The following is a 72086-nucleotide window of genomic DNA, read 5'->3' as shown; positions in this document are numbered from 1 at the left end:
CTGTACTACTTAAATATATATACACCTATCCCCATCCTCAGAGCGGGTTTGGGACCAGAAATCGGCCCTGGCATTTTGAGCACACAGGCCCACCTGCGGCAGGCGGGACCCTTGCGTGGCGAAAAGGGGGCATGGCATCACAAAATCTTGAAAGCCCCCCCCCCCCCCCCATAAAAAAACACATCGGCCTCCACAGTACAAGTTTTCATCTGCTTGAGGGGAGAGAAAAATGCAGGGCAATTGGGAGGAGATAGATTTGATGATAAGTTGCAGAGAGGGGGTAGATGACAGTGAGACGCTGGGCTCTAGGAAGGGAATAGAGAGATGTAGGGCATTAGGGAGGGGATAGAGAGATGCAGGGCGGTAGGGAGGGGATAGAGATGCTGGGTGGTAGGGAGAGGATAGTGAGATGTAGGGCAGTAGGGAGGGGATAGAGAGATTCAGGGCAGTAGGGAGGGGATAGAGAGACGTAGGGCAGTAGAGAGGGGATAGAGAGATGTAGGGCATTAGGGAGGGGATAGAGAGATGCAGGGCGGTAGGGAGGGGATAGAGATGCTGGGTGGTAGGGAGAGGATAGTGAGATGTAGGGCGGTAGGGAGGGGATAGAGAGATGCAGGGCGGTAGGGAGGGGATAGAGAGACGTAGGGCAGTAGAGAGGGGATAGAGAGATGTAGGGCATTAGGGAGGGAATAGAGAGATGCAGGGCGGTAGGGAGGGGATAGAGATGCTGGGTGGTAGGGAGAGGATAGTGAGATGTAGGGCGGTAGGGAGGGGATAGAGAGACGTAGGGCGCTAGGAAGGGAATAGAGAGATGTAGGGCATTAGGGAGGGGATAGAGAGATGCAGGGCGGTAGGGAGGGGATAGAGATGCAGGGTGGGTGGTAGGGAGGGGATAGAGAGATGATGGGTGGTAGGGAGGGGATAGTGAGATGTAGGGCAGTAGGGAGGGGATAGAGAGATGCAGGGCGGTAGGGAGGGGATAGAGAGATGTAGGGCAGTAGGGAGGGGATAGTGAGATGTAGGGCAGTAGGGAGGGGATAATGAGATGCAGGGCGGTAGGGAAGGGATAGAGATGCAGGGCGGTAGGTAGGGGATAGAGAGATGCTGGGTGGTAGGGAGGGGATAGTGAGATGTAGGGCAGTAGGGAGGGGATAGAGAGATGCAGGGCAGTAGGGAGGGGATAGAGAGATGCAGGGCAGTAGGGAGGGGATAGAGATGCTGGGTGGTAGGGAGAGGATAGTGAGATGTAGGGCAGTAGGGAGGGGATAGAGAGATGCAGGGCGGTAGGGAGGGGATAGAGAGATGTAGGGCAGTAGGGAGGGGATAGTGAGATGTAGGGCAGTAGGGAGGGGATAGTGAGATGCAGAGCGGTAGGGAGGGGATAAAGATGCAGGGCGGTAGGGAGGGGATAGAGAGATGCAGGGCGGTAGGGACAGGTTAGTGAGACGCTGGGTGGTAGGGAGGAGATAGTGAGATGCAGGGCGGTAGGGATGGGATAGACAGATGTAGGGCATTAGGGAGGAGATAGTGAGATGCAGGGCGGTAGGGAGGGGATAGAGAGATGTAGGGCAGTAGGGAGGGGATAGAGAGATGTAGGGCAGTAGGGAGGGGATAGAGAGATGCAGGGCGGTAGGGAGGGGATAGAGAGATGTAGGGCAGTAGGGAGGGGATAGTGAGATGTAGGGCAGTAGGGAGGGGATAGTGAGATGCAGAGCGGTAGGGAGGGGATAAAGATGCAGGGCGGTAGGGAGGGGATAGAGAGATGCAGGGCGGTAGGGACAGGTTAGTGAGACGCTGGGTGGTAGGGAGGAGATAGTGAGATGCAGGGCGGTAGGGATGGGATAGACAGATGTAGGGCATTAGGGAGGAGATAGTGAGATGCAGGGCGGTAGGGAGGGGATAGAGAGAAGCAGGGCGGTAGGGAGGGGATAGTGAGATGCAGGGCGGTAGGGAGGGGATAGTGAGATGCAGGGCGGTAGGGAGGGGATAGAGAGACATAGTGCAGTAGGGAGGGGATAGACAGATGCAGGGCGGTAGGGAGGGGATAGTGAGACATAGGGCAGTAGGGAGGGGATAAAAAGACGCAGCGTGGTAGGGACGGCAGAGACGCAGGGTGATAGTGTAGGGAGGTGACAGTGAGATTCCCGGGCGGTAGGGAAGGGAGAGAGAGAGATGTAGGGTGGGAAGGAGGGGAAAGAGAGACGCTAGGTGGTGTGGAGGGTATAGAGAGATGCTAGAAGGTTGGGAGAAAGACGCCAACACCAATAATCACCAAATACATAAATAATAATAAATTATTTAAAATGATACAAGCAGGGTAAATAGCCATAAACAAAAAAACCTTCCTCACCTCAGAGTGCCTGCAGCTGCTGCTCTGAAACCTTCTGGGCCTGGCTGTCAGGCCGCCACTATACAACGGGACTCTCTCTCGTCGTGCTGGCTGACCAGGTTGGAGTTGGGCGGGAGCCTGGAAACCCCCCCCCTGCATCAGTTGTCACACACGGATCCCCCGCCGGCAGCTGCACGACATCCGATCTGCGCTGCGGTCACCCGGAAACCCTCCCCCACAGGCTGCTGTCGTTCATGAGCATAATGCCGCACCGCCCGTCTAATAACCGGTAACCTGGACCCCCGCCGGCCATTTCCCCGTCCTCTCTGCTACATATTACCAGTGGGCTGGCAATGCTCTCCCACTCGAATGGTGCAGGGGGTAGCTTGCTGGGCCCGTGGGTCCCCCCAGCCACTGCGGCGTCATGATGTCATATGCAAATGACGCGACACGCAGCGGCACTGAGCACAGGAGGCAGTGGGCTCACCTCAGCTCAGTGCTGCACTGCTGCTGCTGAAACTTATTTCAAACTGCCTGCACAAAATCGGCCCACAAGGCATTTGCCAGAAGTGCCAGATGGTCAGTCCGGCCCTGCCCATCCCCCATGTTTAGAGGCCCCATAGAAAAATTACCTTCTACTCTCCCCATCCGAAATACTCCCCCCCCCTCCATAGCATAAGATCCCCAGCGTTATCTACCCTAGATCCCAGTAGCATAGCCCTCACCCTCAGTGTCAATGGGACCACTGGCTGCTTTGTGACCCCCCCCCCCCCCTCCTATGTGTCACTATATTTTAATAGGGCAGTCCCTACCTTAATAGTGTAAAAAAGGAGACCCCACTATATAAGACCCCTTCCACCCACCAAAATAGCCCCACCCTCTCACCTATAGCAGAGCGCAGCAGAGTATGGGGAGGGGATAATGATCCCCCGGCCCCTCCCCTCCTCTGCTGCAGCTGATCTCTGCCCATGTAGAGATCAGCCATTTTGTGCTGGGAAAGGAACTAAGGTGACCCTGATGGATTATTTAGGGAGTTGATAATTGACGTATCTACGATGCATGTTTGAACCCAGTTGCTTGGATTTGTAAGGTTTTGGGTCGTAGCGGCTATGTGTGATGTCATGCAGCCGCTGTGCCCCGCAAGTTGTCCGGACATGTCTGCGTTGTCTGGACCACGCTCTGCAATGCCGTGCCACTACCCCCGCCAGCCGTCACACAGCTGACGCATTTTCTTGGCTGTGACAGTTTAAGGGGTCACGCATGTGAACAGCATCGTGCACGCATGCGCAGAATATTGGAAATGACCGAATATCATTTTTAGCTGTTCTGCGATGGCTGCTGTTTGGCCCTGGAATGCGTTTTTCTTCCAAAGTGAACTATGGAGGTCCAACAATATTAAAGGAGTAGAATCGTCCCAAACTCGGCCAGCACTAAAACTAGTGCAAGACTCATGTGGCTGTGTGACCACATGCAGAGAAAGTCCCTAACTAAGTCGCTCTACCCAGCAGAGGCACTGTAATAGACACAACCTCACCAAAGACCACAGCGCCCAAGACTATTGCAGCCTTTACTGCTGTACCTGTCTAATCCCACATTAACCTACAGCTGTATGCCAGTCTCACGCATCCGCTGGAAAATGTGCTATTTAATTGTCTGCTTCCCCATCTCTCTGACACTCACCTTATATCCGCTGAACGCAGGATAAAGATTTTCATTTTATTCCACATATTCATATTAGAATAAAGGTAGACGGCGGCACTCACCGGGCTTATGGAACAATCAGGAGTGCCGATTCCAATTGGTCTATATATGTGTATTATATTTTTTATATCTTATGTTGCTGCCTGTAACCCATTTCTCATTTATTTTGTCCTCCAACTGTAATTATATATCTGAATTTGTATTGTATTTGAATAAATGGCAGAAAGTATTATAAAGTCTGTCATGGACCCACCGGTCGCTCCTCCAGATACGTCAATCTGAGCAGCTACAGCCATGACTGGGTTTCACTTTGGACACATGGGTCCCCTATATGAGATATGCCGCCACCAATGCAAGTTTCGAAGGATGCTTGCATATGTCCAGATATCAATACAATATATAAAAAGGTTGTAGCATAAACCGCTCTCTAGCGTAAATCCTAAGAACACAAAAGTCAGAACTAGAATTATGAATTATTTATTCCAATACTTCAGAGCTTAGAAATAAAAACTGGTTACAAATATGATTGCGAAGATTTTAAAAGTACACACAGAAGAATACAACTCAAACAAAATAAAAAGGGATGAAAATCACAGAACTGTATCTTACACACGCAAGTACTGAGTCTGCAGTGGGGGATTTCACATGCCTACTTGCTGATCCCCAAGAAGTAGCACACGCTCTAGGGACAAGAGTGCAATTCTACCTGCAGATTCCCTCATCCCTCCCACCTTTGGGATTTTGACCATTTCCCTGCTGGACACTAATGAATGTCCCTAAATAATTGATCTTTGTACATGAAAGGATTAGTCCACTGCTTCTAAGTGATTTGTACAAATTCCTTACCCAGTGGAATGCAACAGACAGGAGGCCAAGTCTGATAAGAGATCTGTACTGGAGAATGTACTGGACAATGTTGAGGTAACCCCCAATCTGGTTTATGAGGGGTCTCTGATCCTAACTTCAGAGAACTCTACAGATTGTTACTCTAAGGGAATGTCTACAGTGCTTACACTTTGCAGGGGGAAATGACAGGCAGCCCCCCTTAGCCCTCTGGGTCACATTAAGTTCACAAACAGAATACAAGAAATACATTGATCTCGCACACAATAACAGGAGACATGATTTATTTGATCCATCAGGTGATCGGAACGTGACAAAGTCTATGGCTATGCCTTAACTGGGTTATATCATTAAGTAACAATGTTGGATAAAGCAGTGAATAAAAAAGGAAGTTTTCTCCCCGGATCCGGCGGTGACATATTCCTAGTGGCAGCTATTTCCCAGCTGTACCGGCAGATGCAGGTGCACTACATGTCCAAGTGTCATTCCTCTTTAGCATTGATGAGCCCGTACAGTAAAGCGCTGGCCGTGGCTCTCTGGCGCTGGCCATGGCCCTCTGGCGCTGGCCTTGGCTCTATGGTGCTGGCCATGGCTCTCTGGCACAGCCATGGCAATGGGATATGGTCATTAGGTGGACCCAATTTAGGTTGACATGCATTGTGTCAACCACTGAATCTCGACAGGCCTTAGGTCACACCTGAAATAGGTCGAAGTGGCTAAGGTCAACAGTGTTGGAAGGGCGACACAAGCATTAGGTCAACAATGGGTAGAGCGACAGTCAAAAGGCCGACATAAGTTTTTCACATTTTTTTTGAGCCAACATGTACGACAGGTGGTATTTAATGGCAAGTGAAATAGTGCGTCCGAAGCATGCAAGGGGACGCGGGACTCGTAGACGGTGTCCATGTCAATGGTGTCGACATTCGGGATAAAAAATTTGAAAAACTCCTGTCGACCTTTTCACTATCAACCTTCCCATTGTCAACCTAATGCTTGTGTCAAACTTCTGACCCCGTCAACCTTAGCCAAGTTGACCTATTTCAGATGTCGACCTTTAGTGGTAGACTCAATGCAAGTCGACCTAAAGTGGGTTGACCCAATGACCCGTACAAATGCCAACTTTAGTCATTCACCAAGTCCCTGACTATGTGGTGGATCTGTGCAATATCACCAGAGACCGGGGAATGTCCTCCAATTATCACCCAGCGTGCACCGTGGTATGTATTATTATTATTACTATGTTTCATGTGTATCGCAGCATATTCCATTGCACTTTGCAATTGGAAGCAACAATGATAGAATCAGGTAATAACAGAATACATCCAATATCTATAGGGAGATAGGTACGTGATACCCAATGATTGGTGTGTGATATAGGTACGTGATACCCAATGATTGGTGTGTGATATAGGTACGTGATACCCAATGATCGGTGTGTGATATAGGTACGTGATACCCAATGGTTGGTGTGTGATATAGGTACGTGATACCCAATGATTGGTGTGTGATATAGGTACGTGATACCCAATGATCGGTGTGTGATATAGGTACGTGATACCCAATGATCGGTGTGTGATATAGGTACGTGATACACAATGATCGGTGTGTGATATAGGTATGCGATACCCAGTGATTGGTGTGTGATATAGGTACGTGATACACAATGATCGGTGTGTGATATAGGTATGTGATATACAATGATCGGTGCGTGATATAGGTACGTGATACCCAATGATCGGTGTGTGATATAGGTACGTGATACACAATGATCGGTGTGTGATATAGGTATGTGATACCCAATGATCGGTGTGTGATATAGGTACGTGATACCCAATGATCGGTGTGTGATATAGGTACGTCATACACAATGATCGGTGTGTGATATAGGTACGTGATACACAATGATCGGTGTGTGATATAGGTACGTGATACACAATGATCGGTGTGTGATATAGGTACGCGATACCCAGTGATGTGTGTGTGATATAGGTATGTGATATACAATGATCGGTGTGTGAAATAGGTACGTGATACCCAATGATCGGTGTGTGATATAGGTATGTGATACACAATGATCGGTGTGTGATATAGGTGCGTGATACCCAATGATCGGTGTGTGATATAGGTGCGTGATACCCAATGATCGGTGTGTGATATAGGTGGGTGATAACCAATGATCGGTGTGTGATATAGGTGCGTGATACCCAATGATCGGTGTGTGATATAGGTGCGTGATACCCAATGATCGGTGTGTGATATAGGTACGTGATACCCAATGATCGGTGTGTGATAAAGGTACGTGATACCCAATGATCGGTGTGTGATATAGGTACGTGATACCCAATGATCGGTGTGTGATATAGGTACGTGATACCCAATGATCGGTGTGTGATATAGGTACGTGATACCCAATGATCGGTGTGTGATATAGGTACGTGATACACAATGATCGGTGTGATATAGGTACGTGATACCCAATGATCGGTGTGTGATATAGGTGCGTGATACCCAATGATCGGTGTGTGATATAGGTGCGTGATACCCAATGATCGGTGTGTGATATAGGTGCGTGATACCCAATGATCGGTGTGTGATATAGGGGCGTGATAACCAATGATCGGTGTGTGATATAGGTGCGTGATACCCAATGATCGGTGTGTGATATAGGTGCGTGATACCCAATGATCGGTGTGTGATATAGGTACGTGATACCCAATGATCGGTGTGTGATATAGGTACGTGATACCCAATGATCGGTGTGTGATATAGGTACGTGATACCCAATGATCGGTGTGTGATATAGGTACGTGATACCCAATGAGTACCCAATGATCGGTGTGTGATATAGGTACGTGATACCCAATGATCGGTGTGTGATATAGGTACGTGATACCCAATGATCGGTGTGTGATATAGGTACGTGATACACAATGATCGGTGTGTGATATAGGTACGTGATACACAATGATCGGTGTGTGATATAGGTACGTGATACCCAATGATCGGTGTGTGATATAGGTACGTGATACACAATGATCGGTGTGTGATATAGGTACGTGATACCCAATGATCGGTGTGTGATATAGGTACGTGATACCCAATGATCGGTGTGTGATATAGGTACGTGATACACAATGATCGGTGTGTGATATAGGTACGTGATACCCAATGATCGGTGTGTGATATAGGTACGTGATACCCAATGATCGGTGTGTGATATAGGTACGTGATACCCAATGATCGGTGTGTGATATAGGTACGTGATACCCAATGATCGGTGTGTGATATAGGTACGTGATACACAATGATCGGTGTGTGATATAGGTACGCGATACCCAATGATCGGTGTGTGATATAGGTACGCGATACCCAATGATCGGTGTGTGATATAGGTACGCGATATCCAATGATCGGTGTGTGATATAGGTACGTGATACCCAATGATCGGCGTGTGATATAGGTACGTGATACCCAATGATCGGCGTGTGATATAGGTACGTGATACCCAATGATCGGCGTGTGATATAGGTACGTGATACCCAATGATCGGCGTGTGATATAGGTACGTGATACCCAATGATCGGCGTGTGATATAGGTACGTGATACCCAATGATCGGCGTGTGATATAGGTACGTGATACCCAATGAACGGCGTGTGATATAGGTACGTGATACACAATGATCGGCGTGTGATATAGGTACGTGATACCCAATGATCGGCGTGTGATATAGGTACGTGATACCCAATGATCGGCGTGTGATATAGGTACGTGATACCCAATGATCGGCGTGTGATATAGGTACGTGATACCCAATGATCGGCGTGTGATATAGGTACGTGATACCCAATGATCGGTGTGTGATATAGGTACGTGATACCCAATGATCGGTGTGTGATATAGGTACGTGATACCCAATGATCGGTGTGTGATATAGGTACGTGATACCCAATGATCGGTGTGTGATATAGGTACGTGATACCCAATGATCGGTGTGTGATATAGGTACGTGATACCCAATGATCGGTGTGTGATATAGGTGCGATACACAATGATCGGTGTGTGATATAGGTACGTGATACCCAATGATCGGTGTGTGATATAGGTACGTGATACCCAATGATCGGTGTGTGATATAGGTACGTGATTCCCAATGATCGGTGTGTGATATAGGTACGTGATACACAAGGACAGGTGGTATCTATTACATAATGGTCACCATCTTACAGAGGCTCTTGGTGGCTGTATGTACGCTGACCCAGCATTGCTGGCCGGGGGTCAGGAGGATAGGACAGTGAGGATATGTGTGGCCGGTGCAGTTGGGATGTGATTGGATAGGACATATTATGAAGGTTATATGGGCGGGTCTGGAATCTGATAGGCTGCCTGAAGAGGTGAGTCCTCAGGGAACACTGGGAGGATTGGTGACTGGAGGAGAGTCTTATTGTGCGTGGGAGGAGATTCCACAGAGTGGGTGCAGCCAGAAGTAAGTCCTATAACCTGACCGGGAGCAAGCACTGCGTATGGATGAGAGGGGGAGGGGTTATACGGTCTACCCAATTAAGGACGGCAGCCAATAAGTCATCCACTATTGGTCGACAGGCCATAGGTTGACACATGAAAAACGATCCACATACCTTAGGTCATGGGTCTTCAAACTGCGGCCCTCCAGATGTTGTGGAACTACATGTCCCAGCATGCCCTGACAGTTTTGGCATGCTTTTATAGGAAAAAATGTGGCAATGCATGTTGGAACATGTAGTTTCACAACATCTGGAGGGCCGCAGTTTGAAGACCCATGCCTTAGGTGGACAGGGTCAAACGGTTGACACAACCAATAGGTCAAAATGGGAAAGGTCAACATGAAACAGGTTTTTCATGTTTTCTTGGTGTCTATGACGACATAAGTGACCACATCCCCTAGCACGGCTCACTTCACTCGCTTAGCCAGGTGCCGGGGGTCTGCGCATGTACAGTACCTGCTGACCCCTGGCTGACCCCACTGCCCCACCCGCATTGCGGTGTGTAACCTCTAGCTACAGTCATGTGCTACCGCCATCTCAGAACCCAATGCGATGCTGCCCAATACTGATACATCGGGCAGCATCGCACCCTCCATAGTAACCTCTGGGGATGCAGCCGGCGGCAGCACAGGAGGGATCGCAGTAGGGATCTTATGTCTTAGATTCAGGAGATCCTTAATATTCGTGGGTAACTGAATTCGCTGCAACTATTAAATAATACATGGGCCCCTCTCTTATGATCTAATGTGATGCACACACGGTGGGGTGATTTAGGTTGGTTTGCAAGGCATGCACTGCAGTGGGGCTGATGTAACATGTGCAGAGAGAGTTACATTTGAAGGAGTTATGCTGTTTCTGTGCAGGGTAAATACTGGCTCCTTTATTCTTCACTGCAATTGAGATATCAGTTTAAACACACCCCACCCAAATCTGACTCTCTCTGCACAGGTTACATCTGCCCCACCTGCAGTGCACATGGTTTTGTCCATTAAAGATTGAGTTTGCTTATGCAAACCAACCTGAATCACCCCCATGATCTGAAGATCTGCTAATGACCAGTATGTTGGGAGTTGCCGATCTTACAATAGATCTTATGTGAAATTACCCACATAAGATCTATCGTGTGTCTGGGAAGCTGCCGGGGAGTTAACGGGAAATAGCGACACGATCTGGATAAAGAAGCTGGTCCTCCTGATGCATGACCAGCTTCACTTACCCCACCATGTATGTTGGGTGCTCACTTATAGGTGCCCACACGCGGTACGTTTTGTACTACATGTGTTTTGTACTAGAACACATCGCATGGGATACGCTAAAACAGCGAGCAATTTGAACTAGATGCTATATCCAGTACAAAACGTACAGGCTGCGGATACTGTTTGTACTTTGTGATACGCACTGCAAGCCGTCAAAACCAAGGTGCGATGTGAACTGCATGCGATGTGCTTTGATCTAATAAGTTCAAAACGCATCCGACCATCGCGCAGTGTGTGGGCACCTTTACAGTGCAGCAGCCGGACTCAGTGGCATGGTAATACCGTCGGTTGGTCGACCTAAAGATGGTCGACAGTCATTAGGGCGACATACTGCAAGGTTGACATAGATCTAGGTCGACAAGGGACAATGTCGACAGGTGATAAGGTCGACACAAACAGTAGGTCGACAGTCAAAAGGTCGACATGGGGTTTTTCACTGTTTTTTGAGCCGACATGTGCCGACAGGCGGTATTTCATGCCCTACCATCCACTAGGGTGTGGTGGGAGAATAAAATAGTGTGCCGAGCGCAGCGAGCCATGCAAGGGGACGCGGTGCACTTAATCCTGTGTCCATATCGACTGTGTCAACATTCGGGTAAAAAAAAAAACATGTCGACCTTTTGACTGTCGACCTAGACCATGTCGACATAATGCTTGTGTCGACCTTATCACCTGTCGACCTAGACCCATGTCGACCTTGCAGTATGTTGACCTAGTGGTGTCGACCTAATGACTGTCGACCATCTTTAGGCCGACCACATGACCCCATTCCATGGCATAAATCCAAAAGTGTGATGTGCGGTTTTGCGTTCCACCACGTTCCAGTGCGGTTTTGGTCGCACAAGCCAGCTCCTGTATACCAGGGCCCCAGGGGTCAGCAGGTATAGCTGGTGGACTTGTGTACATTCACCGCTATGTCCTGGAGGGTCCATGCACGGCCGGTATTCCCGGATTCAGCGGTCGCGGTCACTGCTGCCGGAAGTCCTGATTCTGCCTGAAGTCGGGTCTGTATCGCAGGCAGCAATTACTCCTGAGCAACAGCAGTCAGTGGGCGGGCCGGCCGTGGGTGCTCATCATTTTCCATAGGTGCCCGGGCATGGAGTGTACAGGTGGAGTTGTGATGATCTCCTACTTTACCGGGTAAGATTCAATTATTCTGCTCTGCTTCAGTTCTAATCCACCGGAGAGGCAGTAATGAGAACTAGTCCCGGCACTGGGGCGTAAAGTGGTCATGGAGAGGCGGAGGAACTCATTTCCCCTGCCAGCTACCACCCGACTACTTCCGCCTACCATTACAGGTGGTGGAACGCCAATCCCCCCCCATACACACACACACTTTAACCCCGGACAGGCGGGGATAATTATACAGTTTATGTAGACATCATTTATTCAGGGAAACTTTTTTCTCTGATTCAACAGTCTCAGCAATAAACATTCACAATGGCATTGACACATATACAGTAGTTTTCTATTGTCCCTTAACACAAACATATGTATCAAGTGAATACAATCACACGCCTTACACAGATAGCAATCCCTAGAATCTCCATTTATGCCATAACCATAATGCAGAAGTGTTCAATAAACATTGACATGAAGAAGATACATTTATATAAAAACATATAATCAATGATTGGCAGAAGGTTTTTAACAAGAACTTTGTATTTTACCATCCAACCCAGAAAGCCCTGAATTAGGAGATGGGGAGAGAGAGAGGAGGAGGGAGAGATTACAGCCTCGCTTTCCGGAAATGTAGCAAAAAACTGGAACGGTCCGGACCATACGTGGCGGCTGTAACCTCCATTCCTTGTCCCAGGTGACATCCATCACAGTTTCTACTTTCCTCATTACTACCTTGTCAGTCATAGATAGAAAGTGACAGAACATTCCCTGCCCATGGACATGGCAGGAGCTCTGTAATTCAGGTCCAGATTGCAAAAACCAGGGCAAATCTTATGTAATAGTCCCATATACAGTAATGTGCGGGGAAGGAGACAGTGGGCAGCTCAGCCATCAGTCGAGTATTGGTTGCTGTTATTGTCACTCGCTGCCCAACAGCCTCTCTCTCTCTGTACCCTCATTATTAGATACTTGGTTGTCTTCATTCTTCTTAAGTCCAAAGAGACGGCCTCTGCGGTGTCCAATCCAGGCTCCAATGGGCCCCAGTATACCCCCACCTACAGGTACACCAATCCCAACTGCAACTTCAACAGCTACCAGCTCTGCAACAATAAGTGCTCCAGCAACAGCACCTCCCACTGCGCCTCCAATCACAACCAGGGCTACACCCCCCACTGCTAAACCCACTCGTGTTGAATACTTAATATTGCGACTTTTGTGCTGGGCACATAATCCCTCCACTTCTTGCATTATATCCATCCTCAGCTTATTCTCAAGTTCCTGCTTCTGTCTTTCATCACCTTTCAGGCGGCTCGTGTACTCGCTGAGACGGGCTTCAACCTCAGCTGTAAATTTATTCTTTAATTCAGGTGCTGAAATCTTCAGGATGCCAAATCCAGAGGGGGTCTAATGAAGATCAAGAAGCAGGTTCAGCACAATAATAAACAGACAGGATCAGGAAATGTTACAGGACAAAACAAGAAAAGATAAAGACATAAGAAGCTGGACGCCATTCCATATGGGAGACAATCAGCAAATAATCTTGGTTCTTCAGCTGTTATTGAACTACACATCCCAGCATGCCCTGCCACGGTTTTAGCATTTTCAAATCTCAAAATTGTAGCAGAGCATGCTGGGATGTGTAGTTCAACAACAGCTAGGAAGCCAATGGTTCCCCATTCCTGGTTTAAGGGGATTCCAGGGTAAGAAAGAGACTGATCCTTGAAGCATTAGGAGAATTATAAGAGGGACCAAATGTGGTGAGAAAATGTTTGGGCAGAGTTGGAGAGGTCCCCTACACATGGGACATTGGGAGCCGAGGAAAGGACAACATTATGAGAGGAGGGGTGAGCATCTCGGAAGTCAGGATAGGAGGAGAGAGGTCAGAGACAGGTAAATGTGGACTAGAATACTGGTCATGTTGGTGGCTGGAGGAGCAACAGATGCACAGAGAAAGACCATGGAGGCAGAGATGAAGTAGAAACGGGGGCCAAGAACAAAGTCATGGGGGACATGGGCGCTGGTAAGCTGGTAGACCTGAATAAGGTCCAATGTGTATAAGGGGTATATGCTGTGGTACACTACATGTAGACATGCCAATTTTGAGCGGCCATGCCCACTTTGCAGTGCGTAAGTGCACATAACTGCAGCTTTCACCTTTGTATACCCCCACTTCAAAATGTCCGCCTCGACCACTGGAGAAGATGAAGAAGGTGTTGGGTCGCTGAAGGGGATTCCAGCCACCATTTTGTCCGCCAAGGCTGCTTAGAGAGGGAGAGGTCATTGTTATGAATGTGAAGTCAGCGAGTTAAACTTTCTCCAGAAGTATTTAGAGAAGTGGTGGCCTTTCTGGAGAAAGCAGATTAAAGTGTATAGCCAAAGACAGAGGAGGGGACCAGCATAGGCAGCCTTATAGTGGCAGCTCAGGCAATAGAGTACAGGGCAGATGTAAGAGCATGGTTGTATATGGAGAAAGCCTGGATAGGACAGACAAGGACAGAGATAGGTAGAAAAGAGAGGCCAAGCAGTGGGAGAAACCGGAGAGTTCCAGCGGGTCAAGGTTCCATCTAGTAAGAGAAGAACCAACCAAATCAGCAATGGATATCTATACCAGGTTGAACTAGATGGACGCAAGTCTTTTTTCAGCCTTACCTACTATGTAACTATGTAACTAAGAAGACTTGGCAGGTGATGTAGGGATGGCATTTGCTAAATCAGTGGAGGTGGTCAGAGACTGAGTTAGGAGGTGTTCATGTCTGAGACAGCACAGAGCTGAGTGAAGACCAGGCCCAGGTAAAAACCAAAGTGAGGACAATGGTTTGGGATGGGGTAGTTGATTTTGAGATACTAAACAAGGCAGATGGGGTGAGAAGTTTAGAGGCAGCTCGGCTAGTATTGTCATTATTAGTAACGTGAGGGTTGAGAGGAGAATATATATATGTATGTATGCGTATATATAATAAAGCTAATCTGGTTTTTAATCTATCCACCAAAGAATTGACCCCCATGGAGACACAGGTACTTTCACATGGCCTGTCCTTTGTGCCCACGTCACCGGCAGATCCATTTCAACATAAAGTGGAGACATACAAACTTCACAGGACCTTGAAACTCAAGGAACACTTTGGGAAAGCAGCACCACCACCACCAAAGCAAGCGTGCGACGAGATACCATCACAGTTGAAAAAACTGCTACCAAGATCTAAGTTTGATCCTCTAAGTAACAACCACACCATTAAGTCTTTCATTAGAATCATGGGGGAACCTGCAGCGACATCAGCCTCACCCAGGTTGGTAAACAGATATCATAATTTGAACAAGGAAGAACAAGGGGCCCTTAAGACATTGTCTGAAAGGACTGACATAATTATTAGGGGAGCGGACAAAGGGGGAGCAGTAGTGGTACAGGACGTCACTGACTATCATCAAGAATGTCTTCGACAACTATCAGTGTCAACCACATACCGCCCCCTAACATCCGACCCTACTAACATCTATAAGAGAGAGCTAGATGCAGTCCTGAATGTGGCAGTTCAACAGGGACAAATTACTAGTGAATTATGTTCAGCACTTAAAGTTGAACATCCACGCACCCCGCTATTTTATACGGTCCCCAAGGTCCATAAGACTCTGAACAAACCCCCCGGACGACCGATAGTGTCGGCGGTCGAATTTTTATACCAACCCATCGCAGTGTATCTGGACTCAATATTAAATCATTGTATTCAACAGATACCGTCGTATATCAAGGACACTACTGCGATATGACAATCATTGGGAGACATAGGACCTTTACCACCTCAATTCCACATGTATAGTGCAGATGTGACTAGCCTCTACACCTGTATACCGCATGGGGCAGGTGTGGAGTCAGTCCGTCGACTTATCACCAACAATGTCCATTATATGGGCCCCCCAATATCTTTGTTTTTGGAGCTACTTATGATGGTCTTAACCCATAACTACTTTTTGTATAATGGCAAATACTATTTACAGGTAGTAGGGTGTGCGATGGGGTCCTCAGTGGCCCCATCGTACGCGAATGCATTTATGTTTTCAGTGGAACAGGATTTATTTTACAGAAATGGCACTCTGATATCGGAAATACGATTGTATCGAAGATTTATCGATGACTTAATCATTTTTTGGATGGGTACAAAAGAGTCTTTAAGCAACCTTCTGGATGCTCATAATCTCACTGATAGTGTGATTAAACTCACTTTTGATATCAGTGAGAGTAATATACATTTTTTAGATATTAACATCCAGGTCTCCAACAATCAGATTGCCACTTCGATTTATGTCAAACCTACGGACAGGAACACTGTTCTTAAAGCTAATAGTTTTCACCCAGTATCCCTCAAAAAGGGACTCCCCTATTCCCAGCTTCTCAGAGTCCGTAGAATCACGTCAGATCCGGACCAGACGGTGGAAGCATTAAACCAAATGATAGAAAAATTTGTTGAAAGGGGATATGATCGCATTGAATTGGGTAAAATTAAGGAGAAAGTATTGTCCATACCCAGGCCACAAACTATGATCGCTAAACCCAAGAAAAATATGGGTGAAGTGATACCCTTGGTTAATAAATACACAATTGACACAGATCCTGTCATCAAAAAGGCCAAACGATGGTGGCCTATGATCAATTCAGATCCTGATTTACCCACCCTGAAAACTAGTAGATTGTTGCCCAGTTACACTAGGGGTAACAACATCCGAGATAAAGTAGTCAAATTGGATGTAACCCCTCTCCTTAAAAAACAACATACGCATTTTTTGACCCAAAAAACTGGAAGCTTTAGATGCTTGGGTTGCACTACGTGCAATACCCTAACACCAAGCAAAACATTTAACCATCCACATACAGGTAGACGTATAAACATCAGGCAAGCTGTCACCTGTACTACTACGTATGTTATATACATGTTAGCTTGTCCATGTGGGCTGTCATACGTGGGCAAGACCCAACGACAGTTTAGGGAGCATATGGCGCAGCATCGAAGCGCCATAAAACAAGCACTCAGTAGTGGCTCGAGTGAACAGCCTGTGGCCAGGCATTTTGCCCAATACAAGCATACCATTCCCAGCCTAAGGGCTATTATTATAGACCATGTCCCTACCACTTTAAGGGGAGGGAACAGGGCAAAAATTCTCTTGCAAAGAGAAAGCAAATGGATATATTCCTTAGACACCATCGCACCTAGGGGTCTGAATGAGGCCCTGGGACTGCAGTGCTTTCTTTGAAAAGATTTGCCTCAGTGTTTTTTCATGTTTTTTGCTTCATTATTACTGTAGGTCACTTATACCCTTAGGTAGTGGAAATTCCCACCTTAAAGGATGCATAACATTATGTAAATTCCGTATCAGTTTGATTATAATATTGCATCTTTTGATGTTATTATTTACTGCTGTCCATAAATCTCAAATGTTCTTATGTTGTTTTTAACCATGATATTTTAATCAGTAACTTTTAAATGTTTCTTTGCGTGCAGGAATCGCAAATGCTGTAAAAGATGGCCGCCGTTTGTTTACATCTCCAGGCGTAGCCTAGCAACCTTGATTCCCTGCCGGAGTGATGTCACTGTGCGGCGCCGCCGTCCCACGTGCATTGGACGCGACGGGGAAACAGCGTGGAGCACCCGGAGCGGGCGGCGACGCCGGACAGGTGAGAGCACTCTTGTTTTAATTATTTGAGTGTCACATATGCTATATATATGCTTGTTTTGCACATACTGTTTGTTCCTTATGTCCCTGAAGACGGGGGGATATACCCCGAAACGCCGTTGGGCGCCGTGATATCACACACCGATCATTGGGTATCACGTACCTATATCACACCGATCATTGTATATCACATACCTATATCACACACCGATCATTGTGTATCGCGTACCTACAGTATATAACACACCGATCATTGTGTATCACATACCTATATCACACACCGATCATTGTGTATCACATACCTATATCACACACCGATCATTGGGTATCACGTACCTATATCACACACCGATCATTGTGTATCACACACCGATCCTTGTGTATCACATACCTATATCACACACCGATCATTGTGTATCACGTACCTACAGTATATCACACACCGATCATTGTGTATCAGGTACCTATATCACACACCGATCATTGTGTATCAGGTACCTATATCACACACCGATCATTGTGTATCACACACCGATCCTTGTGTATCACATACCTATATCACACACCGATCATTGTGTATCACATACCTATATCACACACCGATCATTGGGTATCACGTACCTATATCACACACCGATCATTGGGTATCACACACCGATCCTTGTGTATCACATACCTATATCACACACCGATCATTGTGTATCACGTACCTACAGTATATCACAAACCGATCATTGTGTATCAGGTACCTATATCACACACCGATCATTGTGTATCAGGTACCTATATCACTCACCGATCATTGTGTATCACACACCGATCCTTGTGTATCACATACCTATATCACACACCGATCATTGTGTATCACGTACCTACAGTATATCACACACCGATCATTGTGTATCAGGTACCTATATCACACACCGATCATTGTGTATCAGGTACCTATATCACACACCGATCATTGTGTATCACACACCGATCCTTGTGTATCACATACCTATATCACACACCGATCATTGTGTATCACGTACCTACAGTATATCACACACCGATCATTGTGTATCACGTACCTATGTCACACACCGATCATTGTGTATCAGGTACCTATATCACACACCGATCATTGGGTATCACATACCTATATCACACACCGATCATTGGGTATCACGTACCTATATAACACACCGATCATTGTGTATAACGTACCTATGTCACACACCGATCATTGTGTATCACGTACCTATATCACACACTGATCATTGGGTATCACATACCTATATCACACACCGATCATTGGGTATCACGTACCTATATCACACACCGATCATTGGGTATCGCGTACCTATATCACACACCGATCATTGTGTATCACATAGCTATATAACACACCGATCATTGTGTATCACATTACTACAGTATATCACACACCGATCATTGTGTATCACGTACCTATATCACACACCGATCATTGGGTATCACATTACTACAGTATATCACACACCGATCATTGTGTATCACGTACCTATATCACACACCGATCACTGTGTATCACATAGCTATATCACACACCGATCATTGGGTATCACGTACCTATATCACACACCAATCATTGTGTATCACATAGCTATATCACACACTGATCATTGTGTATCACGTACCTATATCACACACCGATCATTGGGTATCACGTACCTATATCACACACCGATCATTGGGTATCACGTACCTATATCACACACCGATCATTGTGTATCACATACCTATATCACACACCGATCATTGTGTATCACATACCTATATCACACACCGATCATTGTGTATCACATACCTATATCACACACCGATCATTGGGTATCACATACCTATATCACACACCGATCATTGGGTATCACGTACCTATTACACACCGATCATTGGGTATCACGTACCTATATCACACACCGATCATTGTGTTTCACGTACCTACAGTATATAACACACCGATCTTTGGGTATCACATACCTATATCACACACCGATCATTGTGTATCACATACCTATATCACACAACGATCATTGTGTATCACATACCTACAGTGTATCACACACCGATCATTGTGTATCAGGTACCTATATCACACACCGACCATTGTGTATCAGGTACCTATATCACACACCGATCATTGGGTATCACACACCGATCCTTGTGTATCACATACCTATATCACACACCAATCATTAGGTATCACGTACCTATATCACACACCGATCATTGGGTATCATGTACCTATATCACACACCAATCATTGGGTATCACATAGCTATATCACACACCGATCATTGGGTATCACGTACCTATATCACACACCGATCATTGTGTATCACATAGCTATATCACACACCGATCATTGTGTATCACGTACCTATATCACACACCGATCATTGGGTATCACGTACCTATATCACACACCGATCATTGGGTATCACGTACCTATATCACACACCGATCATTGTGTATCGCACACCTATATCACACACCGATCATTGTGTATCACATAGCTATATCACACACCGATCATTGTGTATCACATACCTATATCACACACCAATCATTGGGTATCACGTACCTATATCACACACCGATCATTGTGTATCACATACCTATATCACACACCAATCATTGGGTATCACGTACCTATATCACACACCGATCATTGGGTATCACATAGCTATATCACACACCGATCATTGTGTATCACGTACCTATATCACACACCGATCATTGGGTATCACGTACCTATATCACACACCGATCATTGGGTATCACGTACCTATATCACACACCGATCATTGTGTATCACATAGCTATATCACACACCGATCATTGTGTATCACATACCTATATCACACACCAATCATTGTGTATCACTTACCTACAGTATATCACACACCGATCATTGTGTATTACGTACCTATGTCACACACCGATCATTGTGTATCAGATACCTATATCACACACCGATCATTGGGTATCACACACCGATCCTTGTGTATCACATACCTATATCACACACAGATCATTGGGTATCACATACCTATATCACACACCGATCATTGGGTATCACGTACCTATATCACACACCAAGCATTGGGTATCACATAGCTATATCACACACCGATCATTGGGTATCACGTACCTATATCACACACCGATCATTGGGTATCACGTACCTATATCACACACCGATCATTGGGTATCACATACCTATATCACACACCGATCATTGGGTATCACGTACCTATATCACACACCGATCATTGTGTATCACATAGCTATATCACACACCGATCATTGTGTATCACATACCAACCTATATCACACACCAATCATTGGGTATCACGTACCTATATCACACACCGATCATTGTGTATCACATACCTATATCACACACCAATCATTGGGTATCACGTACCTATATCACACACCGATCATTGGGTATCACGTACCTATATCACACACAAATCATTGGGTATCACGTACCTATATCACACACCGATCATTGGGTATCACATACCTATATCACACACCGATCATTGTGTATCACATAGCTATATCACACACCGATCATTGTGTATCACGTACCTATATCACACACCGATCATTGGGTATCACGTACCTATATCACACACCGATCATTGGGTATCACATACCTACAGTATATCAAACACTGATCATTGGGTATCACGTACCTATATCACACACCGATCATTGTGTATCACATACCTATATCACACACCGATCATTGTGTATCACATACCTATATCACACACCGATCATTGGGTATCGCGTACCTAGATCACACACCGATCATTGGGTATCACATACCTACAATATATCAAACACTGATCATTGGGTATCACGTACCTATATCACACACCGATCATTGTGTATCACATACCTATATCACACACCGATCATTGTGTATCACGTACCTATATCACACACCGATCATTGGGTATCACATACCTATATCACACACCGATCATTGGGTATCACGTACCTATATCACACACCGATCATTGGGTATCGCGTACCTATATCACACACCGATCATTGGGTATCACGTACCTATATCACACACCGATCATTGGGTATCACGTACCTATATCACACACCGATCATTGGGTATCTTGTACCTATATCACACACCGATCATTGGGTATCACATACCTATATCAAACACTGATCATTGGGTATCACGTACCTATATCACACACCGATCATTGTGTATCACATACCTATATCACACACCGATCATTGTGTATCACGTACCTATATCACACACCGATCATTGGGTATCACATACCTATATCACACACCGATCATTGGGTATCACGTACCTATATCACACACCGATCATTGGGTATCGCGTACCTATATCACACACCGATCATTGGGTATCACGTACCTATATCACACACCGATCATTGGGTATCACGTACCTATATCACACACCGATCATTGGGTATCACGTACCTATATCACACACCGATCATTGGGTATCACGTACCTATATCACACACCGATCATTGTGTATCGCACCTATATCACACACCGATCATTGGGTATCGCGTACCTATATCACACACCGATCATTGGGTATCACGTACCTATATCACACACCGATCATTGGGTATCACGTACCTATATCACACACCGATCATTGGGTATCACATACCTATATCACACACCGATCATTGGGTATCACGTACCTATATCACACCGATCATTGTATATCACATACCTATATCACACACTGATCATACAGTGTATGATATATGTATATATATACACGCGCGTCTCAGTGTATTTGCTGGCGCGGCTGCTGGCGGGTCGCCAGCGAGGACGTTCTGGCGACCCGCCAGCCAGGATGGGACCTGACCCATCTGTATTTCAAAATAAGAGGAGGGGGTACTTATCAATGAAAAGCCTAATCAAGGGGTACGGGAGAGAAAAAAGGTTGGGAACCACTGTACTACAGGATAAAAACACGGACTGGTGGGATAAATTAAACACACAGGTGTCTGTGTATAAGCAGGAATTAGTTGCCTTTAAAAGAAGGAAATTAGAGACGGTAACCCGTGACTATACTGAACATCAGGTCTATAAATGGTTGTCTGGAAATGCTGACACAGGTTACCGCAATCGCTTTCAGAGAGCAAGGAAAGCACGTTACAACAATGGCGACAATTCCAGTGATGTACCTTCATCTGGTGATGATTCCTACAGACCGAAAGCTGGTGTTAGACCCTCTTTAGGGGTAACGACCAGACGTGGGAGAGGCCGAGCCACATCTTCAAAAAAATCCGGAGAGGAGGCCAGCGGCACCGCAGAGCCAAAGAAAGGCAGAGGACAGAAAACCAAATAAATCAAGTATTCAATCTATCAAGCCGGGCCCTCACTGACACCGAAATTAGGGTTTTAAACAAAGGCCTCAGTTTTGTCCCGACTAATCCTTTTAACAGCTTGAATTGGAAAATCGACCTGCAATACCTAGGTCGGCAACTCAGGCTAAGGGAATTTTTTGGAACAAAAAATGTTCCTGTTGTTCCTAGAACTCCAACAGAATCTACTTTGCCTAAACCCAAAATATTTCGGAACAAGTCAACATTTGACCCTGTATCACATAACACAGCCCTAGCTGGCTACATGAAAGCACTGGACGCACAGGTGATGGACTCACAACTGAACGCTTAAAAAAAAACGCAATAATTTGACGAAGGCCGAGTGGCAAGCCCTCAAGGATCTGACTGGCTATAGAGATATAGTTATCAGATCAGCGGACAAGGGAGGAGGGGTGGTCCTACAGGACATTAAGCAATATTGTGATGAAATTCAGGCACAATTATCTGATGGTAATGTATATTTGAAGCATAATGAGGATCCAACTGATACTTATAAACATGAGGTATTTGCAATTATTGATCAGGCTATTGTTGATAATGTTATTTCACGAGAGACAGGTGATTTTCTTAAAATACAACAACCTAGGATGCCCATCCTGTACACGCTGCCCAGGATACATAAAAGGTTGGACAATCCCCCAGGGCGGCCGATAATATCGGCCAGGGGGTCATTGTTCAGTAACATTGCTGAATACCTTGATGCCTTTTTGCAGCCCTGTGTACAGGATGGGCATACCTACCTGCGTGACACCACTGATCTGTTGCTACAGTTGGATGGGCTTGGTGATGTCCCTGGTGGCACGTGGTTGTGCACCATGGACATCACCAGTCTCTATACCAACATTCCTCATGTTGATGGATTAACAGCTGTTAAAAAATTGTTGTCGGGCAATCCACTCTATTGTGGTCCAAATTTAGATTTTTTTTCTTACCTTGCTCCGGTTAGTGTTGACCCGCAATTATTTCTATTTTTGCAATGGGTATTACCTACAAGTAAGCGGGTGTGCCATGGGATCTCCTGTGGCCCCCGCTTAAGCGAATACATTTATGGTAGATATTGAAAATGACTTCTTTTTTTAACTGTGAAGTAAGAGAAACATTTTTTTTTTTCTATAAGAGATATATAGATGACGTCATCCTCTTTTGGAGAAGACGCCTGGATGAATTTGAGACTTTGATGATGAAGATTAATAGATTTGATCGCCCGATAAAATTTACTTACCAATCTAGCCTTGAAGAGATCAACTACCTAGACGTTAATATCTGCATTGTTGACTCAAAAATTGTGACCAAATTATTCACCAAAAGCACAGATAGAAACATGTTGCTTAGGGCTGATAGTTACCATCCCCCAGCCACGATACGTGGATTACCCTATTCACAATACCTGCGGGCTAAGCGCATAACCAGTGACTCAGAGATGCTAGGGGACACGCTTGTTGGTATGACTAAAAAATTCAAAGAAAGGAGCTATTCAGACAACATCTTGAATACCGCCCTTTCGAAGGTTGAGACAGTTAGGAGAGAGGCTGCATTAATACCTTCCAACAAGTCTGCCCCTGATAAAACCATTGAACGCATACATTGGGTGCAGAGTTATTCTACAGCCCAAAAAGATCAGTGATTGGAGTAAAAAGCTGTGGCCGATAGTACGTGACGATGAGGATTTGAAGTGTTTTAAACATTCTAGACTAAAGCCATGCTACAAAAAAGGTAAAAGTATTAGAGACTGGCTGCTCCACACAGATGTTAGCGAATTTGTAAACATCGATAGTAGGGTACGCAAACGAGATCCAGGTTGTCACAAATGCACTGGATGTACTACGTGTCAACATATGGTACCCTCCAAATATTTCTATCACCCCCATTCAGGGAAGAGATATTCTATTCGCTATGCACTAACCTGTTCAAGTACCTATGTATTATATATGGTTAAATGCCCGTGTGGGCTGTGCTGCATCGGTAAGACCATTTGAACCTTGAAAGAGCGAATGGCAATGCATAGGACTAGCATCAGGGCAGCATTAGCAGGCAAGCCCTCTGACCAGCCCCTGGCGAGGCATTTTGCTGAACAGAAACACAACATGTCTAATTTTAAACACATAATTATTGACCACATTCCAGAAAATAAAAGAAGGGGTCATAGGCATAAAGCCCTTTTGCAATGTGAATCAAAGTGGATTTTTGTTTTAGATACTGTTAAGCCTAAAGGGCTTAACGATCATTTGAACCTGAATGTGTTTATTAATTAAATGTATCCTTTTGCGTCTTAGTATGGCCACAAAATGCTTACCATGCATAACATCATGTATTTTAACACTGTGATGCACTTTTTATGTATTCCAAGTTGTTCTTGAGCCAGACGCTGCTGTTTTAATGTATTCTTCTTGTTTGTTTACAGGTGGTGCCGCGTCGCCCGGGTAACGGAGGCGTGACGCTCTCGTGGGGATGCCTGGGATAGCCGGACCCGGAAGTAACTGCGTGGAACACACGCCGGGACCCGTGGCGAGGCGGAACTACCTTCACCTCTTCTTTCTGTATATAAAGGTAAGCTCATATGTGTATATTTTATGCTGCTGCCTGACGAAGGGCTCATTAAAGCCCGAAAGCTTGCACCATCTCAATACCTTGAGTGTGATTATTTTCTGATGGTGTAATCCGCATGTGCTGGTCCATGACACCCATAGAGGGAGAATAAAATAGTGTACCGAACGTAGGGAGGCACCGGGCACGCTGCGTGCCCACTGCGTGCCCACTGCGTCACTGTCCGCTGTGTGCCACCCTTGTGGGCAACGAGTCCGCAAGGGGGGGCGATCCACGTCCCCCCCTTGTCGGCATTGCGGTGGTCGGGATTTCGACCATCGGGATTCTGACCGCCGGGATTTCATATTGATCCCTATATATATATCTCTTATATATTTGGCTACATCTGTCACTCAAAGTGTGTCTGAAGCTGTAACGCTGGGTGGAGCCTCTGACTCACATGACTGACTCACACGACAGAGAACCAGCCCAGTGAGCCCACAGACAGTGCCAGACACCCTCTGCCATGTTACACAGCAAAGACACAGCTACTCACCAGACACTCCAGGTGAGCGCCCCACACCTCCATACCTCCCAACATGACCCTCTCCAGGAGGGACAGAATGCTCTGTTTGTGGACTTCCATCTTAATTTATGATTGTCATCACCTGTTTTAAACAGGGTAATTGATAAGAAAGGTGTTTAAGCACAGGTGATGGTAATCCATAAATTAAGAAGAAAGTCCAGAAACAGAGCAATGTGTCCCTCCCCCCCATTCACAGCAACCCCACGATTAAATGGCACATGCAAAACACTGACATGGCTATGGTCGACAATGAAAAAGGTTGACATGAGTTTTTGAAGATTTATTTTTCACTTTTTCAATGTTTTCATATTCATTCTCATGTGTCGACATGGACACCAATGAAATGCCACACTTATGTCAACATTTACATGTGTTGACCTTTCTGTGTTGATTTTTTCTTGTGGCGATTCGCGGCACCTCCCGGCGACCCCCCTCCCGCGATTCACAGCACCCCCTCCCCAATTCGCGGCGACTCCCACGATTTGCGGCCCCACCCCGTGACACACCCCCTCCTGCGTTTCGTGGCACCCCGCGACCCCCCCCTCCCACGATTTGTGCCAGGCCCCCCCTTCCTCGCGGTACCCCCCCACCCCCCGCGACCCCCCCTACCGCGATTCCCCCCGTCATTGCGGCAACCCCCCGCCCCTGCGACCCACCCTCCCACGATTCACTGCAACCCCCCGCGTTCCCCCCTCCCACGATTCACGGCACCCACACCCCCCTCCCGCAATTCACGGCATCCACCCACGACCCCTTCTCCCGTGATTCGCGGACACACCTCACCTCCTCCCTCCCCCCTCACCCCCGCTCGCGATTCACGGCAACCCCAGAATTAAATGGCACATGCAAAACACTGACACGGCTATGGTCGACAATGAAAAAGGTTGACATGAGTTTTTGAAGATTTATTTTTCTTTTTTGAATGTTTTCATATTCATTCTCATGTGTCGACATGGACACCAATGAAGTGCCACACTTATGTCAACATTTACATGTGTTGACCTTTCTGTGTTGATTTTTTTTGTAGCAATTTTTTTACAGTGACAACTATGTGCACGTCAACCTACACATCATCAACCAATTCTTTGTATAATATATAACACCTGTTCTGTTTTACTGTAGGTGTTTTAAGTCAGATCTTTTACTGCTACTATTAGTGTTTATGTAAATGCATTCTGAATGACAGCAACATCCTACCATCCTTCTACAAGAATATATAACCAACTAGGTGATTTATCGCGCCCCGTGCCCCCCCTCCCGCAATTCACGGACCCCCCGCGCACCCCCCCCCACGATTCACGCCCCCTCCCACGATTCACGTCACCCCCGCACACCCCCCTCCCGCAATTCGCAACCCCCCCTCCCGCAATTCACGCCCCCTCCCACGCTTTGCTGACCCCCGCCCACTCCCGCGATTCGCGGACACCTGCGCCCCCTCCCTCCCTTGATTCACGGCACCCCCCACGCCCCTCCCACAATTCACGGCACCCCTAAGCCCCTCTTTAGTCCCCCGTATACTCACACACCCCTATCACTACCCAGCTTCCTGCTCTCCTGAACCGTAACTTCCACCACTGGGGAGTCGCTGACGCTGTGTTGCCCACATGCCTCTATCATGCCTCATAGCCCAGCCTCCTGCTCTCATGCACCCGAACTCCCACCCAGTAGGAGGAGACACTGACTGAGGGCCACCATCCTGTACTCCTGTACTGCCACATTGGACCCTCACCCACTGGCAGAAGCTGCACAGTATCTCCCACCCTCCTCTTTAGTCCCCCTTATTCCCACACACCCCTATCACTACCCAGCCTCCTGTTTTCCTGTGTCGTGACCTCCGCCAGTGGGGAGCCGCTGACTCAGAAACACCCTACTATACTATTGCACACACACACCTCAACAACATGCACACACAGCCCCCCCCCCACACACCCACAAATGTCACAGTACCATCCACACTATCAATGTACATCTTACTCTGTAACCGCTGTTTAATTAAACAAAACAATACACCCCCCTTCCACATCATATGCTCTCTATTTAACACATTTCACCTATAACTCAAGTTGCAATACAGGCATCTTTCATACAATTCTAACCATATTTCTCATATTCAAATGTTAACAAATTAAGTGGGCGCAGCCCCTTACGACGGTGTGAAGAGCGCCCGTAGGGCACGATGAATCACCTAGTATATATATATATATATTTATTTGACCCCTTGATGAAGTCACATCGATGAAACACGTTGGGGTACCTACCTCCTACCACCTCATAAGTTAAGCACCTTATTTTTATCAGCAATATAGTCTTGTTTATTTTTTGTATATATATATAATTATTATATATATCTTTTAGTTATACTTTTTTACCTTTACCATTAACTATTTTACCGCGCAATATATGTCCATTTGTATACCCTTTTACTGTCATCCCATTAAATATTCTGTTTTTTATCTAATTTATCTCATTTACAATAATTAGTCGCCGCTGTCTTTTTATATGGCTATCTATCTATCTATCTATCTATCTATCTATCTATCTATCTATCTATCTATCTATATATATATATATATATACATACATATATATACATACACGATGACCCCACGGCTTACGGCAGAGCCTAGGGGAATAAGGCGGCACTCCACAGGTTTGGATAAATAAGAGTATCTTCTTTTATAAGTCCATAGTGAAATAAATCACATCTACATCAACGTTTCAAGGCTTCTTTGCCTTTTTATCAGGATGACACATTTGTTGGCAAGCTGCTCAATCAGATTGTGCTGTCACTCAGGTGCCAAAAGGGAGGGGTAATTCTGGTTAGGAAAAAACATTTTGTATCCCAATTGCACACTGAGTGTAAATATACACATAATAATCAGATAATACAGAGATCTTGGTTGCATATGTCTGCAGATATAGGGCTAAGCCCCCAGGACGTACGTCAAGGCGTCTCTGTGTCACTGGGGGTCCCTAATATTGGCTATGGGTCTGGGGTGTGGGCCCCCATCATGCTGGCATGTAGTTATTTCTCACTCAGTGTGCAATTGGGATACAAAATGTTTTTTTTACTTTTCATCAGGAAGTGCGACAAAAGTGAATATAGTGCTGTGCTGTGCTGTGCTGTGCTGTGCTGTGCACTATAGGCACCTTTGTCGCACATCCTGATGAAAAGGCAAGAAAGCCTTAAAACCTTGATGTAGATGTGATTTGTTTCACTATGGACTTCTAAATGAAAATACGCTTATTTATCGAAATCCGTGGAGTGCCGTCTTATTCCCCTAGGCTCTGCCATAAGCCGTGGCGTCATTGTCTCTATCTTTCTCTCTCTCTATACACACATATACATACTGTATAAAGTTACAGCTCATTTACCTCTCTCTTCATGTAATCCTGAATTCTATGCTTGATGTCAACCAAGATGTTTGCATTGACAAGCAAGATCTTTTCATTTTCAAATGCATTGATCATCTGGTGAGACAGACATATTGTACAGATGACCAGACATGACATCAGCAGGATAATTAGACTTGTGTATAAGGTGTGGTGTGTTATGGGCAGTATAATAATAATACAACATGTGCAGTGTGAGATGTTATAACATTACAGTGTGTTACATCATCAGTGACATCATCCGTGCCCAGCTCTCCAGTTATATCCCTTTAGGTTACTATTAAGCATTGTATACCAGGCTATGTGTCATTCTAATCTGCATCTCCACATAGACAGGAATAAGCCCTGACCAGGCCCGTTCCTCTGTAGTGCAGCAATTGTACTTTACTCAGACTGCAATGAAAGAGTGCCCCCAGTGGTGAAATCATGAACATGTAGTATAATCTACCATATTATTACCTCCATAGGGGTTTTAAAGCCGTAATTTTTATTCTTCAGCGCGCTGCAAACAACCTGCAAAACAATAAAAAACAGGATCCTGGAATGTAATCTACATACAGTAATAAACCCCTCTACAACATTACTCAGACCTACGTGCTGACATAATGTCCTACATTTATTCTTCACACTGAAGGGATATCCACTCAGCCCAGGTCACCTGCACACACTGGAGTGATAGCCCTTCAGCCCAGATCACCTGCACACACTGGAGGGATATCCACTCAGCCCAGATCACCTGTACACACTGGAGGGATATCCCCTCAGCACAGATCACCTGCACCCACTGGAGGGATATCCCTTCAGCCCAGATCACCTGTACACACTGGAGGGATATCCCCTCAGCCCAGATCACCTGCACCCACTGGAGGGATATCCCCTCAGCCCAGATCACCTGCACACACTGTAGGGATATCCCCTCAGCCCAGATCACCTGCACACACTGGAGGGATATCCCCTCAGCACAGATCACCTGTACACACTGAAGGGATATCCCCTCAGCACAGATCACCTGTACACACTGGAGGGATATCCCCTCAGCATAGATCACCTGTACACACTGGAGGGATATCCCCTCAGCATAGATCACCTGTACACACTGGAGGGATATCCCCTCAGCACAGATCACCTGCACCCACTGGAGGGATATCCCCTCAGCCCAGATCACCTGCACACACTGGAGGGATATCCCTTCAGCCCAGATCACCTGCACCCACTGGAGGGATATCCCCTCAGCCCAGATCACCTGCACACACTGTAGGGATATCCCCTCAGCCCAGATCACCTGCACACACTGGAGGGATATCCCCTCAGCACAGATCACCTGTACACACTGAAGGGATATCCCCTCAGCCCAGATCACCTGTACACACTGGAGGGATATCCCCTCAGCACAGATCACCTGTACACACTGGAGGGATATCCCCTCAGCCCAGATCACCTATACACACTGGAGTGATATCCCCTCAGCCCGGATCACCTGCACACACTGGAGTGATATCCCCTCAGCCCGGATCACCTGCACACACTGGAGGGATATCCCCTCAGCCCAGATCACCTGCACACACTGGAGGGATATCCCCTCAGCCCAGATCACCTGTACACACTGGAGGGATGTCCCCTCAGCCCAGATCACCTGTACACACTGGAGTGATATCCCCTCAGCCCAGATCACCTGTACACACTGGAGGGATATCTCCTCAGCCCAGATCACATGTACACACTGGAGGGATATCCCCTCAGCACAGATCACCTGTACACACTGGAGGGATATCCCCTCAGCCCAGATCACCTGTACACACTGGAGGGATATCCCCTCAGCACAGATCACCTGTAAACACTGGAGGGATATCTCCTCAGCCCAGATCACATGTACACACTGGAGGGATATCTCCTCAGCCCAGATCACATGTACACACTGGAGGGATATCCCCTCAGCACAGATCACCTGTACACACTGGAGGGATATCCCCTCAGCCCAGATCACCTGTACACACTGGAGGGATATCCCCTCAGCACAGATCACCTGTAAACACTGGAGGGATATCTCCTCAGCCCAGATCACATGTACACACTGGAGGGATATCCCCTCAGCACAGATCACCTGTACACACTGGAGGGATATCCCCTCAGCCCAGATCACCTGTACACACTGGAGGGATATCCCCTCAGCACAGATCACATGTACACACTGGAGTGATATCCCCTCAGCCCGGATCACCTGCACACACTGGAGTGATATCCCCTCAGCCCGGATCACCTGCACACACTGGAGGGATATCCCCTCAGCCCAGATCACCTGCACACACTGGAGGGATATCCCCTCAGCCCAGATCACCTGTACACACTGGAGGGATGTCCCCTCAGCCCAGATCACCTGTACACACTGGAGTGATATCCCCTCAGCCCAGATCACCTGTACACACTGGAGGGATATCTCCTCAGCCCAGATCACATGTACACACTGGAGGGATATCCCCTCAGCACAGATCACCTGTACACACTGGAGGGATATCCCCTCAGCCCAGATCACCTGTACACACTGGAGGGATATCCCCTCAGCACAGATCACCTGTAAACACTGGAGGGATATCTCCTCAGCCCAGATCACATGTACACACTGGAGGGATATCTCCTCAGCCCAGATCACATGTACACACTGGAGGGATATCCCCTCAGCACAGATCACCTGTACACACTGGAGGGATATCCCCTCAGCCCAGATCACCTGTACACACTGGAGGGATATCCCCTCAGCACAGATCACCTGTAAACACTGGAGGGATATCTCCTCAGCCCAGATCACATGTACACACTGGAGGGATATCCCCTCAGCACAGATCACCTGTACACACTGGAGGGATATTCCCTCAGCCCAGATCACCTGTACACACTGGAGGGATATCCCCTCAGCACAGATCACATGTACACACTGGAGGGATATCCCCTCAGCACAGATCACATGTACACACTGGAGCGCTGTTAATGAAGGATGGAACTATAAACCTGGGAAAGCTGGGCAGCAGGTGAGGACTGGCAGGTATCGTGCGGGGACTTGCGGCCAACCGGGCAGTGTGTAGGGACCGGTGGGCACCTTTCTTATGTATTTCCTAATTCATATTGTAGTTTATTAAAAACCCATTTAAGCCCTGAGTACTGTCTTATATGTAACTCCGACCAGCATGCCTATAATACAGACCGTCAGATATTCTCCCACTTGGGCACAGGTGATTTTCTTCCCACTGGTGTCAGTTTTACGGTGCTGCCAAATCTCTCTCAGAAGGTCGGAGATGTATGACATTAGATATCTCCTGAAATCTTCATCCATATCTGCGAACAAAGAAACGTGGTGATTGGCTGGAGAGACAGACGGAGGCCTGACATCACTTATACTCACTGCCTGAATACTCACCTCCAGGACTGAGGCTGGTAGGGTGGCAGCACATTAAGATGCACCGGTGAATGCCAGGCAGCATTGGTCTGACTCTCAACTCTGCCTAAATAATGAGAGTGTGTGCAGGGGAGAAGCCACACAGCTACAGAAGGGGACAATGCTACAGCTATAGAGGGGCTGCAAGTAATCAGCGGTGGGGGGTGCCTGAGGGAGACCACCCTATATAAGGGAAGAGTCGGACGCAACACACCAGGGCAGCCATTTTGCTAATGTGAGTATTCATACGGCTTTATGCCACTCAGTGTGTTCCCATTCTCAGCCGCAGCTGCCAGTATTAGTATTGGCACGTACACCCACCCATTGCTGAGCCAGTCTCCTGCACATTGCATGGGCCTTGGCAAGTTCGAGCGATGGCAGTTGAAGATGTGGACAGAACAGTGGGCGATGTGTGGCGTAGTTACAGTAGAATGTGGTGAACCAATTGCAAGTCATTAGATTCCATGTAAAGCTCTAGGAAAACTCAGATCCAGAAATATCAGAACTACCCCCAAATACAGGATGGGTGTGTGACTATTTAGCAGGGGAAGAGCTTGCTGCCCTTTCATAGGGAATTGGGCAATTAGCAGATAAAAGATGGGAACTGCAGTAAAACAACACATGCAATAAATGCCCCCGTGATTTCTCTGAAATCAATGCGGTAGCGGCTTAATACATTGAATGGATACTTACAAATGCCGATAGCGGGCGTTTATCGCATTTTTAAAGGCATTCCCTCTTTGATAATTTGATAAGTGGGACCCTACATCTTGTGCTATAATGTCGATAACATTTAGCTGAATCTAGGTTCTAGTGACCTCTACTGGTGGTGAGATATATAGCAGAAATTACTCTGATTTTCAAAAAAAGAAGAGATCGCAGGTTTTAGAGTATTTTTTAACAATAATAAAATAAGCGTTTCCCATTATAGCGCATTGTTTAGTATTTTTTCTAGGATATAGGACAGCAGACTATGGCCCTAATTCTGACTAACTCGGTTGGATAAGAGTTCGGTCAGAGTGCGTTTTTTACCACATGAAAGCCTGTGTTTGTCCCTCTGCACCTTACTCTGTAGGACTGTAGGAGACCTCACAGTCCCAGTGCTGCCTCTTGTTAAAAACCCTCCCATGACTAGGCTGCTGCTGCTGTCCTCCGTGGGCCTGAGAAGCATGTAATGAGCTCCACCAATCAGAGCTCAGCACAAACGTCTCAGCCTCTGCCTTCTTATTCAAAGTGTCATGGGACTTAGTCAACTCCCAGTAATGCTGCAGGTGAAGCTGCAGCACTACCCCACTCCCATGCACCCTCCCTTTAGCTAAAAAAAAGAGGGGGGCCCAGGGGTACTGACCCCTTTTGCCCCTGATTTAATTTGGCCCTGTTACAGACAACTCAAAGGATGTAACCAGCTAGTGTTGTATCATTAGAGTCTTACCTGCCAGGCACCCAAGGGATGATGTCAGGAATTGTTTTCCAGGGTGAGGCAGCAGGAATCCGCTTACTGATGGACTATTTAGAGTCGGCAATATCTTGCCATATTGTCCACTTCTAGTTAGCCTCTGAATTAAAAATTAAAAATAAAATTATATATATATATTGGGGGAATGAAAAAGTTGAAATGTAAATATTCAAAATCGGGGTTAGTGTGGAAAGGTTGTGACTTGACCTGAATAAGAAACGTGCAAGAGCTTTTTGCTCTAAGTCAATATCTTCTGTTCCGGCAAGACACCTGAAGTTTCGCTTTTTAGATGAAAATAACGAAATGTATGAAGAAGCTCCTATCTAGATATAATTATGTCAGGACGTCTTAAAGTGGTTCATTAATTTACTTTAGAATAGTAAAAAAAAAAAAAAAAGAGTACAACCTTGTCCTAGTGCAGTTACTGACTTTACAAGAAATTGGGTGGGAGGGGTCTGCACGAAAGATTGGAAGTAATTTTGGGAAGAGATAGGAAGATTGGGAAGAGAGACTGACTATAATAAAAAATAATTTATTGCTAACATCACCTACCAGCCTATGCAGCAAGCCGTAGCTTTAAGAAAAGTGATGGTCAGTGGTGCACCCCCGAGCAAGAATGAGTTTAATTATAAACAAGGAGAGAGAAGAAACTCGGGTGGGGTGCACTCTTAATCCCCAATCTAAGTAGCTCAAATGCTCGAAAAAAGTTTTACATATATTTTTTTATATTTTTTAATGCCAAGTGAAAAAATTAATTAATTAAATGAAAAAGAGTTTATTTAGAAAAAGTTTTTTTCAAAGTCTATTTGTATTTTAATGTGCTTTATTTACTTTAATAAAATGTAATGCTGCGCAAAAATTTTTTTGTGTCAGAGTAATTTTTATTAATTTTTTAAAATTTTTTAAACTATTTTGTATAATTATTTTATATACATACAAAATATATGCCTTTGTTTGCGAATGATTTTAAGCAATAATGATAGGGCTGGTATCAATAGTTGTTATAATAAATTAACCTGTGTGTACCACTATATTTGATTAATCTCAGCACCACCACTATAACGATGATGGGGCTGGATCAAAAATTGGTGCAATAATTGCCGTATGTGTACCACTATATGTGATCCATATAAGCACCAGCAATGTATAAAACTGACCTTCATAAATCCTTAATGCCTATACCATTTGGCATTATAGTTTTGTTCTCAATTTGGAATGAGATAAGGATTATAATCATTAGTCAGCAAAATAAAAAATGATAAATCAAATAAAGTATATACACACTATTTACATTTGCACTCATGCATTAATTCACTTTATGATTGACTGATTGTTGTAAATAATTTAGCCAATTAGTCTAGTGGTATTCACATGAAAACTTATCCAATTAGCCTGGTAATGCTCACAGACACAGTTGTAAAAAGAAATAAATGGCACAGTTTTGCAGCAAGAAAACTCACTCTAAGATAGACAGACCAATTAGTATATCTCAGTTGGCATTGCTTATATGTTCATGCGCATCCACATGCATGCCAGTCACCACTGAACTAAAGTCATGTTCACAAAAACACATTTACACTGAAAACTCTCTGTTTTTACTGAAGCACTGGGACAAGCACTATGTGGTCAAGAACAGGTGCAATTAATTGATTTAATGCACAATTATCGGCTGTATCTGCCTCTGGGCAGAGCAGCCAATCCCTGTAAGTGTCAAAACTAGCTTGTACAGTTATAATTATATAATGTTTAAACGATTCTCAGTACAAAATTACACCCAGAACCAGTCTGAGTGCAGCCGATTTAAGCCAATAAATGTTACAACTGGAGAGTGCTACAAATTTGGACACAATTATCTCATGCAACAGTCAAAAGACTCTATTACAATAAAGAGACAGTCAATTCTCCGATTTACAGTTTTTAAATGAATGAAGTGAAAAGAAAAAGAAAAGACCAAAGTCCCATAGCCAAAGCTCAGCCGGCACTGACAGCGCACGGCTGCCTTGCAGGGAGAGGTCTACGTTACCAGCCCTGGATCTCTGTGATGCAGGGACGCCAGGAGCACTCGTCTCGTCTCTGAAGCTTCAGCCTGGAAGCCGCTCCTGCGGTCACGTGTGCACACGTGAACGCGTCTCTGACAATCTGGGGATCTGGGACGCACGTTTCGCAAAAGCTTGTTCACCCGGCAGCGTTCCAAATTGAGAACAAAACTATAATGCCAAATGGTATAGGCATTAAGGATTTATGAAGGTCAGTTTTATACATTGCTGGTGCTTATATGGATCACATATAGTGGTACACATACGGCAATTATTGCACCAATTTTTGATCCAGCCCCATCATCGTTATAGTGGTGGTGCTGAGATTAATCAAATATAGTGGTACACACAGGTTAATTTATTATAACAACTATTGATACCAGCCCTATCATTATTGCTTAAAATCATTCGCAAACAAAGGCATATTTTGTATGTATATAAAATAATTATACAAAATAGTTTAAAAAATTTTAAAAAATTAATAAAAATTACTCTGACTCAAAAATTTTTAGATTAAAATTAGATTTTATTAAAGTAATTAAAGCACATTAAAAAACTTTTTCTAAATAAACTCTTTTTCATTTAATTAATTAATTTTTTCACTTGGCATTAAAAAATATAAAAAATATATGTAAAACTTTTTTCGAGCATTTGAGCTACTTAGATTGGGGATTAAGAGTGCACCCCACCCGAGTTTCTTCTCTTTCCTTGTTTACAGTTACTGACTTTGGCAGGAGAAAAAAATCCCTGATAACTGACCCGTTTTCATGGTCACAATTGTGAATATCGTGTTTTCACCCGAAAGTGTTTTTTTTTTTGGAGAGGATGCTCTGTAATTGAAGTGACCAGGGAAAAAAAACTTGGCGCAAAAAAATCAGGGTAAATCCCTTTTGTTTGCCCTTGTCATGGCCCGTCAATCGGTGGGCGGGAGATGCGGCTACTCACTGCACCGCTCCCTCCGATCCTGGTGGCTGCAGGGGGTCTGGCCGGGGGTGGAGGTCTGACGGGTGGCAGGGGCTCAGTGGCTCTCCAGAGGTCCGGTGGTGCCCGTGCTGCGGGAACAGCTCCGACGGCTGGGCACCGCCATCTTGATTAAGTCAGCTGATGACGGGGGTGGGGCTCTTATGCCCTCTGTCAATCAGCCTTAACCTATCCCTGTGCTGCTGGGTTCATAAATCCCAGCAGCTGCAGAGTGCCTGGTGCAACTTCTAAGTTGCATGCACTCAGCTCTGAGCTACTGTCAGAAGCTGCAAAGCACTCCAGTCCTCTGAATCAGACCCTGGTTGTTTCCTGTCTATCCAGTGCTCCCATTCTAGCCCCGCTCCTGTACACTCCGTTACCCCTGGTTCCATTCACCCTGAAGCCAGGTTGGCTATCTTCAGTTCTGTTATTCCCAGTTCAAGTTATCTGCACCAAGTCGGCATACTAAGTTACCCTGCCAAGTCGGCCCTTTGTGTTCCAGTTTGCTCCCGAAGTTATCCGCCCAGGTGGCTATTTCTGTTCTCCCTTCTCCTGCCTCAACCTACGTCCAGTTCCAGTGTTTCGACCAACGTCCAGTTCCAGTGTCTCGACCAACGCCCAGTTCCAGTGTTTCGACCAACGTCCAGTTCCAGTGTCTCGACCTACATCCAGTATCAGTTGCACCTGGCCTTCTGTGAGTACTTCTGGCAAAAGGCCGCGACCTGCTGTCCGGACGCAGCGAAGTCCAAACTCCCTTGCGGGGGTCAATGGCGAAGACCGCCGGGCAGTTAGACTCCGCGCCTTCGCCAAGGAGTTCAGCCAAACTCACGGTTGGGATATATGCATAGGTCTTACATCCTTCCAGCCAAGTTACAAGCGCCCCCTGTGCAGTCCTTACTGAGACCACCGCCTGAGACGGATCCTCAAACACTCGCTGTGACAACCCTTAATAGAATAGTCTACGTCTGTGTCTTCTAATATCCAACGCTTTACTGAATGCTAAAGTAAGTTAGGCAAACAATGCATTATGCCAGTGATGGCTAACCTTGACACTCCAGCTGTTGTTGAACTGCACATCCCAGCATGCCCTGCTAGAGTTTTACTATTTGGCCATGCTTAAACTGATGAAAGGCATGCTGGGATGTGTAGTTCAACAACAACTGGAGTGACAAGGTTAGCCATCACTGCATTACGCTCTGTTATTTAGCTATAATATTCTAAACACTTCAATTGTGGCAGTTTATTTTAAACATGAATTGGTCTGGAAAACAGTTTTGCATCCCCTATGCTGGGAGCATGTGCCAGAAGACCAAGGTGGGCAATTTGGCAATGGGGGAGAGATACTCATTGGAATGTGTATCTCAGTATTATAGCTCTACTGAGAAGCTGGAGCTGCCAGTGAGAAATGGTAAGAGACCACTGTTCAACCAGGGATGGTTTGTTGACAGTTCATCATATTGACATATCCATGAGGACATACTGAATGTCAACATGGTCACTGTCGACAGGTCATACCACACCCATATGCAATGCACAAATTAGACACAGCAACTGTCAAGCCATAATTCTAAAATCAGATATATTGTGTGTATTGAAAATAACAACAAAGTCTACTGGATATGCTGTTGAGAGTTATTCATTATATCTGTGGTGTCCAGCAGTATATACAGTATATGCCACTCACTGTGTTAATTACTAGGCAGGATTGATCAGCAATACTTTATTTCCTGTGTATGTCCTTACTGACCCAATATAACAGTCTTATAATAGTGGACATCAATCACAAGCTGTCTGTATAAAACTGAACTCAAAACACAACATAAAATACAATAAGACAATACTGTATGTGCAACATCTTTGAAACCTGTAATTTTTGTATGGATGTTCTTGAATTTATTTTTCAAAACATTAGATGTATTTGTTTATTACAGCATAATGAAATTTAACGTATTTAACTGATATTATATTTGCACATTTTTTGCATAATTAAATGCTGTAATGCAGCCCAATCATGTTCCCTGAATAGGGGATGCAAAACTGTTTTTCAGACCAATTCATGTATAAAATAAACTGCCACAAGTAAAGACATTAAACAGAAGTGTATATAATACTGCACCTAAACCTTTGCACTAGGACAAGCTCGTACTCTCTTTGTTTACTATGCTAAAGCATATTAATAAACCACCCTTATACCCTTATACCCCTTTCACACTTGAATGGTAAATTGCCGTTTTTTTAGCCTTTTTAAACGGTTAGAGCTGTGGTGTGAAAGTTCCAGGATGCTCTAACCGTTTAACAAATACCGGTATTAGTTAAACGGTTAAAAAGCAGTGTCCTACCCATTTCAGAGCAGTTTTTTTTTGGCAGTGTGAACGACTCTATTTCTATGGCTTGAAACGTGTCCCTTGGGGGTTAAATGGGTTGAATGTGGGAATGGTAATAAATGCTTTTTAAAACGATTTTCACCTGCAATGTGAAAGGTCTTAAGGCTCAGACCCGTTTTAAAGTCCCATGTAAGAACACCGGGTCATTACCCATTTCTGTAGTGTGAAAGCAGCATTAGACATCCTGACATAATTATAACTGGATCGAAGCTTCTTTATACGTTTCGTTATTTTCATCTAAAAAGCGAAACTTTAGGTGTCTTGCCGGAACAGAAGATATTGATTTAGATCAGCGGTTCTCAAACTGTGGGTCCTGACCCCAAAGTGGGTCCCAACCTTCTCAGCATGGGGTCCTAAATCTGAAAAATCTGTTGAATTATCTATTATTTTAGACTCCTCACATCATTTTTTGCCTCCACCATGGTGCATATACTGTCTGCTGACTACACATGTGATGTGATGACCTTCTACAGTTACTTTCTGGGGTCCTGTCATTATTTTTATTGTCTGATGGGGTCCCAGAGCCAAATAGTTTGAGGACCCCTGATTTAGATCAAAACGCTTTTGCAGGTTTCTTATTCAGGTCAAATCACAACTTTTCCATGTAAATAAGACTATGATAAGATTACCTGTATCTCGTGCTGAATATAGTCCCGAGCAGCTTCTCTGCCGCAGTTATTTGGATTATTCCAGTCTCTCACCAGGAGAACCAGGTGCTGTTACAGAATCAGAGGAACAGTGTCAGCGCTGGCAGGAGATACCAGAGGAACCTTTCTGCAGGATACAGCCGGACACACATTGGGCCTAATTCACACCTGGACGTTGTTGTATGAACAGCAGCTGATTATTGATACACTGCAGTAGCGCACGCAGGGGGGGTTTCTGAGTACCCAGAAACCCCTCCAGGAGTCTAAGGACCATAGTCTTGAAGCTGAGGGTCCCCTCTTTCCAACGGTACAAGAATTTTAAAAATCGGCCCTTGGGAACCGGAGATATCTGACTTCAAAGCAGTGGTCCCCATCCAAGCCTGTTAATTGCTCTTCCCAGTCACATATTTCAGGTTCTGTCTGACAGAGTTTTTCTGAGGATATATTCCAAAAGCCGGGACTCTCCCCCTTTGATGGACACTAGGAGCTTGTCTCTACTGATCCCAGAACCAGAGATATCAGCCTTCCAGTAGCTGGTTACTGCTCCAGCTCCACACACCTGGTATGTAGTTTTATATTCTCGTTGGTGGATTGCTCTGCCTCCTGAACTCTGATCCCCTAGTCCCCAATACCATTTGGTAGGTGGGATTCTCTAGATTTTAATTCCATTAAAATCTAAGGAATCTATTTCCGGGAACTGGAGACATCTGCAGTCAAGCAAGCTGTCATCCTACCAGAAAATTATGAATAATAAGCCCACTCCAGTATACACCCCTCCTCTGCGTATTAAACATCCTCTACCACCCTGGAAGCTGTGTATCAGGGCCCCTTCATTCAGCCCAATGCCCCCTTCTCCCACCATCTGTGCAGTAAAGGGGTAATTAGTGGAAATTACTGATCCAGGCCCTACATGCTGAGCGGTTGATATAATACCCCTACCACCCGCGGGACATCAAAGCTTCCCCCACCCCTACCGCTGGAGGATCGGTAGGGGCCCCAATACACCAATACATTGCTATGCCCAGGGGTCTACACAGCTGTTATATTTATATATATATATGTGTGTGTGTGTTTGTGTGTGTGTGTGTATATATTTTTTTATTATTATTATTATTATTATTATTTATATACATTTGGTCTATCTATAATACTTTAACTGACCCGGCGTATACTGGGTCACCTAAGTGTCCATCTCCGTGCTTTGCTCCGCCCCTCTGGAAACCCCCTTCTGAAAATCCTGCGTTTACCCCTGCACTGTGCATGCATATGGGATGCAATGCACGCACGCGCAATGCCTTGCCAATGAAGGAACCCTGCCACTTTAGCCGGTTCAAAAGGTGATTGACAGGAAGCAGGCATCTGGGTGTGGTAACTGGCCATTTGATGGGAATGTTAAGTATAAACCCCTCTGGCAGTGTCAGAGAAAACACAGGTGCCCCCAAACATTTTAGGGGATGGTGTGTGACATCAGCTCCAGGTAGATGGTCATTTAGCTTAGTATTACCACTCAGGTGCATGAGAGGGAGGGATGATTCTGGATAAGAGAAAAATCCTTGGTTTCCCAGCTCACTGAGTGGTATTAGTAACCAGTGTAGAACACTACGTGATAATAGAATTCAGAGATATTGGTTACATATACCTGCGCAGGTGTATGCTATGCCCCCAGGCCACATCAAGCCTTCGCTGTATATTGGGGGTCCCTAGCGCTATATCTAGTGTAAGCCAGAAAGCCTAGAGCGGCACACCAGTGAGATACAACATTATTCTGATTCACTCGGAAAGGCACAATCACTCTCTGATGGACAAAACCATGTGCACTGCAGGTGGGGTAGATGCAACATGTGCAGAGGGAGTTAGATTTGGGTGTTTTATTGTTTCTGTGCAGGGTAAATATTGGCTGCTTTATTTTTACACTGCAATATAGATCTCAGTTTGAAGTAAACCACACCCAAGTAACATCTGCCCCTCCTGCAGTGCACATGGTTTTGTCCATTAGAGAGTGATTGTGCCTTTGTAAGTGAACCAGAATAACCCCCATAGTGTTAGTGAGAGAAAAAAAAGGTATGCTAATGGTTAATAGAATGTAAGGGTGTGCCGCACTAGAGCGACCCAGCCAAACCAGCCCAGGGGCACCGCACCCCAAACCACTGTTACCCTTAAAATGGCTCCTTACTTAAATATATCCAAACTAAGAGGTGAGAAATGGCTGTAATTATCGCAGCGCTGAGAAGGTCTCTGGCTGCCTTGAGCCTGCGATGACTGGTGCCCAGTAGAAAAATCTTTTGATGGTTAGCGCCAAACGGAGGATTCTGGTCATTTTCGCTTGACTGACAATTTTTCACTATCCGTAACACATCTACAGTATGCCCACAGCGTGCACAATCATTCACAAGGCGGGATCTCACTATAGCGGGCTGGCACCTCCCTGATTGCTGGATTCTGCACATTCGAACAGCAGCAATCAGGACTGAATTAGGCCCATTATGTGATTATCAGATTGATTCTTTCATTATTGCTGACCAGGCCAATAATTGCATGGTCTGCGATTGTTCATAGATTATCAGAAGGTTGGCATACCTGACTGATCCGATAATTGGCATCTGGCAGTGTGTGCCCATGGTATCTGCTGGGTTCTGTCTGATTGCCCAGAACGAGCACAGTCAGTGTCACTTACCTGTAGCGTCTGCAGGGAAAAGGCCTTTCCTGTCAGCTCAGCGACATGGAGATACACCTGGGGTGACAGTAACAAGAACACAGGTCATGTAATAAATCACAGTTTGGGGGTTCATACAGTTTATTTATTGTACAGTATAACACCTACACATATGCGGTAATTGATCTCCTCCAGCCAGGGCTGCCATCAAAACTTTAACCAGCAAAACTTTTTTTAGGTATATAATTGAAAGGAGAAAAACAAAAAGTGGAATAATAAGACTAAAGACAGAGAGTGGAAGTTTTCTTGAGGGGGACAATGTAATAGCAGATCATATTAATAATTATTTCTGATCAGTATTCACTGCTGAAAGAGAGGGGAAGGGGCCACAGTTAAGTTGCAAGTATATTCAGAAGACTGAGGGAGAAACAAGTCCATTTACAGAGGAGAAAGTCCTCACAGAACTCTCAAAACTGAAAGTGGATAAATCAATGGGGCCAGATGGGATACATCTAAGGATACTAAAAGAGCTTAAAGGGGAGCTGGTAAAACCATTATCAGAATTATTCATCCAGTCACTAGCTACTGGAGTAGTCCCAGAGGACTGGAAAACAGCAAATGTAGTCCCACTGCACAAAAGTAGAAGCAAGGAAGAGGTAAGCAACTATCGAGCAGTGAGCCTCAGTAGTAGGGAAATTGATGGAAACACTCTTAAAACAAAGAGTTGTAGAATATCTCAAAACCAGCAACTTACAGGATCCGAATCAGCATGGGTTTACTGGGGGAAGATCATGTCAAACAAATCTTATTGACTTTTTTGACTGGGTGACTAAAGTAATAGATCAAGGTGGGGCTGTAGATGTAGCTTATCTAGACTTTAGTAAGGCTTTTGACACTGTCCCACATCACAGACTGTTAAATAAACTTGAAAGCATGGGATTGGATTCTAAGATATTTGAATGGATAAGAGTATGGTTGCAGGACAGAAAACAGAGAGTTGTAGTAAACGGAGTACAGTCAAAGGTGTGTAGCGGTTTCTTTATAGGTTCACCACGGTGATGAATAAAAATATGTACCAAAATTAGATGTCAATAAGCTCAAATGCATACCGTACTCACTGAAAATTCAGGAGTCTCCAAGCATATAAAGGTATCTTTTTAACTCAAATACCAGAGTAATCATCAGACAAAGTAGCAGGAATGAACAAGGACACTGCGTACCGTACTCACTATGGATGTAGATAAGATACACCTATCAAGGTATCTTTGTGGAGTCGGTCCTGTTATCACTCCTCTTACACTCCCCCAGGCTGCTTTTGAAAGCAGTGCAATAAAGATGAGAAATAAATTCATGAATAAAGGTTACAACACTACATTGTTAGATGGAGCTATGGAGGAAACCAGATCTCTGCAGAGGGAAGATCTTCTGAAGGATAAACCAACCATTCCCTCAGAGAACACAAGTTATACAATTGCCTTCAGCATGCAATATAATGCCTATCATAGGTCAATAGAAAAAAATTATTAAAAAGAATTGGAGATTGCTGCTGGAGGATCCGATTCTAGTGAATATTTTACCACAGACACCAAAATTCATATATAGACGGGCATCTAATCTGAGGGATCAATTGGTAAACAGTGCATATATGGAAAAGGGTATTATGTCGATCCGAAATAATGGATTCCACAGATGTGGCGATTGTCCCATGTGTAAAGCCTATCCATCAACAACGAGAAAATTCACAGAATTTAAATTACACAATCAAATTACACAATTTGAGCTTATTGACATCTAATTTTGGTACATATTTTTATTCATCACCGTGGTGAACCTTTAATGAAACCGCTACACACCTGTCCCACTCCACTGCAGAGTGAGTTTCGGTACGAGTTTCGGTACTTGTGTATTATAGCGGCGCCCCCGATGTGCATCGTACGATGAACGCATCGCATCGCATGCCATGTACCGGATGGCATGCGATGCGACGCGATTTTTACCCCCTATACGATTAAAAATCGTATAAGCACCCTAAAGGGTGCTTTTGAGCACCCTAATGGGTGCTTACAATGTTAAATGCACCCCCACGCCACCCCCCCACTATAAACGTGAACCTGAAGCGTGGCGAGCGCAGCGAGCCCGCGAGGGCCGGCGGTACGCGTCCTACGACCTTTTCATATCCCCACTCTCCACGTCGGCGTGGAGTTGAGAATAGAATAGTGTGGCGAGCGCAGCGAGCCACCGAGCCCGAAGCGTGGCGAGCGCACGCGGATACCTTCACAGGTAATCGCGTCCCTTCGCGGGCTTCACAGGTATCCGTGTCTGCTCACCACGCTTCGAGCTCGGTGGCTCGCTGCGCTCGCCACACCATTCTATTCTCAACTCCACGCCGACGTTGATAGTGGGGGTATGAAAAGTTCGTAGGACGTGTACCGCCGCCCCTCGCCACGATTCGGGTTCACGTTTATAGTGTGGGGGGGGGGGGTGGCGTGGGGGTGCATTTAACATTGTAAGCACCCATTAGGGTGCTTAACATTGTATAAGCACCCATTAGGGTGCTTATACAATGTTTAATCGCATCGCATCGTATGGCATTGTATGCCATGTACAATGGCATATAATTTGAAAATTGTATGCCATCGTACACTATCGAACAAAATCGCGTCGCATCGCATACCATCGCATGCGTTATGGTATGCGATGCGATGGGCGCTGCCAAAATACACAAGTACCCGAGTTTCTTCCCTGGGTGCATGGTACCCCTAAAAGTTAAAACTTAAGATTGTGTCACTGATACACATTTTCTTCTTTGTTTATTTTTCACGTGAGAAACAATCACATCACGGAGCATACAAGTCAAGCGCCTGCACTTTCTTATTTGTTCTGGAGAGTTGGCGAGTGAGGATTACTGGGTGGTCCTCCATTTGAAAGTGAGGCTGCAAGGATCGATTGCGCCTTGGGACTTTTCTATTTTTCTGTTTTTGTTAGAGTACAGTCAAAGGCAGGAAAGGTTACAAGTGGAGTACCCCAGGGATCTGTACTTGGACCAGTGCTTTTAAATATCTTTATTGGTGATATTGCAAATGGAATTGAGGGTAAATTGTGCCTTTTTGCAAATGACACAAAGGTATGCAACAGGGTAGACACACCAGGAGGGGTAAAACAAATGTTTGATGATCTAGGTAGATTAGAGGAATGGTCAAGAGCATGGCAACTACAGTTTAATGCCAAAAAATGCAAAATCATGCACTTGGGTTGCAAAAATCCAAAGACTAAATATAGTATAAATGACACTATAAAGGAAACTACTGAGGAAGAGAGGGATCTAGGTGTCACTATTTCAGGGGACTTAAAGGCAGGGAGGCAATGTAACAAATCAATGAAGAAGGCAAGTCAGATGCTTGGTTGCATACGGAGAGGTATCAGCAGTAGAAAGAAGTAATAATGCCACTGTATAGGTCATTGGTACGACCTCATCTGGAATACTGTGTTCAGTTCTGGAGGCCATATCTCCAGAAGGATATAAATACATTAGAGACTGTACAGAGAAGGGCAACTAAAATGGTGCATGGCCTACATCACAAAACTTACCTGGAAAGTCTAAAAGATCTTAATATGTATACTTTAGAGCAGAGAAGGGAAAGGGGGACATGATAGAAATCTTCAAATATATCAAGGGTTATAACAAGGTACAGGTGGGAGACATTCTTCACAGGAAGAGGAGCAGCAGAACACGAGGTCATGCACTGACACTAGAGGGAGGAAGGTACAGGTGGGAGACATTAGTCACAGGAAGAGGAGCAGCAGAACACGAGGTCATGCACTGACACTAGAGGGAGGAAGGTACAGGTGGGAGACATTAGTCACAGGAAGAGGAGCAGCAGAACACGAGGACATGCACTGACACTAGGGGGAGGAAGGTACAGGTGGGAGACATTCTTCACAGGAAGAGGAGCAACAGAACACGAGGACATGCACTAACACTAGGGGGAGGAAGGTACAGGTGGGAGACGTTCTTCACAGGAAGAGGAGCAGCAGAACACGAGGACATGCACTGACACTAGAGGGAGGAAGGTACAGGTGGGAGACATTCTTCACAGGAAGAAGAGCAGCAGAACACGAGGACATGCACTGACACTAGGGGGAGGAAGGTACAGGTGGGAGACATTCTTCACAGGATGAAGAGCAGCAGAACACGAGGACATGCACTGACACTAGGGGGAGGAAGGTACAGGTGGGAGACATTCTTCACAGGAAGAGGAGCAGCAGAACACGAGGACATGCACTGACACTAGAGGGAGGAAGGTACAGGTGGGAGACATTCTTCACAGGAAGAGGAGCAACAGAACACGAGGTCATGCACTGACACTAGAGGGAGGAAGGTATAGGTGGGAGACATTCTTCACAGGAAGAAGAGCAGCAGAACACGAGGACATGCACTGGCACTAGGGGGAGGAAGGTACAGGTGGGAGACATTCCTCACAGAAAGAGGAGCAGCAGAACACGAGGACATGCACTGACACTAGGAGGAGGAAGGTACAGGTGGGAGACATTCTTCAAAGGAAGAGGAACAGCAGAACTTGAGGACATGCACTGACACTAGAGGGAGGAAGGTACAGGTGGGAGACATTCTTCACAGGAAGAGGAGCAGCAGAACACGAGGACATGCACTGACACTAGGGGGAGGAAGGTACAGGTGGGAGACATTCTTCACAGGAAGAGGAGCAACAGAACACGAGGACATGCACTAACACTAGGGGGAGGAAGGTACAGGTGGGAGACATTCTTCACAGGAAGAGGAGCAGCAGAACACGAGGACATGCACTTACACTAGAGGGAGGAAGGTACAGGTGGGAGACATTCTTCACAGGAAGAGGAGCAACAGAACACGAGGACATGCACTGACACTAGAGGGAGGAAGGTACAGGTGGGAGACATTCCTCACAGGAAGAGGAGCAGCAGAACACGAGGACATGCACTGACACTAGGGGGAGGAAGGTACAGGTGGGAGACATTCCTCACAGGAAGAGGAGCAGCAGAACACGAGGACATGCACTGACACTAGGGGGAGGAAGGTACAGGTGGGAGACATTAGTCACAGGAAGAGGAGCAGCAGAACACGAGGACATGCACTGACACTGGGGGGAGGAAGGTACAGGAGGGAGACATTCTTCACAGGAAGAAGAGCAGCAGAACACGAGGACATGCACTGACACTGGGGGGAGGAAGGTACAGGTGGGAGACATTAGTCACAGGAAGAGGAGCAGCAGAACACGAGGACATGCACTGACACTAGGGGGAGGAAGGTACAGGTGGGAGACATTAGTCACAGGAAGAGGAGCAGCAGAACACGAGGACATGCACTGACACTAGGAGGAGGAAGGTACAGGTGGGAGACATTCTTCAAAGGAAGAGGAGCAGCAGAACTTGAGGACATGCACTGACACTAGAGGGAGGAAGGTACAGGTGGGAGACATTCTTCACAGGAAGAAGAGCAGCAGAACACGAGGACATGCACTGGCACTAGGGGGAGGAAGGTACAGGTGGGAGACATTCCTCACAGAAAGAGGAGCAGCAGAACACGAGGACATGCACTGACACTAGGGGGAGGAAGGTACAGGTGGGAGACATTCCTCACAGGAAGAGGAGCAGCAGAACACGAGGACATGCACTTACACTAGGGGGAGGAAGGTACAGGTGGTAGACATTCTTCACCATCTGCAATGTTGGGTGCGTGGTCCCACACGCACCTGGCATTTTCACATGTGCAGAAATGTGTCTGCACGGGATGCGGTCATCTATTAGAATGAACTTAGGTCTACAGTCATTAGGTCGACCCCACTAGGTCGACTGGCAGGAAGGTCGACCTGACTTAAGGTCGACATGGGCCAAGGTCGACATGACTTAAGGTCGAATTTGCATAAAGGTCGACATGAGGAAGGTCGACTGGTCATAAGGTCGACATGGGTTTTTCACTGTTTTTTTATCCGAATGTCGACACAGTCGACATGGACACAGTTGGCAATGAGAATCGGACCCTCGCATCGCTCGCTTCACTCGCGATGCTTCGGGCACGGTGCCTCGCTGCGCTCGGCACACTATTTTATTCTCCCACCACACCCTAGTGGATGGTAGGGCGTGAAATACCACCTGTCGGCACATGTCGGCTCAAAAAACAGTGAAAAAACCCATGTCGACCTTATGACCAGTCGACCTTCCTCATGTCGAACTTTATGCAAATTCGACCTTAAGTCATGTCGACCTTGGCCCATGTCGACCTTAAGTCAGGTCGACCTTCCTGCCAGTCGACCTAGTGGGGTCGACCTAATGACTGTAGACCTAAGTTAATTCTAATAGATGACCGCATCCCGTGCAGACACATTTCTGCACATGTGAAAATGCCAGGTGCGTGTGGGACCACGCACCCAACATTGCAGATGGTGGGTGGGGCGTGGGGCGGCGGCCGGGGTACTCGCCAATGGGAATGCCCAGACTTTCAAGGGCGTTCCCAAAAAAAGCTGGGTGTTCCCAAGATAATCACCGGGTGAGATGGGCACCGGGGGCAGAAAGCTGACATCACGAACCCGGCATGTGAATGGTGGGCCAGCATACCACCATTCGCAGGGCGGGTTCTGGTTGACTCACAAGGGTGTGATTTCACATCGGACCAAGTCAACCAGAATAACCACCATGATCCCAGCCAGCAATGCAGCACATCTCACCTGCAGCCGGAGCGATCCTCAGTCTCCCACGTGATGTGCGCGGGACCGGATGTCAATGAAGGTTTTCATTAGGTTAGGGGTTAGGCACTAAGGGGGTAAAGTTATGGTTAGGTTGTGATGGGGGAAGGGTTAGGTACTAAGGGGGTACAGTTAGGATTAGGTTGTGATGGGGAGAGGGTTAGGAGTTAGGCACTAAGGGGGTACAGATAGGGTTAGGCTGTAATGGGTGGAGGGTTATGGTTAGGCACTAAGGGGGTATGGTTATGGTTAGGCTGTGATGGGGGGAAGGTTAAGGGTTAGGCACTAAGGGGGTACAGTTAGGGTTAAGTGGTGATGGGGAGAGGGTTAGGAGTTATGCACTAAGGGGGTACGGATAGAGTTAGGCTGTAATGGGTGTGGGGGGGTACGGTTAGGGTTAGGCTAAGATGGGTGGAAGGTTATGGTTAGGCACTAAGGGGGTACAGTTAGTGTTAGGCTGTGATGGGGGAGGGTAAGGCACTAAGGGGGTATGGTTACGGTCAGGCTGTAATGGGGGAAGGTTAGGCACTACGGGGGTACAGATAGGATTAGGCTGTGATGGGGTTAGGGATAGGAACTAAGGGGGTATGGTTAGGGTTAGGCTGTGATGGGGTGAGGGTTAGTGTTAGGTTGTGATGGGGTGAGGGTTAGGCACTAAGGGGGTACAGTTAGGGTTAGGAGGAGGGTTAGCCACTAAGGGGTATGGTTATGGTTAGGCTGTGATGGGGAGAATTAGGCACTAAGGGGGTACGGTTACGGTAAGGCTGTCATGGGGGAGAGTTAAGGGTTAGGCACTAAGTCGGTTGGATAGGGTTAGGCTGTAATGGGGGGGAGGGTTAGGCATTAAGGGGGTATGGTTAGGGTTAGGCTGTGATGGGGGGGGGGTGGTTAGGGGTTAGGCATTAAGGTGGTGCAGTTAGGTTTAGGCTGTGATGGGGGAGGGTTAGGGATAGGCTGCAGTTAAGGAGGCGGTGTCTATCCAATAATCCACACCCCTCGCAGAATGACAGAGCCCTGGCTCCCAGCAGCAGATACTCATCTCACAGCCGGTTCTTCTGTATCATCAGCTGAGTCCCGGTGAGCTGTACTCCTCCCTTAACTCCAGAAACTAGGCAGCTAGGTAGGATATTCATATATAAATGTCTGACACATCCAGAACATCTTACCTCCAGATAGTCCAGCTCTGTAGTCCTCAAATTGGCATTAACATTGAATATCTGGAAATTAGAGATTGCAGACATTGTGATAAATCATATACAGACTTCCCATAAAGACTCCCCATAGAGACTCATCACACAGACTCCCCATAGAGACTCATCACACAGACTCCACATACAGACTCCTCATAGGGACTCATTACACAGACTCCCCATAGAGACTCCCCATAGAGACTCGTCACACAGACTCCACAGAGACTCGTCATACAGACTCCCCATAGAGACTCAACACACAAACTCCCCATAGAGCCTCCCCATAGAGACTCATCATACAAACTCCCCATAGAGACTCCCCATAGAGACTCAGCACAAAGACTCCCCATACAGACTCGTCATAGAGACTAGTCACACAGATTCCAAGTAGAGACTCGCCACATAGACTCCCCATAGGGACTCGTCACACTGACTCCCCATAGAGACTCGGCACACTGACTCTTCATAGGGACTCCCCATAAAGACCGGTCACATAGTCTCCCCATAGAGACTAGTCACACAGACTCCCCATAGAGACTGGTCACATAGACTCCTCATAGAAACTTGTCACACAGACTCCCTATAGAGAATGGTCACACAGACTCCCCATAGAGACTCATCACATAGACTCCCCATAGAGACTCATCACACAGACTCCCTATTGAGACTGGGCACACAGACTCCCCGTAGAGACTCGTCACACAGACTCCCCATAGAAACTCATCACATAGACTCCCCATAGAAACTCATCACACAGTCCCCCCATAGAGACTCCCCATGGAGACTCATCACACAGACTCCCAATAGAGACTCACCACACAGACTCCCCATGGAGACTCATCACACAGACTCCCCATAGAGACTCATCACACAGACTCCCCATAGAGACTCTGCACACATACTCCCCAGAGAGACTGCCCATACAGACTCCCCATAGAGACTCGTCACACAGACTCCCCATAGAGACTCATCACACAAACACCCCATAGAGACTCCCCATAGAGACTGCCCATACAGACTCCCCATAGAGACTCGGCACACAGACTCCCCATAGAGACTCCCATAGAGACTCGTCACACAGACTCCACATAGAGACTAGTCACAGACTCCCCATAGAGACTCATTACACAGACTCCCCATAGAGACTCGTCACACAGACACCCCTTAGAGACCCCCCATACAGACTCCCCATAGAAAGCACATAGACAGAACATGGAGCTAGTACCAGGTAGGAGCTGAGCAGCATGGACAGCGCGGAGAGCTTGATGCTGGTTTCTCGGTCACTCTCTATATCCAGCGACCCCTCTGTGTCCAGGACAAACACGGCCATCTGTGGAGGAAGGACACAGAGTCATATACTGTACATACGGACACGCTCGCCAACACTAGATGTATATACAGCACCAATAAATATATTATCTGGATGTATTCTTTTTATTTATTCTTTCTTTATAACTTTAAAAAAAGAAACCTGTATTACATGAGGTCCGGCCTCTTTTTTCTTTCTTTTTTTTTTTAAATCTAATAATTTGGAGAACATCATACAGAGGAAACTGTATCATTTGTGGGCTACATGCAAACGCAGCCAGTATTCACCCTGCACAGAAAACATGGTTACTTGCTTTTTCTTGCTTTACTACCAAAAGAGAATCAGGCCCTCAATGCCTGATAATAAGGCTGGTTTCACACACTCCGGCTCCTGTCGGACGGTGAAATCCCGCACGGCCAGGGAGCCGTGCCGCACACAGTAATTGTGAATGGACACTATTGTGTCCATTCACACGGGACGGTCACGGCCCGGCCGCACGGCTGCAGCCGGATCCCGCCACTGGAAGGGACGGCTGCCGGGCTGTGGCCATCCCCTCCATGATAAACTAGTGTGTGCTGCACGGCTCCCTGGCCGTACGGGTTTTAGCCGTCCGGCAGGAGCCGGAGTGTGTGAAACCAGCCTAAGGCTGATAACTCCTCCAATGCACCTCCCCCAGCATAACCAGCTCCCGGCTCTTTCATCCAGCCCTGGTTTCCAAAATATGGTCTCCTGAATTTCAAGAAACAGCACCAGGCTCTTGAACCGTTCCTAGTGCTAAAAATACAGGGGACAAAAAATAGGGCTCCCCCATAATTAAGCAACCAACACCAGAATCCAGGAGCCGGCAGTGCAATGCCACAGCAGAGGGACACATATTACCATCACTGTAAGTGTGTCAGTGAGTAATGAATACACATGTGCACATACTGGGTGACCTGGGAAACGTATAAATGAGTAATGTATACATCTGTGCAGATACTGAGAGACCTGGGAAGCATATTAATGAGTATTAAACACACCTACACACCAACTGGGTGACCTGGGGAGTGTGTCAGTGAGTTATAAATACACCTGTGCACCTGCTGGATGAACTGAGAAGCGTGTGAATGAATAAAGAATACACCTGTGCACCTAATGGGTGAACTGAGAAGCGTGTCAGTGAATAAAGAATACACCTGTGTACCTACTGGGTGAACTGAGAAGCGTGTCAGTGAGTAATGAATACACCTGTGCACATACTGAGAGACCTGGGAAATGTATAAATGAGTATTAAATACACCTAAGCACCAACTGGGTGACCTGGGGAGTGTGTCAGTGAGTAATGAATACACCTGTGTACCTAACGGGTGAACTGAGAAGCGTGTCAGTGAGTAATGAATACACCTGTGCACCTAACGGGTGTACTGAGAAGCATGTCAGTGAGTAATGAATACACCTGTGCACCTGCTGGGTGAACTGAGAAGCATGTCAGTGTGTAATGAATACACATGTGCACCTGCTGGATGAACTGAGAAGCGTGTCAGTGAGTAATGAATACACCTGTGTACCTGCTGGGTGAACTGAGAAGCATGTCAGTGAGTAATGATTACACCTGTGCACCTAACAGGTGAACTGAGAAGCATGTCAGTGAGTAATGAATACACCTGTGCACCTGCTGGATGAACTGAGAAGCATGTCAGTGAGTAATGAATACACCTGTGCACCTGTTGGATGAACTGAGAAGCATGTCAGTGAGTAATGAATACACCTGTGTACCTGCTGGGTGAACTGAGAGCATGTCAGTGAGTAATGAATACACCTGTGCACCTGCTTGATGAACTGAGAAGCATGTCAGTGAGTAATGAATACACCTGTGCACCTGTTGGATGAACTGAGAAGCATGTCAGTGAGTAATGAATACACATGTGCACCTGCTGGGTGAACTGAGAGCATGTCATTGAGTAATGAATACACCTGTGCACCTGCTTGATGAACTGAGAAGCATGTCAGTGAGTAATGAATACACCTGTGCACCTGCTGGGTGAACTGAGAAGCATGTCAGTGAGTAATGAATACACCTGTGCACCTGCTGGATGAACTGAGAAGCATTTCAGTGAGTAATGAATACACCTGTGTACCTGCTGGGTGAACTGAGAAGCATGTCAGTGAGTAATGAATACACCTGTGTACCTGCTTGATTAACTGAGAAGCATGTCAGTGAGTAATGAATACACATGTGCACCTGCTGGGTGAACTGAGAAGCGTGTCAGTGAGTAATGAATACACCTGTGCACCTGCTGGGTGAACTGAGAAGCGTGTCAGTGAGTAATGAATACACCTGTGTACCTGCTGGGTGAACTGAGAAGCATGTCAGTGAGTAATGAATACACCTGTGTACCTGCTGGGTGAACTGAGAAGCATGTCAGTGAGTAATGAATACACCTGTGTACCTGCTTGATTAACTGAGAAGCATGTCAGTGAGTAATGAATACACATGTGCACCTGCTGGGTGAACTGAGAAGCGTGTCAGTGAGTAATGAATACACCTGTGCACCTGCTGGGTGAACTGAGAGCATGTCAGTGAGTAATGAATACACCTGTGCACCTGCTGGGTGAACTGAGAAGCATGTCAGTGAGTAATGAATACACCTGTGTACCTGCTGGGTGAACTGAGAGCATGTCAGTGAGTAATGATTACACCTGTGCACCTGCTGGGTGAACTGAGAGCATGTCAGTGAGTAATGAATACACCTGTGCACCTGCTGGATGAACTGAGAGGCATGTCAGTGAGTAATGAATACACCGGTGTACCTGCTGGGTGAACTGAGAAGCATGTCAGTGAGTAATGAATACACCTGTGCACCTGCTGGATGAACTGAGAAGCATGTCAGTGAGTAATGAATACACCTGTGCACCTGCTGGGTGAACTGAGAAGCATGTCAGTGAGTAATGAATACACCTGTGCACCTGCTGGGTGAACTGAGAAGCATGTCAGTGAGTAATGAATACACCTGTGTACCTGCTGGGTGAACTGAGAGCATGTCAGTGAGTAATGATTACACCTGTGCACCTGCTGGGTGAACTGAGAGCATGTCAGTGAGTAATGAATACACCTGTGCACCTGCTGGGTGAACTGAGAAGCATGTCAGTGAGTAATGAATACACCTGTGTACCTGCTGGGTGAACTGAGAGCATGTCAGTGAGTAATGAATACACTTGTGCACCTGCTGGGTGAACTGAGAAGCATGTCAGTGAGTAATGAATACACCTGTGCACCTGCTGGGTGAACTGAGAAGCATGTCAGTGAGTAATGAATACACCTGTGCACCTGCTGGGTGAACTGAGAAGTGTGTCAGTGAGTAATGAATACACCTGTGTACCTGCTGGGTGACCTGAGAGCATGTCAGTGAGTAATGAATACACATGTGCACCTGCTGGGTGAACTGAGAACCATGTCAGTGAGTAATGATTACTCCTGTGTACCTGCTGGATGAACTGAGAAGCGTGTCAGTGAGTAATGAATACACCTGTGTACCTGCTGGGTGAACTGAGAGCATGTCAGTGAGTAATGAATACACCTGTGCACCTGCTGGGTGAACTGAGAAGCATGTCAGTGAGTAATGAATACACCTGTGCACCTGCTGGATGAACTGAGAAGCATGTCAGTGAGTAATGAATACACCTGTGCATCTGCTGGGTGACCTGGGAAGCGTGTCAGTGAGTAATGAATACACCTGTGCACCTACTGGGTGAACTGAGAGCATATCAGTGAGTAATGAATACACCTGTGCACCTGCTGGGTGAACTGAGAGCATATCAGTGAGTAATGAATACACCTGTGTACCTGCTGGGTGAACTGAGAGCATGTCAGTGAGTAATGAATACACCTGTGCACCTGCTGGGTGAACTGAGAGCATATCAGTGAGTAATGAATACACATGTGTACCTGCTGGGTGAACTGAGAAGCATGTCAGTGAGTAATGAATACACCTGTGTACCTGCTGGGTGAACTGAGAGCATGTCAGTGAGTAATGATTACACCTGTGCACCTGCTGGATGAACTGAGAAGCATGTCAGTGAGTAATGAATACACCTGTGCACCTGCTGGGTGAACTGAGAAGCGTGTCAGTGAGTAATGATTACACCTGTGCACCTGCTGGGTGAACTGAGAGCATGTCAGTGAGTAATGAATACACCTGTGCACCTGCTGGGTGAACTGAGAAGCATGTCAGTGAGTAATGAATACACCTGTGTACCTGCTGGGTGAACTGAGAAGCATGTCAGTGAGTAATGAATACACCTGTGCACCTGCTGGATGAACTGAGAAGCGTGTCAGTGAGTAATGAATACACCTGTGCACCTGCTGGGTGAACTGAGAAGCATGTCAGTGAGTAATGAATACACCTGTGTACCTGTTGGATGAACTGAGAAGCATGTCAGTGAGTAATGAATACACATGTGCACCTGCTGGGTGAACTGAGAAGCATGTCAGTGAGTAATGAATACACCTGTGCACCTGCTGGGTGAACTGAGAAGCATGTCAGTCAGTAATGAATACACCTGTGCACCTGCTGGGTGAACTGAGAAGCATGTCAGTGAGTAATGAATACACCGGTGTACCTGCTGGGTGAACTGAGAGCATGTCAGTGAGTAATGAATACACCCGTGTACCTCTTGGCTGAAGTAAGAAGCATGTCAGTGAGTAATGAATACACCTGTGCACCTGCTGGGTGAACTGAGAGCATGTCAGTGAGTAATGAATACACCCGTGTACCTCTTGGCTGAAGTAAGAAACGTGTCAGTGAGTAATGAATACACCTGTGCACCTGCTGGGTGAACTGAGAGCATGTCAGTGAGTAATGAATACACCTGTGTACCTGTTGGATGAACTGAGAAGCATGTCAGTGAGTAATGAATACACATGTGCACCTGCTGGGTGAACTGAGAAGCATGTCAGTGAGTAATGAATACACCTGTGCACCTGCTGGGTGAACTGAGAAGCATGTCAGTGAGTAATGAATACACCTGTGCACCTGCTGGGTGAACTGAGAAGCATGTCAGTGAGTAATGAATACACCTGTGCACCTGCTGGGTGAACTGAGAAGCATGTCAGTGAGTAATGAATACACCTGTGTACCTGCTGGGTGAACTGAGAGCATGTCAGTGAGTAATGAATACACATGTGCACCTGCTGGATGAACTGAGAAGCATGTCAGTGAGTAATGAATACACCGGTGTACCTGCTGGGTGAACTGAGAAGCATGTCAGTGAGTAATGAATACACCTGTGCACCTGCTGGATGAACTGAGAAGCATGTCAGTGAGTAATGAATACACCGGTGTACCTGCTGGGTGAACTGAGAAGCGTGTCAGTGAGTAATGATTACACCTGTGCACCTGCTGGGTGAACTGAGAGCATGTCAGTGAGTAATGAATACACCTGTGCACCTGCTGGGTGAACTGAGAAGCATGTCAGTGAGTAATGAATACACCTGTGCACCTGCTGGATGAACTGAGAAGCGTGTCAGTGAGTAATGAATACACCTGTGCACCTGCTGGGTGAACTGAGAAGCATGTCAGTGAGTAATGAATACACCGGTGTACCTGCTGGGTGAACTGAGAAGCATGTCAGTGAGTAATGAATACACCTGTGTACCTGCTGGATGAACTGAGAAGCATGTCAGTGAGTAATGAATACACCTGTGTACCTGCTGGGTGAACTGAGAAGCATGTCAGTGAGTAATGAATACACCTGTGTACCTGCTGGGTGAACTGAGAAGCGTGTCAGTGAGTAATGAATACACCTGTGCACCTGCTGGATGAACTGAGAAGCGTGTCAGTGAGTAATGAATACACCTGTGCACCTGCTGGGTGAACTGAGAAGCGTGTCAGTGAGTAATGAATACACCTGTGCACCTGCTGGGTGAACTGAGAAGCGTGTCAGTGAGTAATGAATACACCTGTGCACCTCTTGGCTGAAGTAAGAAGCATGTCAGTGAGTAATGAATACACCTGTGCACCTGCTGAATGAACTGAGAAGCATGTCAGTGAGTAATGAATACACCTGTGCACCTGCTGGATGAACTGAGAAGCATGTCAGTGAGTAATGAATACACCTGTGTACCTGCTGGGTGAACTGAGAAGCATGTCAGTGAGTAATGAATACACCTGTGCACCTGCTGAATGAACTGAGAAGCATGTCAGTGAGTAATGAATACACCTGTGTACCTGCTGGGTGAACTGAGAAGCATGTCAGTGAGTAATGAATACACCTGTGTACCTGCTGGGTGAACTGAGAAGCGTTTCAGTGAGTAATGAATACACCTGTGCACCTGCTGGGTGAACTGAGAAGCGTGTCAGTGAGTAATGAATACACCTGTGCACCTCTTGGCTGAAGTAAGAAGCATGTCAGTGAGTAATGAATACACCTGTGCATCTGCTGGGTGACCTGGGAAGCGTGAACTGTTCGGTGTCCTGAGGACAGAGTTTGAGAACCTATTCATAAGGGATAAGTAGAATGGGGTAGAAGAAATCAGCTGTCATGGGGAATTTGGCGTGGCACATACATGTCAGCCTTTGTCAGTAACACAGAGAATGTCGGTACTTATGTATTATCTGGGCTCCCATGTTAAATGCACCCCATTTTTTCATACCCCTACTATCCAACTACGCATGGAGTTGATTTTATATAGTGTGGTGAGCGCAGCGAGCCCCGTAACGGGACGTGGTCTCATAAGAAAAACGGGAGCCCAGATAATAAATAAGTACCAGAATGTCTTTTATATGACTGCTTTCCTGTTTTCAAGTTATATTTATTGTATATCTTGTCATGGAGGCGTAACTGATCTATGAGATAATGACACAGTCTCACCTTGTCCCCGTTCCTCTCCAGGATGAACGGTTTGCTCCACACCCAGATCCCCTTGGTCAGACTGTCCGTTCCAGTTGAGCATGCAAACCCTGTGAGGGGCTCATTATGTTCCCCCAGGCTGACCGGCTGCCCTGTCTCCTATAGGGGAAAATACAACAATTATTTTATTTACTTGATTTGCTATTATCACAAATACTGTGCATGAGAATGCAGCCATTGTAACTTATACCCCTGTTGTAACTTATACCCCCTGTTGTAACTTATACCCCTGTTGTAACTTACACCCCCTGTTGTAACTTATACCCCTGTTGTAACTTATACCCCCTGTTGTAACTTATACCCCCTGTTGTAACTTATACCCCTGTTGTAACTTATACCCCCTGTTGTAACTTATACCCCCTGTTGTAACTTATACCCCTGTTGTAACTTATACCCCCTATTGTAACCTTTACCACCTGCTGTAACTTATACCCCCCTGTTGTAACTTATACCCCTGTTGTAACTTATACCCCCTGTTGTAACTTATACCCCCTGTTGTAACTTATACCCCTGTTGTAACTTATACCCCCTGTTGTAACTTATACCCCCTGTTGTAACTTATACCCCCTGTTGTAACTTATACCCCTGTTGTAACTTATACCCCCTGTTGTAACTTATACCCCTGTTGTAACTTATACCCCCTGTTGTAACTTATACCCCTGTTGTAACTTATACCCCTGTTGTAACTTATACCCCTGTTGTAACTTATACCCCCTGTTGTAACTTATACCCCCTGTTGTAACTTATACCCCTGTTGTAACTTATACCCCCTGTTGTAACTTATACCCCCTGTTGTAACTTATACCCCTGTTGTAACTTATACCCCCTGTTGTAACTTATACCCCCTGTTGTAACTTATACCCCCTGTTGTAACTTATACCCCTGCTGTAACTTATACCCCCTGTTGTAACTTATACCCCCTGTTGTCACTTATACCCCTGTTGTAACTTATACCCCCTGTTGTAACTTATACCCCCTGTTGTAACTTATACCCCCTGTTGTAACTTATACCCCTGTTGTAACTTATACCCCCTGTTGTAACTTATACCCCTGTTGTAACTTATACCCCTGTTGTAACTTATACCCCCTGTTGTAACTTATACCCCCTGTTGTAACTTATACCCCCTGTTGTAACTTATACCCCCTGCTGTAACTTATACCCCCTGTTGTAACTTATACCCCCTGTTGTAACTTATACCCCCTGTTGTAACTTATACCCCTGTTGTAACTTATACCCCTGTTGTAACTTATACCCCCTGTTGTAACTTATACCCCCTGTTGTAACTTATACCCCCTGTTGTAACTTATACCCCTGTTGTAACTTATACCCCCTGTTGTAACATATACCCCTGTTGTAACTTATACCCCCTGCTGTAACTTATATCCCTGTTGTAACTTATACCCCTGTTGTAACTGATACCCCTGTTGTAACTTATACCCCCTGTTGTAATTTATACCCCTGTTGTAACTTATACCCCCTGTTGTAACTTATACCCCCTGTTGTAACTTATACCCCCTGCTGTAATTTATACCCCTGTTGTAACTTATACCCCCTGTTGTAACTTATACCCCCTGTTGTAACTTATACCCCTGTTGTAACTTATACCCCCTGTTGTAACTTATACCCCTGTTGTAACTTATACCCCTGTTGTAACTTATACCCCCTGTTGTAACTTATACCCCCTGTTGTAACTTATACCCCCTGCTGTAATTTATACCCCTGTTGTAACTTATACCCCCTGTTGTAACTTATACCCCCTGTTGTAACTTATACCCCCTGCTGTAACTTATACCCCCTGTTGTAACTTATACCCCCTGTTGTAACTTATACCCCCTGTTGTAACTTATACCCCTGTTGTAATTTATACCCCCTGTTGTAACTTATACCCATGTTGTAATTTATACCCCCTGTTGGACATATACCCCCTGTTGTAACTTATACCCCCTGCTGTAACTTATATCCCTGTTGTAACTTATACCCCTGTTGTAACTGATACCCCTGTTGTAACTTATACCCCCTGTTGTAACTTATACCCCTGTTGTAACTTATACCCCCTGTTGTAACTTATACCCCCTGTTGTAACTTATACCCCCTGCTGTAATTTATACCCCTGTTGTAACTTATACCCCCTGTTGTAACTTATACCCCCTGTTGTAACTTATACCCCCTGTTGTAACTTATACCCCCTGTTGTAACTTATACCCCTGTTGTAACTTATACCCCCTGTTGTAACTTATACCCCCTGTTGTAACTTATACCCCTGTTGTAACTTATACCCCCTGTTGTAACTTATACCCCCTGTTGTAACTTATACCCCCTGCTGTAATTTATACCCCTGTTGTAACTTATACCCCCTGTTGTAACTTATACCCCCTGTTGTAACTTATACCCCCTGTTGTAACTTATACCCCCTGCTGTAACTTATACCCCCTGTTGTAACTTATACCCCTGCTGTAACTTATACCCCTGTTGTAACTTATACCCCCTGTTGTAACTTATACCCATGTTGTAATTTATACCCCCTGTTGGACATAACAGCAAATTACGGGGTGAAGCAGTTCTACCCGGTAATTTGTGTAGTGTGAAGGGGTCACCAGTTGTGCAGCCATGGATTGCCCCCCCCCCCCCCCTTGCGGGCTTGCTACGCTCGGCACACTATTTCATTCCCCCTCTATGGGTATCGTGGGTGAGATCCAGGCACAGATCAGTGAGGTCCCTTGGGGAGTGGGGACCCCTGCAAAAAAGAGGTCCCCTCCAAGCCTCTCCTGTCCAGGGCTGAAGCCCGGGGCTATCCGGGCACCCCTTGGCGGGTATGGTTTATGGGGTCTACAAGAAGATGGTCGACAAATATTGGGTTGACACCATGAGGTTGACAAGCTGTAAGGTCGACATGGGATTAGGTTGACACAGGTATTATGTCGACATGGGAAAGGTCGACAGTCAAAAGGTCGACATGGGATTTTTTGTGGTTTTTTTTACCCGAATGTCGACACAGTCGACATGGACACTGAAACGTAGCACCGCGTCCCCTCGTATGGTTCATTGCGCTCGCCGGCCACCACCCACAAGGGAGATCTGCTCGCAGGGCATGCGAATGAATGATACACAGTAACATCCATTCACAGCCTTGTGGGATCCGCCCACACCGTCTGATGGCCGGCGACCCATATAAAAATGACTCTGAAGTCACTCATATAAGCGTGGACGCATGGGGGGAAGTGGGAACGGCCATGAAACGCTGGGTGTTCCCATATGCTAATGGACCAGCCCGGTGCCCCCCCGCCCCCATGTCCCCCCCACGCCCTCTGACCACAAAGATGGGTGTGTGCACAAAGTGCACACATTGGCCCTGTACGAATGCACGCAGGCCAACGAACGAACCTGAACAAGGTCCTTAGATTCATGTTGCTCCTAGACAGGGGCTGCAGTGTATAAAAATGACTGTGACACCCCCCCCCCCCACACACACACAAAGCACCACCAGGGGGGGTTTCCCACAGTCACCATCTCTCACCAGGCTGTGAAGCGCTCTCAGGATATAGTTCATCAGAGTGGATTTGCCCCAGCGCTTCTCCCCGATCACACAGATGAGGCACACCGGGTAACCCGCAATCTCTCCGGCCAGGAAACAGCTCTGTACTGCGGAGTCATCTACCTGCAGCCGGCCCTCGGGATCAGTGTACACCAGCTGAACAGCAGACGCGGCCGCCTGGTGACAGAAGACCGATAGATATGATATATCCTGGGTGTATTATTATCAGTGTATGGAGGGTCCTACTTTGCAGAAATCTGTTCACTAACTAAAACATTCTCTGTCCCATCTGTGCCAGCAACACATCAAAGAACCTGTATTTAACCCTTTGAGTGGCCACATCTCTGTAAGAGATGTGAAAAGTATCCGCCAGAAATCCCAGCATCGCTCACATTTGTTATATAAATTCAAATAAAAAATGTCGTGTAAAAAAATGGATTCTATTTTCTAGATAAGGTAACATTACCGGTCATTATGATGAATAAATACGTTTTATTGTTTTGCACTCCTATTTTTTACAAATTGATTTGGCACTCAAAGGGTTCCTTAACCTTAACTAAAATCTGCAATCTCTCTCTTGCTACTGGTACTTTTCCTTCTTTACTCAAACGTGCAGTGATTACTCCTATTCTGAAAAGACACAATTCTGACCCTAACTTTCTAACTATCGTCCTACCTCTCAGCTCCCATGCCTCTCTAAGCTACTGGAGAGACTTGTCTACTCTCGCCTCACACACTTTCTTAACTCTCAAGCCCTATTAGACCCGCTTCAGTCAGGCTTTCGTTCCCAACACTCCACTGAGACAGCACTGACTAAAGTGGTGAATGATCTGGTAACTGCCAAGTCTAGAGGCCATTACTCACTACTTATTCTTCTAGATCTTTCTGCTGCATTTGACACTGTGGATCACACTCTTCTCATACAAACACTGCACTCCATAGGTCTTAATGATACAGCCATTTCCTGGTTTACATCTTACCTATCCGATCGCTCTTTCAGTGTTCCCTTCTCTGACTCTACCACCTCCTCACTAACTCTGTCAGTTGAAATTCCGCAAGGCTCAGTCTTAGATCCTCTGCTTTTCTCAGTCTATACTTCCTCTCTTTCCAAACTAATCAGCTCTTTCGGATTTCAGTATCATTTATATGTAGATGAAATCTATCTATTAACCCCAAAGTTGTCACCAGTGGTTTTGGGCCGAGTCTCTGAATGTCTCTCTGCCATCTCATTTTGGATGTCTTCTCGCCAACTCAAACTCAATATTTCCAAAACGGAATTACTTATATTCCAACCAACCAAGAACAGTTACCATCCTGATATCTCCATCATTGTTGACAACTCGACAATCTACCCTACCCCATTGGCTCATTGCCTAGGGGTCACCCTCGACTCCGAGCTGTCCTTTGTTCGCCACATTCAATCTGTCACCAAATCATGTTACATGCATCTAAAAAACATATCCAAAATACGACCATATCTCACACAAGACACTACTAAATCTCTTATCCATGCACTCATTATATCCCGCATTGATTATTGCAATAGTCTCCTAACTGGTCTTCCCAAGAACAGACTCTCACCACTACAATCCATACTAAATGCTGCTGCTAGGCTGATCTTCCTTGCAAGACGCTCATCGTCCGCTTTGCCAGTCCCTCCATTGGTTTCCTGTATCTTACCGTATTCAATATAAAACACTTCTACTCGCATATAAAGCTATTAACCATACTGCACCAGCATATATCTCTGCACTTATCACAAAATATCTCCCATCTCGGGCACTCCGCTCTGCACAAGATCTGCGTCTCTCTTCTGCACGGATCACCAGCTCCCATTCACTATTACAGGACTTTTATCGGGCTGCTCCCATCCTATGGAATGCCCTTCCACGCACAATAAGACTCTCCACTAGCCTCCAAACATTCAAGCGTTCCCTGAAAACTCACCTCTTCAGACAAGCCTATCATATTTATAAACCACACACATAACCCTCTGAGGCACTTATGTATTATATAGCTTCCCTTCTGGACCTGCAAGCTATGCTATTACTTGTGCATATCCTTGTGTTTCCCTCCTATGTCCCTATAGATTGTAAGCTTGCAGCAGGGCCCTCCTACCTCCAAGTCTGTCTGTTGTTACCCAGTTTCTTTTATCACTGTCTATAATTGAAAAGTGCAATGGAATCTGCTGCGCTATATAAGACACTGTAACGGAATCTGCTGCGCTATATAAGACGCTGTAACGGAATCTGCTGCGCTATATAAGACACTGTAAGGGAATCTGCTGCGCTATATAAGAAACTGTAACGGAATCAGCTACGCTATATAAGGAACTGTAACGGAATCTGCTGCGCTATATAAGTCACTGTAACGGAATCTGCTGCGCTATATAAGACACTGTAACGGAATCTGCTGCGCTATATATGACACTGTAACAGAATCTGCTGCACTATATAAGACACTGTAATGGAATCTGCTGCGCTATATAAGTCACTGTAACGGAATCTGCTGCGCTATATAAGACACTGTAACGGAATCTGCTGCACTATATAAGATGCTGTAACGGGATCTGCTGCGCTATATAAGACGCTGTAACAGAATCTGCTGCGCTATATAAGACACTGTAATGTAATCTGCTGCGCTATATAAGACACTGTAATGGAATCTGCTGCGCTATATAAGACACTGTAACTGAATCTGCTGTACTATATAACACACTGTAACGGAATCTGCTGCGCTATATAAGACACTGTAACGGAATCTGCTGCACTATATAAGATGCTGTAACGGAATCTGCTGCGCTATATAAGACACTGTAACGGAATCTGCTGCACTATATAAGACACTGTAACGGAATCTGCTGCGCTATATAAGACATTATAACGAAATCTGCTGCGCTATATAAGACACTGTAACGGAACCTGCTGCGCTATATAAGACGCTGTAACGTAATCTGCTGCGCTATATAAGACACTGTAACTGAATCTGCTGCACTATATAAGACACTGTAATGGAATCTGCTGCGCTAAATAAGACGCTGTAACGGAATCTGCTGCGCTATATAAGATGCTGTAACGGAATCTGCTGCGCAGCGCTATATAAGACATTGTAAATAAATAAATAAATAAATAATATGCATTGCACAATACCATTCTTTCTTGATTGGCCCGTTCTTCTTTGGCAAGCTGGACCTTCATTACCAGATGTTTGAGCCGATAGGCCGGTATGAGCTGGTCCTTGGGACAGACAGTCCGGCACTCTGGGCAGAGGTGCCCTTGTGGCTGCGCGGTGGCCCAGTAGGCAGTGATACAGGCTCTGCAGAAGGTGTGCCCACAGGCGATGGACACCGGGTCAGCGAGCTCCTGGAGACACACGGAACACGTAATATCCTCCTCTAGCGTGCAGACGCCAGCAGCCCCTTCCATGACAACCCTAATACAGATATATATATATATATATATATATATATATATATATATATATGTCCAAATGGCGGGTGGCACTCTGCTTCCAATAATGAATGGGCGACACAAGGTGTGTAGTCAACGTTTCAGTGATCTTATCACTTTTATCAAGACATAAAGCAGTGTATTACAAACAAAACATATATAGACATACTCACAAACTAGTGCACCTCTCACCAACCACGCACGGTATTTAATCTTTCGTCCAGAATACTGACACCTGCAGAAACCAAGGTATTGAACCTAGGTTTATCCTTCGTGCCAACCCATAAGACCAATGATTTCCAAGATAAAGTTGACTTGTTCAAATTCAACCGCAGAATCAAGCTTAAAGAATTCTACAAAAACACAGAAAATGCACTCCCTACAAGCCAACCAGCTATAAAGAAAAAATCCACCTTCAATCCGAATTCTCAAAATATGACCATCAAATGCTTTACAGACCATATGGACAGAACCATCGACACAATTAGTCGACAACCATACAATCTACACAGCAATCTCAGCTCCGCAGAACGTCAAGCACTCAAAGACTTAAGCGGATATAATGACATAACTATACGCCCAGCAGATAAAGGCGGCGGTATAGTCGTTCAGGACCTTGGAGCATACATTGCTGAGATTAATTCCCAACTTGCGGACACCTCGGTATAAGCTAAATTGGATCAAGATCCCACCATCCAATTTAAAAAAGAACTTGATGACATTCTTGAGACAGCAGTACAGCAGCAACTCATTTCTGCGAACATCAAAGAAGCACTAGTCAAGGAATGGCCCCGCATTCCAGCTTTATATACGATTCCAAAGCTGCACAAAAACGCCACCAATCCTCCCGGGCGACCGATCATAGCAGCCAGAGACTCCATCTACTATGATGTTTCCAAATACCTCGATCACTACCTACAACCCCTAATTCAGGAGCATCCAAGATTTCTGAAAGATACCACCACGTTCCTTTTGAAGTTAAATGCCTGGTCCCCACTCCCATCGAAATGTCTGCTATGCACCATCGATGTTGCCAGTCTGTACACCAGCATTCCACAAATGGCTGGTGTACAGGCAGTAAAAAGATTTCTAACCAACAATCTGAAATATACTGGGCCAGACCTGGACTTATTTGTACAGCTCTTGGAGCTTACTCTATCAAGGAACTATTTTCTTTTCAATGGTGCACTGTACATCCAACGCACAGGGTGTGCGATGGGATCCTGCGTAGCGCCCAGTTTCGCGAACATTTTTATGTTTGAAACAGAAGAAGATTTCTTCTTCACCGATACAATGATTTCATCTAATATCTTGGGGTATACCAGATATATAGATGATATCTTTCTTCTGTGGTCTGGCACACAATCAGCATTTGAAACAGCCATTAAATACATCAATGATCTCAATTCCACGATCAAATTAACTTTCGAATGCAGCTATGAAACTGTACATTATCTGGATGTGCAGATAACTCAAACCGAGTTGGGTGAGCTGCTCACAAGTATGTATTACAAAAAAACTGACAGAAACACCATACTACAAGGAGAAAGTCATCACCCCTTGCCTTTAAAAAATGCTTTGCCTTTTTCCCAGTTTTTGAGAATTATTCGCATCTGCAGTGATCGCAGTGACACTGAGACACAAATAGATGCCATGCTACTGAAATTCCTCAAACGAGGCTATCATCATAAGACACTTATGAAAGCTAAATACAAAGCCCTTGCCATCTCCAGACAAGAGGCACTCACTCCAAAGAAAGAAGTGGATAAATCCAACAGAATTGTATGGCCCCAAGACTACAGCACAACCAGCAAAAATCTGATGAAAACGGCAAAAGCAGCCTGGCCAATTGTATCGGCCGATCCCTCGCTGAAAAGCCTGAATAACTCAACCATCCTACCCTCATATCGCAGAGGCAAAAACCTCAAAGATGCCCTGGTTCATAATGATGTTACGGGAATGGACATTGTCAGACCAAGTCATTTTCTGACTAGAAAACCGGGTAATTACCGCTGCACTGGCTGTACCACTTGCAGCACCATTTAGATCGGTGATACTTTCAGACATCCCGCATCAGGAAAAATCTTCAAAATTAAATACCCCCTCACGTGTTCTAGCCGATATGTTGTTTACCAAATCCGATGCCCGTGTGGTTTACTCTACATCGGTAAAACCACCAGACAATTAAAAGAACGCCTAGCACTGCATCGATCGCATATACGTGCGGCATTGGAAGGAAAACCCATTGATTAACCAGTGGCCAGACACTACAAAGACTTCCACCATTCCATCACTAACATCAAATGTAAAATGATTGACTGGGTACCCCCCAGCCGTAGGGGAGGTGACAGAGGAAGAATTTTGTTACAGCGTGAAGCCCTTTGGATTCACAAACTGCAAACTATCCATCCTGCTGAAATGCAATGAAATGCTTTCATTTTCTCCCTTTCTATAAAATGACAGCCTGTTCCCCCTGCCAGTAGTTTATTGAACTGTGTACACACCCTAGTAATTGACTGATGGATTGTTTCCCATTCCACCAAACAGTATAACTTGACCCTTGATTAGACATCATTATCTAATTGTTCATCGTAATTGATTAGTTCCATTGTCGCTGAATAGATGGACTCTCTCTGTGCACGGATGAAGTCATGTTTCTTTTATATTATAATGCGTTTTTCGCTCGAGTATAACCCTGTCTGACACAGCACAGTCTGCTATATATGATAATCTGTCCGAATGCCTTTTTATTTATACATTGTTGTTTCACTTATTTCACAGTGTGTAGGTTGCCACCCAATTCAATTGCCAGTCTGCGAGAAGTCTAGCCGTCTTTGCGATCTGCTGACGGCCAAAGCAACATTCGGGTTGACGGGCACTGATACGCCCACTTCCCCATGGCAACCACAGACGCCGGTGAGAACACGCCCCCCCATGATGCCGGGCCGTCAGCGCTGATGCGCAGCAATGACGTCACCTGACTCCGGGACCGTGCGTGGTTGGTGAGAGGTGCACTAGTTTGTGAGTATGTCTATACCTGTATATGTTTTGTTTGTAATACACTGCTTTATGTCTTGATAAAGATCACTGAAACGTTGACTACACACCTTGTGTCGCCCATTCATTATTGGAAGCAGAGTGCCACCCGCCATTTGGACATATTCATTTCTTCTTTGGAAAGGCACCTGCACCGCTGCTACATTGCTGGAGTGCCGGTCTTCTGGATCTATATATATATATTGGCACTTTGAAATAAGTGTGCTTTGCCAAGCAACAGTTAGGATAAATGGGTATATAAAGCATGAAAAGGTTCAGGAAGGGTATAACTGCGCTGGATATGAATTTAAGGAATATCAACTTATGTTAAGCTTAAATGGCATTTAATAGGTAAGTATAACATCAGAGAAAACACAAAACATATAATAGGTTTAATATATTCATAAATGTGAATTAGTAGAGGGGGGAAAGATAAAAAAATATTTTTGATAAACAAATTCAAAATATCTGCTGAGTGCACTGTCAGGAGCATATGTATAGTCACCCTTCTTGTGTCCACCAGTCCTGGGGAAGTCCAAGCTTGTAATTGTAGTGGAGTAGATGTATCCAGTGAGTAGGGAGGAAATAGTGTCTTCCTTAACCTCAAGGAGATTTCACCGGGTCCTTGGGAGGTGGCGTGCATCCAAACCCTTTGTTGGCCACAGTAGAGGAAGGGATCAGTGCCGCTTGCTGAGATGGTACTGTGATAGTAAGTCTCTTATGGATAGAAGTCAAACACTTCCGGACATAGATTGGGTGACTGCTCCTGTTGATAGGACAGTGGATGAGCAAGAACCTACGCGTTTCGCTGCTGAAATGCAGCTTTTTCAAGGATTGTACCATCTCAGCAAGCGGCACTGATCCCTTCCTCTACCGTGGCCAACAAAGGGTTTGGAGGCACGCCACCTCCCAAGGACCCGGTGAAATTTCCATAAGGATAAGGAAGACATTATTTCCTCCCTACTCACTGGATACATCTACTCCACTACAATGACAAGCTTGGACTTCCCCAGGACTGGTGGACACAAGAAGAGTGACTATACATATGCTCCTGACAGTCCACTCAGCAGATATTATGAATTTTTTTATCAAAAATATTTTTTAATCTTTCCCCCCTCTACTAATTGACATTTATGAATGTATTATATGTATTGTGTTTTCTCTGATGTTATACTTACCTATTATACGCCATTAAATTTTAACATAAGTTGATATACCTTAAATTCATATCCAGGGCAGTTATACCCTTCCTGAACCTTGGAGACAGTGGCTGCTGGGCTCCAACTGTCATAGGGGCAACTAGAAAGAGAGAGTGAAGGGTTGCTGAGCAAGAACAGATCTCACTCCACTCATTTCATAGAGCACTGATATAGTCATAAACCCCTTTTTCAGCCCCCTTGAGCTGAGTCCGTGATAACAGATGATTGTGTGTAAATAGTGAGATGTTGGGTCATATGATGAAAGGAAGGAGCAGAGTTTGTTTTAAAGGAAATTAACTAATTATCATAATTAAACTATTAAGATTTATTTTTCTCAAAGTATGAAGACAGAAAATATTGAGAGATAATGTAGCAACCAATCAGCTACAGTCTCTTTTCAAGCACAGCCTGTAACATGTACGGTAGAAGCTGATTGGCTGATAACTTATCACAATTCTACTCCTTGTTCTTCAGCTGCAATCCCTGTCACACTATAATATTAGCAGCCGTCCCCCCATCCTCTCACACTGTAATATTAGCAGCCGTCCCCCCCATCCTCTCACAGTAATATTAGCAGCCATCCCCCCATCCTCTCACACTGTAATATTAGCAGCCGTCCCCCCATCCTCTCACACTGTAATATAAGCAGCCGTCCCCCCATCCTCTCACACTGTAATATTAGCAGCCATCCCCCCATCCTCTCACACTGTAATATTAGCAGCCGTCCCCCCATCCTCTCACACTGTAATATTAGCAGCCATCCCCCATCCTCTCACACAGTAATATAAGCAGCCGTCCCCCCATCCTCTCACACTGTAATATTTGCAGCCGCCCCCCCATCCTCTCACACTGTAATATTAGCAGCCGCCCCCCCATCCTCTCACACTGTAATATTAGCAGCCGTCCCCCCATCCTCTCACACTGTAATATTAGCAGCCGTCCCCCCATCCTCTCACACTGTAATATTAGCAGCCGTCCCCCCATCCTCTCACACTGTAATATTAGCAGCCATCCCCCCATCCTCTCACACAGTAATATAAGCAGCCGTCCCCCCATCCTCTCACACTGTAATATTAGTAGCCGTCCCCCCATCCTCTCACACTGTAATATTAGCAGCCGTCCCCCCATCCTCTCACACTGTAATATAAGCAGCCGTCCCCCCATCCTCTCACACTGTAATATAAGCAGCCGTCCCCCCATCCTCTCACACTGTAATATTAGCAGCCGTCCCCCCATCCTCTCACACTGTAATATTAGCAGCCACCCCCCATCCTCTCACACGGTAATATTACCAGCTGTCCCCCCATCCTCTCACACTGTAATATTAGCAGCCACCCCCCATCCTCTCACACTGTAATATTAGCAGCCGTCCCCCCATCCTCTCACACTGTACTATAAGCAGCCGTCCCCCCATCCTCTCACACTGTAATATAAGCAGCCGTCCCCCCATCCTCTCACACTGTAATATTAGCAGCCGTCCCCCCATCCTCTCACACTGTAATATTACCAGCCGTCCCCCCATCCTCTCACACAGTAATATAAGCAGCCGTCCCCCCATCCTCTCACACTGTAATATTAGCAGCCACCCCCCATCCTCTCACACTGTAATATTAGCAGCCGTCCCCCCATCCTCTCACACTGTAATATTAGCAGCCGTCCCCCCATCCTCTCACACTGTAATATTAGCAGCCGTCTCCCCATCCTCTCACACTGTAATATTAGCAGCCGTCCCCCCATCCTCTCACACTGTAATATTAGCAGCCGTCCCCCCATCCTCTCACACTGTAATATTACCA

General features: G+C 45.8%; 1 protein-coding gene across 1 annotated transcript; it reads right to left on the bottom strand.

Annotated features, from left to right (window-relative positions):
• Window positions 1-12012: 12012 nt before the first annotated feature.
• On the bottom strand, window positions 12013-66031 carry LOC146021063 (RING finger protein 112-like). The gene is made up of 12 exons (XM_083154864.1): window positions 65756-66031; window positions 62589-62783; window positions 59035-59172; window positions 52102-52206; window positions 50853-50903; window positions 42971-43027; window positions 40279-40365; window positions 34246-34369; window positions 32583-32713; window positions 29846-29899; window positions 29369-29464; window positions 12013-13177 (listed from the first exon to the last, which is right to left on the bottom strand). The coding sequence occupies exons 1-12, from the start codon at window positions 66029-66031 to the stop codon at window positions 12692-12694; spliced, it is 1800 nt and encodes a 599-aa protein (XP_083010990.1). The 3' UTR covers window positions 12013-12691.
• Between the last annotated feature and the right edge of the window lie 6055 nt (window positions 66032-72086).

This window comes from Crinia signifera, chromosome 7, assembly GCF_055691185.1.
Source record: "Crinia signifera chromosome 7, ASM5569118v1, whole genome shotgun sequence".
Classification (NCBI taxonomy): domain Eukaryota; kingdom Metazoa; phylum Chordata; class Amphibia; order Anura; family Myobatrachidae; genus Crinia; species Crinia signifera.
This window is presented reverse-complemented; position numbering and strand designations above follow the sequence as displayed.

Bases quoted from the DNA above. Each gene is read 5' to 3' on its own strand.
- LOC146021063 (XM_083154864.1), bottom strand. From the start codon at position 66,031: ATGGAAGGGGCTGCTGGCGTCTGCACGCTAGAGGAGGATATTACGTGT. The intron at 52,207-59,034 runs GTGAGACTGTGT...CTTCCTCCACAG, and splicing joins TGGAGAGGAACGGGGACAAG to ATGGCCGTGTTTGTCCTGGA. The intron at 50,904-52,101 runs GTACTAGCTCCA...TCTAATTTCCAG, and splicing joins TGCTGCTCAGCTCCTACCTG to ATATTCAATGTTAATGCCAA.